At 42.1% G+C, this 60948-nt stretch overlaps 2 protein-coding genes and 1 pseudogene across 3 annotated transcripts; all 3 read right to left on the bottom strand.

The window, feature by feature from the left end:
* Positions 1-417: 417 nt before the first annotated feature.
* Positions 418-37289, bottom strand: LOC112266517 (sulfotransferase 6B1-like). 2 transcript variants are annotated; one of them, XM_042301381.1, is made up of 8 exons: positions 36990-37289; positions 34802-34914; positions 34023-34112; positions 19529-19655; positions 16619-16713; positions 14391-14547; positions 3020-3127; positions 418-1075 (listed from the first exon to the last, which is right to left on the bottom strand). In XM_042301381.1, the coding sequence occupies exons 1-8, from the start codon at positions 37180-37182 to the stop codon at positions 948-950; spliced, it is 1011 nt and encodes a 336-aa protein (XP_042157315.1). In that variant the 5' UTR covers positions 37183-37289; the 3' UTR covers positions 418-947. The 2 variants fall into 2 exon arrangements, with proteins under 2 accessions (XP_042157315.1, XP_042157324.1); XM_042301390.1 differs by lacking the exon at positions 3020-3127 and having other exon boundaries at positions 36990-37286.
* Positions 37290-54548: 17259 nt separating this feature from the next.
* Positions 54549-55080, bottom strand: LOC121840060 (histone H2B). Its single transcript, XM_042301435.1, has one exon. It carries the CDS (start codon positions 55025-55027, stop codon positions 54653-54655), a length of 375 nt encoding a protein of 124 aa, XP_042157369.1. The 5' UTR covers positions 55028-55080; the 3' UTR covers positions 54549-54652.
* A 249-nt stretch (positions 55081-55329) lies between these two features.
* The window catches only part of LOC121840063, a 6204-nt pseudogene continuing 585 nt past the window's right edge, over positions 55330-60948 (bottom strand).

Below are 60948 nucleotides of genomic sequence, written 5' to 3'. Positions count from 1 at the left end.
CTTTGCTTTATGTTGGCCAGGTCACAGTTGTAAACAAAAACCTGCTCTCAACTGGCCTACCTGGTTAAATAAAGGTGAAATAAAAAAATTAAAAATGGTTAAGAGTGTTGGGATGCAGCCCATACATGTTCTTAGTGCACTTGCATTAACACGATTCTCTGGATAAGAATAAAGCAACAGTCTATTTAGCTAGTCCCTTCTTTCATCCATTGCATAGCTACAGTTCCATTGGGTTATTACAGTCTGAAGTCAAACAAGCTAAATCAACATTTATGGAGACAGACATAGTTTCTGTAACACCCAACAAAATTAAGTTATGATTTATTCCAAAACTAACTAAATTATTATGAAATTCATATCAATTTACTATTCATATTCTGGTCAAAATAGAAGAAAAACTCTGCAAATACCGCTGGAAAATTTGGTTGGTTATTCTGTTTATGTTATTTTTCGACAACACAGACCTCAAAACAAATAAGGGGGAGAAAAATACATTAATTCAAAAATAACAAATCATAGTTGTTATGCTGGAAAGTGGATGGTTGATGTTCATTCTTCCCTGTTCTTGTTGTTTCTTCATTGAACAAAGAAACAGGATGTAGTTTATATCAAAACCTAGCCTGTGGTTAATAACCAATTAGAATTTGTTGCAGTAAAATTGGCCGAATACAAAGGATCCCGTTTCAGGCTTTAATGTGTAGATAGTTTGGACCAATGAGAACTTGCCACGTGTAGCTATGAGTCCAAACTGGAACCCCTACACAGATTCTAAACAGATGCTGAACTGAAAAACAACTAGTTGCATTGATCTCTAGTTATCTGCGTTATAAATGTATCTTTAAGTATTCTTACAGAAGGTTTAGGCTTACTGTAGACATGAGCAACATTTTTCTATTTCAATTTTCTGAATATGCTCATTCTGCATTGGATCTGGAAATTTCAACTCCCTACTTGCAGTAAATATCATATTTTAACTTAGCCCCCAGTTTAGTGTGAGCCAGGTGCTTCTCAAACTTCTCGTCCATCTGTTTACTTTGGGCTTCACTTAGATGGTTCTTCCAATCTCCAACTTCACCTAGGCAGAAAGGCAAGGGGAACAAATCAAAGGCGAAGATCAACTTTTTGGACCTGTGAAAACATCAACAACTGACATCACCAATATCCTTGTATATTCATTTTGAAATGTTTTAAACAGCCTTTACTACAACCCTTTTCAGTTGTTGTTTGTTTTGGGTGGTTTCAGTCTCCTCTTCACCAATTGAAATGTTTCCTTGAAATTACTAAGGGTGTCCCAAAGGGGTTGATTTTGGCCCTGTACTTTGACTTTTCTATAAATACAAACAACATTGGTTGGGTCTGTAGGTAATTGTAACTTCCACTTGTATGCAGATTATTCGGTTGTGCATTCTGTTGACAAGGCTGTCTTGGAGCTACAATCTGCCTTTTTGCTTTGCAGAAAGCCCTTGTTAAACTGAAATTGGTACCTGCAGGTAAAACTAAGCATATGTTATTTTCCAAAAAGTTCTGGTAATTTATGCATTTGTACCTCAGATGGTGCCCACATTTATTGTGTTCCCGCTAAAAATATATGGGTATCTGGATTGACGAGAAGCTATCTATCAGAAAGCATATTGATGAATTAGTAAAAAAGCGAAGAATTAAAATGGGCTTCCTTTATAGGAGTAGGGCAAGCCTTTCATTAAATAGCAGAAAACAAATCATTCAATCAACATTCACATAGTCCCGTGTGGCTCTGTTGGTATAGCATGCCAGGGTTGTGGGTTTGATTCCTACGGAGGACCAGTATGAAGATGTACTCACTACTTTCAATTGCTCTGGAAAAAATAAAATAAAATGTAAAATACTGGTTATATTATATTATATATTAAAAACTATTTTTCCCAGAAAGGTGTGTTCCAGTTCTTTCTAGAACTTTGTAGCATTACTAGTAAGAGAGAATAAAGTAGATGGCGTGCGTCAAACGTCTGATTTATGACCCTATGTCCGGATGACGCATACATGCCCAAATATGGGCATCCGGCCAGGACATCCTTGCGGGAAGGTGTCACGTGGTTATGGCCATATAAGTGCATCCTGTTCCTGTTGTCACGTGTTAGAGGGTGTGTTATTTTATTTCTATATTGCATCTATTCCTTTGAAGTTGTCATGATGATTGATGTGTAGGGACCTGGTTGACCTGGGGGGGATGTGTTTGAACATTTCAAAGAGGATGGGGGGGGGATTGTGTTGGCGGCAGACACATTATAAATAAGAACCAGAACAACATATGCGGCCCCGAACACTAAACAAGATTTAAAAAATAAAACTCAGAACATTAAACAGATCATTATGTCTCCTAGGCCAATTCTCGGAGTGCTATGCGTCTCTTGTCACGAACCCAATGATAAAGGCATCGAGGACATTTTATGTGAGGCCCCTGAATGTTTTAAACGAGTTTTGGATACGAGTGATGTACATATGGTTTACATATTCCAACCTGATGATTCAACTGTGAAATTTTTCACAGACTGCGGTCCCAAACCCCTTTATCATGAAAAACCTGGGAGTTTTTCTCCTGCGCTCCGTATGAGAGAATGGCTTAAGATATGGCTAGCGCTCTGTCAAGTTGAGCAGGCCCTGAGTGGTACAAACCTGCCTGGCTATGCATTGGAAGAGCTTGTGTCCGGGCACAGTGATTTGAAAGCCATAAGGATTTCTTCAGTGTCGTATAGCCCCGACTCCAAAGTGACAATTTTAGCATGTGAACAATTTGATAGTACAAATGTGACGAAGTCTGTCAGTTCATATGTATTTTCCAAAGCCTGCAAGGATGTAAACTTTTTTATGCCCATGTTTATCTTTAAATGGATTGATTACCCTATATTCATAACCCTGATGAATAAGCTGGACAGTCTTTTCCAAAATCGTGAACAATTACGGCGCTGGCTGCTTCTATCCTTAAGACATACCCAGGGTCTACATGCCAGACGTTTGATCTATCTCTGGAGTGAAAACTTACGGAGCCTTGACGGAGTTTGTGTGGGATATCCTGCGGGCAATAGAGTCTGTCTTGACGATGGTGAATTGGAAACTGACGGGTGTATAAACCTATAGACGGCCCCTTTATCTGTAATAAAGGAATAGTAAAAATGTTTAAATAATTATAGCATGTTTTAAAAAGGTCTGTACTAAATATTATGAATTGAATAAATGGTTTTAAAGAGGTATCTCACCTTTAACGAAGGGGCTCTGTCTTTTAGCTCTATCATCATGTATGTCCCGGAGAAAAAGGATTTCGGAAAGACATGTGCGTGCACGGGGGTGTGTGCGTGTGCGGGAATGTATGTGTGTGTGTTTCAAAACAAAAACGGGGGTGGGTGTGTGTGTCTCTGCATGGGGCGTTTGAAACCAAAAAGGTGTGTGAGGCTGTTTAGGATTTTGTGCGCGTTTCTTCAATAGGGCTTGGCACTTTCGATTAATTCAAATACGTATTTATCTCACCCCCAAGGACGTGGGAGGCTAAAAAGTCAAACAACCCTGGCAGAATATATCTTGTCGAGACAACCTCCTACGGTTTAACCTGGATAATTACTCGCCAGTCTAGCTTCCCTGCCCCATCCACCGCTGCCCCCTGGACACTGATCGCTTGGCTACATAGCTGATGCATGCTGGACTGTCCATTAATCACGGTACTCCATTCTGCTTGTTTATGTTTTATCTGTCGGCCCCAGCCGCACTCAGGCTCTGTGTGTAGTTAATCCGACCCTCCCTGCCTAGTCAACGCCATTTTACCTGCTGTTGTTGTGCTAGCTGATTAGCTGTTGTTGTCTCACCTACTGTTTTAGCTACTGTTTTAGCTAGCTCTCCCAATTCAACACCTGTGATTACTGTATGCCTCGCTGTATGTCTCTCTCAAATGTCAACATGCCTTGTATACTGTTGTTCAGGTTAGTTATCATTGTTTTAGTTTACAATGGAGCCCCTAGTTCCACCCTTCATACCCCTGATACCTCCTTTGTCCCACCTCCCACACATGCGGTGACCTCAGCCATTACAACCAGCATGTCCAGTGATACAACCTCTCTCATCATCACCCAGTGCCTGGGCTTACCTCTGCTGTACCCGCACCCCACCATACCCCTGTCTGCGCATTATGCCCTGAATATATTCTACCATGCCCAGAAATCTGCTCCTTTTATTCTCTGTCCCCAACGCTCTAGGCGACCAGTTTTGATAGCCTTTAGCCGCACCCTCATTCTACTCCTCCTCTGTTCCGCGGGTGATGTGGAGGTAAACCCAGGCCCTGCATGTCCCCAGGCACCCTCATTTGTTGACTTCTGTGATCGAAAAAGCCTTGGTTTCATGCATGTCAACATCAGAAGCCTCCTCCCTAAGTTTGTTTTACTCACTTGCTTTAGCACACTCTGCTAACCCTGATGTCCTTGCCGTGTCTGAATCCTGGCTCAGGAAGGCCACCAAAAATTCTGAGATTTCCATACCCAACTATAACATTTTCCGTCAAGATAGAACTGCCAAAGGGGGAGGAGTTGCAGTCTACTGCAGAGATAGCCTGCAAAGTAATGTCATACTTTCCAGGTCCATACCCAAACAGTTCGAACTACTAATTTTGAAAATTACTCTCTCCAGAAATAAGTCTCTCACTGTTGCTGCCTGCTACCGACCCCCCTCAGCTCCCAGCTGTGCCCTGGACACCATTTGTGAATTGATCGCCCCCCATCTAGCTTCAGAGTTTGTTCTGTTAGGTGACCTAAACTGGGATATGCTTAACACCCCGGCAGTCCTACAATCTAAGCTAGATGCCCTCAATCTCACACAAGTCATCAAGGAACCCACCAGGTACAACCCTAAATCTGTAAACAAGGGCACCCTCATAGACGTCATCCTGACCAACTGGCCCTCCGCCAGCCGCAGTCAAACGACCACCCCAGCACTGTCAAACGCTCCCTAAAACACTTCTGTGAGCAGGCCTTTCTAATCGACCTGGCCCGGGTATCCTGGAAGGACATTGACCTCATCCCGTCAGTTGAGGATGCCTGGTCATTCTTTAAAAGTAACTTTTAAAGTCACCATTTTAGATAAGCATGCTCCGTTCAAAAAATGCAGAACTAAGAACAGATATAAGCCTTGGTTCACTCCAGACCTGACTGCCCTCGACCAGCACAAAAACATCCTGTGGCGGACTGCAATAGCATCGAATAGTCCCTGCGATATGCAACTGTTCAGGGAAGTCAGGAACCAATACACGCAGTCAGTCAGGAAAGCTAAGGCCAGCTTCTTCAGGCAGAAATTTGCATCCTGTAGCTCCAACTCCAAAAAGTTCTGGGACAATGTGAAGTCCAACAAGAGCACCTCCTCCCAGCTGCCCACTGCACTGAGGCTAGGTAACACGGTCACCACCGATAAATCCATGATTATCGAAAACTTCAACAAGCATTTCTCAACGGCTGGCCATGCCTTCCGCCTGGCTACTCCAACCCCGGCCAACAGCTCCGCCCCCCCGCAGCTGCTCGCCCAAGCCTCTCCAGGTTCTCCTTTACCCAAATCCAGATAGCAGATGTTCTGAAAGAGCTGCAAAACCTGGACCCGTACAAATCAGCTAGGCTTGACAATCTGGACCCTCTATTTCTGAAACTATCCGCCGCCATTGTCGCAACCCCTATTACCAGTCTGTTCAACCTCTCTTTCATATCGTCTGAGATCCCCAAGGATTGGAAAGCTGCCGCAGTCATCCCCCTCTTCAAAGGGGGAGACACCCTGGACCCAAACTGTTACAGACCTATATCCATCCTGCCCTGCCTATCTAAGGTCTTCGAAAGCCAAGTCAGCAAACAGGTCACTGACCATCTCGAATCCCACCGTACCTTCTCCGCTGTGCAATCTGGTTTCCGAGCCAGTCACGGGTGCACCTCAGCCACGCTCAAGGTACTAAACGATATCATAACCGCCATCGATAAAATACAGTACTGTGCAGCCGTCTTCATCGACCTTGCCAATGCTTTCAACTCTGTCAATCAGCCGTTTTCTTATCGGCAGACTCAGTAGCCTTGGTTTTTCGGATGACTGCCTTGCCTGGTTCACCAATTACTTTGCAGACAGAGTTCAGTGTGTCAAATCGGAGGGCATGCTGTCCGGTCCTCTGGCAGTCTCTATGGGGGTGCCACAGGGTTCAATTCTCGGGCCGACTCTTTTCTCTGTATATATCAATGATGTTGCTCTTGCTGCGGGCGATTCCCTGATCCACCTCTACGCAGACGACACCATTCTATATACTTCCGGCCCGTCCTTGGACACTGTGCTATCTAACCTCCAAACGAGCTTCAATGCCATACAACACTCCTTCCGTGGCCTCCAACTGCTCTTAAACGCTAGTAAAACCAAATGCATGCTTTTCAACCGTTCGCTGCCTGTACCCGCACGCCTGACCAGCATCACCACCCTGGATGGTTCCGACCTTGAATATGTGGACATCTATAAGTACCTAGGTGTCTGGCTAGACTGTAAACTCTCCTTCCAGACTCATATCAAACATCTCCAATCAAAAATCAAATCAAGAGTCGGCTTTCTATTCCGCAACAAAGCCTCCTTCACTCACGCCGCCAAACTTACCCTAGTAAAACTGACTATCCTACCGATCCTCGACTTCGGCGATGTCATCTACAAAATTGCTTCCAACACTCTACTCAGCAAACTGGATGCGGTTTATCACAGTGCCATCCGTTTTGTCACTAAAGCACCTTATACATCCCACCACTGCGACTTGTATGCTCTAGTCGGCTGGCCCTCGCTACATATTCGTCGCCAGACCCACTGGCTCCAGGTCATCTACAAGTCCATGCTAGGTAAAGCTCCGCCTTATCTCAGTTCACTGGTCACGATGGCAACACCCATCCATAGCACGCGCTCCAGCAGGTGTATCTCACTGATCATCCCTAAAGCCAACACCTCATTTGGCCGCCTTTCATTCCAGTTCTCTGCTGCCTGTGACTGGAACGAATTGCAAAAATCGCTGAAGTTGGAGACTTTTATCTCCCTCACCAACTTCAAACATCTGCTATCTGAGCAGCTAACCGATCACTGCAGCTGTACATAGTCTATCGGTAAATAGCCCACCCATTTTTACCTACCTCATCCCCATAATGTTTTTATTTATTTACTTTTCTGCTCTTTTGCACACCAATATATCTACCTGTACATGACCATCTGATCATTTATCACTCCAGTGTTAATCTGCAAAATTGTAATTATCCGCCTACCTCCTCATGCCTTTTGCACACAATGTATATAGACTCCCCTTTTTTATCTACTGTGTTATTGACTTGTTAATTGTTTACTCCATGTGTAACTCTGTGTTGTCTGTTCACACTGCTATGCTTTATCTTGGCCAGGTCGCAGTTGCAAATGAGAACTTGTTCTCAACTAGCCTACCTGGTTAAATAAAGGTGAAATAAAAAAAATAAAAAAACATGTTATTTCTAATCAGTGCATATACAAACGGCCCCCACCCAGGTCTATACATTTATATTGGACACCCCCCAAACGGCTACCCATGAGGGTGTAGCAAATCAAAAGGAAATACCGGAAGACAGAATATGTCGAGACAACCACCTGTGGTTTTGGGGTCTCTAAACATTCACAGGTACTATCGGCCATATTTTGCATACGGGATGCCGCCCGAAAAAACGGCACCCCCGCTCTGTAAGATCATTACAGAATATCTCTCCTTTGAGCCACGACCACGGAGCGAGTGACAACAGATACTATCCCCTCTGTACGAACGGCAAAAGCGCAACTCCAGACAAGGCCAGCAGCCCAGAACAGCTAAAAGACAAAGACCATCTGTGAATCCGTCCTAATGGAGCTTTCTGAAGGTGAGTTAGTGAAAATAATATATTAGATTTGAAGGCGTTAGGTATTGAAAAGTATTGATATTATTGTAATATTAAACAGGAGTTATATGTTTTTTTAAACCGGGGACAACGATTTTGTAAGTAACATGTCAAATACGCGTATTCTTATAATTTAAAATGTATATATATTGTATAAATATATGTTAATATTATCTAACGTTTGTAGGGTATCCGTCCTTTACGCAGTTGCTCCAGGGAATACATTATTTGGAACTGCCTTCGTTAGAAGGCGATTCCGCGGAGCAAAACGCGTGCAGCCAGCCCCCATCACACTATTGTCGACGTAAATCCAATAATAAAATCCATAAGAATATTTATACATTAAAAACAAAAAGTGTGCGCCCTATATTAACAGCTATTTTTGTGTTTACAGCTGACAGACCGCCAAGAAGGATCACGGCTGCATTATGGACAAGGGATGAGTAGAAACAACTATATTTCTCGGAAATGGTTTTCGTACAGGTTTATGTAGAGTATAAGCATCCTGCTCTGCTAACCACTCATTCGCTTGAGCAGCGCTTAACTGGCTACCTGTTTCTCCGGCTACAGCTCTCTGTAAATGCTCCTTACCCCCATAAGATCCAGGTTTAGAGGGGGTATAATAAATGTTTTTCTGCTCCGCCATCCTTCTTGCCTCTCTGAGGTACAATAACGTTAATGAGCCACTTTCAAATAACGACAACATTTCATTTTCATTTTGAATTTTTATTTTTGCAAACATCAAGTATTACGTATACAGACAATTCAGGATTCGTTGCAGGATACTTGTCCCTGTTTTCTCAACGATCCATGCATGCAACACCTTGTATATTTGGTTTAGATTTACAGGCTTGTATTCGCTGAATTTTTAAAACACATATCCGCTATATAAGTATATAAACAACAAATATGATACATGTTACAATTAAATGGTGTTTCAAACAAATGAAGTAAAATCTTAGACAAAGTTGTTTCTAGTTCTTCAGAATCATCCACAAGACGGGATACCCGTTGTGTCCATTGTAGACTCTTGCCCATATATTGTACATGATTCATGATTTGCTCCATTTTTAGCACACGCTCTAAATTAGCACAGGTTTTGTGGGTTGTGTAGAACGATACATTGTTCACTTTATTTTCAATAATTTGATGCATAACATTTGTAAAGTTTTCTCAAAAGAAAAAATGTATTTATTCTCTCTAACATTGTATGCATATAGTTACCCATTGCTTTACATCTAATTAACAAATATGTATTGTCACTCGGCCTCTTGGGGTTTATTGAGCCAGAAAGTCATCACATCAGCCACCACCGCTTCCCTGTATTTGTTGTCGTCCACCAGGGTGTCTCAGATTTCTTTGAGTTTCTTGTGGATGTAGATCGCCTCCTTCAATTCATGTAGGAAAGCCTCCGTTACCCTGTAAACTCTGGGAATAGATGGCACAAGACCCATAGACTCCAGGGCTCTGACCAGCGAAGGTATAAACCTGCAGGACCACAGTCTTTTCACCAGCTACTCAAAATGGTTGAAGAAGTAGTATCTTGGGGGCTCGTATAGGCACGGATGACTGCGCTGGCTGGGGTGATTGATCTCACAACCTATGCATTTTTCTCTTATATACTCTCCAATCACCACGTCTAAAAGTGTGGTTACAGAGGCCTTGATGATGTCCACAAAAATAGTACTGACCACCCCATCAAACACATCCTCAAGCTGTGTACATGTTGGATGTTTCGGGGGTCTTGCCTGGGGGGAGTAGAATGGTGGGCTGCGTGGCATAGAGTCCTTAGGGTATGGCCCCCATGACGTATCAGAGTCCTGGTATGTTGTATGAATATCCATGGTATATGCTGAAATGATGAACCGGAGGCTTTATGGGCACTCCTTTTATTGGTGAACCAGTCCTTTGGGTATCAGTGTGTGGTTATTAATGCAGCCACGTACTTAGTTTTCTTCAGGGGCTGACCCTTCTGAGGATGTACCTTCTTGGGGTTCCTTTGAATCATAATCCTCAGGATTCGTATTTATAATGCACTTCCTTAGCCGAAAAATGCTCTGCCGCTGTTGGCTCTGTACAGAAAGAGCGTCCAACAACTAACATTTTCAATTCCATTAGATCCCAACTTTATAAGGAATAAGCATGCGCAACCTAAAATGCCCAGTCAGGCCACCATCAAGAATGATTTTGTTGCGGGTTTCCTCGTTGCTGATATAGAACTCCACGCATCCACATGGAAGTCCATTCTTTCTTTGTATTTTCACCCTGTGAAATACTCTTCCTGAGGAGTCAGGGGTACCTTCCCAACGGGTCTATTAGCCCATGAACATGCTATACCCCTTTGTGATCACTTTCAGTTCGGGACACACAACCTTGCGAATAACCGTCCAGTCTTCAAGCCCGTAGTCCACTTCTAAAGTCTGGTCTGTATATTCTTCTCCTTCGGCTACGGAATAGAGTTTTACTCTACAGGCCTGGTAATCAAACTGATACCCCCAATGCTGTCCATTAGACATCATCACTTGATCTTTCAGTGCAGTTGCGGGCAATTTTTGGGTTCTATACACACTTAGAAACCGCTTCTTTGGTGCATCATATATCGATGCTTTATACTTGGCCCTTTCTCTATGTTTCAGCCGCGGTCCTACTTCCGTTGTTACGGTCATCACTGCTTTGCCACTGATCACAAAATCCATGTTTATTTTTAAAATCTTGTTTAGTGTTCTGAGGCCGCATGTGTTGTTCTGGGTCTTATTTATAATGCGTCTGCTGTAAATACAATTCCCCCCGGACATTCCTGCTTCATAGACAGCAGCCCTAAGGGTAATAAAATAGGTGGGGTGTGGGGCCAACCTCTTTGAAATGTTCAAACACCCCCCCCCAGTTCAACCAGGTCCCTACACATCAATCATCATGACAACTTCAAAGGAATAGATGCAATATAGATATAAAATAACACACCCTCTAACATGTTACAACAGAAACAGGATGCACTTATATGGCCATAACCACATGACATCTTCCCACAAGGATGTCCAGGCCGGATAACCATATTTGGGCATATACGCGTCATCCGGAGATAGGGTCAAAAATCAGATGTTTGACGCGCACCGTCTACTTTATTCTCTCTCTAGTAATTGTTTTTGGCCATCTCATCAAAAATAATTACTTTTGGGTCAGAGTATTTAGGTGGAAATCATACAAGCTAGCAGACCCGGTCTCAGGGAATTCTAATTTGGAGATCCCGTTGATCTTCACTGAGTTATAGTGTACTCTTGAGTATACCAAACATTTGCAACACCTGAATACTTTTGGGGATGTCAATTTAGGTCAGAAATCTACATTTTTTATTATCATTCAAGATGTTAACCGGTCAATTGCAACTAACATTGTCTCAACACAAGGTGATTTTTTTTGTCATGACATTAATATGAGCTAAAATCACCCACACTGCTAATCTCAATTGCAACCACTTTTGGCCACTGTATTAATGCTCACAAAAGTGTTACATTTTAGTCCTGGATGCTGACAACATTTTTCAAGACTATTTGGCGGGTTTTATATTTGGTATAAACTAAACCTACTATTTGAGCAGACTAAGCAAAGACTTAACTATTGACAATCATTCCGTACAACTGAATTAAAGTATTTCCTTGTTTACCACAGATAATCTACATTAGCAATTTACTCTACACATTTTATGAATAGAAGCTCATGTTGGTGTACTTATTTTCTCATTTCCAATTAATGTAATCCATGAAGAACTAATACAGTACTGTCATTTCTTATTTAAAAAAATATATATCTCTGAACTGTCCACATCTAAAATTGGTATCTAAATCAAGCCAATCATGATTGAGTTAATATAATCTGTTTTAATTCAATTATAGTTTTATCAAGGTATTTCAAGTGACAAATTATATTGTAATGTTTCACATTTATATTTTAATCATGTTTACATTTAAGATTAAATGTTTGTATGAATGTTTAATCCTATATTCTTACAATAATCCATTTAGATCAATTACCTGCCTTGCAATTTCCAATGTTACTTATAGGTCAATATATCATTGGCAAGGACCCATGCCAAATCTTTTTCCTGTAGTCCACAATCATCTCCTTTGTCTTGATCATGTTGAGGGAGAGGTTGTTGTCCTGGCACCACACGGCCAGGTCTCTGACCACCTCCCTATAGGCTGTCTCGTCGTTGAACTTAATAATGTTGTTGGAGCTGTGCCTGGCCATGCAGTCGTGGGTGAACAGGGAGTACAGGAGGGGACTGAGCATGCACGCCTGAGGGGCCCCTGTGTTGAGGATCAGCGTGGCGGATGTGATGTTACCTACCCTTACCACCTGTGAGGCGGCCCTTCAGGAAGCCCAGGATCCAGTTGCAGAGGGAGGTGTTTAGTCCCAGGGTCCTTAGCTTAGTGATGAACTTTGAGGGCACCATGGTGTTGAATGCTGAGCTGTAGTCAATGAACAGCATTCTCACATAGGGTTTCCTTTTGTCTAGGTGAGAAAGGTCCATGTGGAATGCAATCGAGATTGCATGATCTGTTAGAGCGGTATGCAAATTGGAGTGGGTCTAGGGTTTTTGGGATAATGGTGTTGACGTGAGCCATGACCAGCCTTTCAAAGCACTTCTTGGCTACAGATTTGAGTGCTACGGGTCGGTGGTCATTTAGGCAGGTTACTTTAGTGTTCTTGGACACAGGCACTATGGTGGTCTCCTTAAAACATGTTGGTATTACAGACTTGGACAGGGAGAGGTTGAAAATGTCAGTGAAGACACTTGCCAGTTGGTCAACGCATGCTCGCAGTACACATCCTGGTAATCCGTCTGGCCCTGCGGCCCTGTAAATGTTGACCTGTTTAAATGTCTTACTCACATTGGCTGCGGAGAGCGTGATCACACAGTCTTCCGGAACAGCTGGTGCTCTCATGCATGGTTCAGTGTTATTTGCCTCGAAGATAGCATAGAAGTAGTTTAGCTCGTCTGGTAGGCTCGTGTCACTAGGCAGCTCTCGGCAGTGCTTCCCTTTGTAGTCTGTAATGGTTTACAAGTCCTACTGGATTTAAGTTTCCCTGCATTAAAGTCCCCGGCTACTAGGAACGCCACATCTGGGTGAGCGTTTTCTTGTTTGCTTATGGCAGAATAAAACTCATTCAATGCTATCTTAGTCCCAGGCTCCTTCTGTGGTGGTATGTAAACAGCTACAAAAAAATACAGATGAAAACTCTCTAGGTAGATAGTGTTGTCTACAGCTTATCGTGAGATACTCTACCTCACGCGAGCAATAGCTTGAGACTTCCTAAGATATCGTGCACCAGCTGTTATTTACAAAAATACATACTCTGCCGCCCCTTGTCTTACCAGACGCCGCTGTTTTATCCTGCCGGGACAGCGTATAACCAGCCTGCTGTATTTTAATAGTGTCATCGTTTAGCCACAACTCCGTGAACCATGAGATATACAGTTTTGAATGTCCTGTTGGTAGTTTAATCTTCCGCGTAGGTCATCGATTTTATTCTCCAAAGATTGCACGTTTGCTAGCAGAATAGAAGGAAGTGGGGGTTTATTCAATCGCCTACGAATTCTACAATTATGTGTGTTAACCTTTCTGAACCACCCATACCGGATCCGGGATAATTGTCATCAGCAACGCTGAATAGCATAGCGCCACAGTCAAATAATATTACTAGAAAATATTCATATTCATGAAATCACAAGTGCAATATTGCAAAACACAGCTTAGCCTTTTTTTAATCCACCTGTCATCTCAGATTTTGAAATGATGCTTTACAGTGAAAGCAATACAAGCGTTTGTGTTAGTTTATCGATCGCTCGACAAAACATTAAGTACACTTAGCATCAGGTAACTTGGTCACGAAAATCAGAAAAGCAATCAAATTAATCGTTTACCTTTGACGATCTTCGGATGTTTTCACTCACAAGACTCCCAGTTAGACAACTTTCTATTTGCGCTATTTTTATACTTCCAGTTCTTACATTTCGTTTTTGCGTCTTTTATTTTCAGTTTTTTTTTTTACACGAGCTTCAAAAAGATGAAAATACAATATGTTAGGTTATGGAAAAGATATTTCACAGCGGTTCAGATGGTAAAATGATTCTCTACACAATGACGGCTTGTTTTGTCACAAACTGAAATTAGGCAAACTATTAGAATTTTAGCAACCAGGAAATGGCTTAGCGATTTGACATTCTCATTGACCTCCATACAAAAACTGCTGGAAAGACAGAAAGACAGACAGCCCAAGTTATCCCTGACTTCACCTCTTCACTGGTGAGATTCAGTAAATTATTTCAGGAAATTACGGACCCAGACCATTCCACAATCCCCTACCCGATTTCATCGTGGGGGACAATAATGAGAAGAATAAAGTAAAGTTTCATCGTGGGGGACAATAATGAGAGGAATAAAGTAAAGTGAATACAATTTATTTGAATTATTATGAACTTACCTTTTCGGAAAAACACATTGCCATGTTTTCCATGGGTGTTCTTGGAACTTTCCTTCATAGCATTGAAGGTGCTCTGCCTTGCAATTGTCTGGACTTGCTCTTCAGTCAATGGGAAATCAAAGAACTTGGATATCTGCTGCACCCCCTGACCTAGATTCTGAAGAATAAACAGAGTGGAGTTTAAACTTGTACATCCAACTTTGTGCATTCCACAACTCTCAAAAAAGCCAGGGGGACATCAATATGATATATCATTGACAATAAGACAATGGTAAAAGTGAATATTAACGACATATAAATGTACATTACTCAGACATAATTAGGATTTTTTTTTTAAACTCCCAGTAATTTACCACATCGGAAATGTTGGTAATTAAAATCCTTAGTGTCGATTGATGCACCCGTGAGTCAATTTAATTAACATAATACAAAAATCTGTCTATACTTCAATATTTTTATTAACGTCTTAATATATATATGTATATATATATATATATTTTTTTATCTGTGTCTAGTAGTTAGACCATGTGGTTCAAGAGAGCCTAATTAATGAAAAAATGTGATTTCCAATTATTTCTGGAACTCTTCCAACTATTGACTTCTCAGAACTGCCGACCGGTTCGGCCCAAAAACATTTACAGCAAAGATATATTGGCATAGTAAAATAAAATAGAAAGGATATTCCATGCTGAAACCCTCATGGTAAACAACGGTATTCAGTAAATTGATTGGTTAAATTTAGGATTATGTTATACAGCTTTGTGAATCAATTATTTTATATTAAAAACATTTCATTGTATTATTTATATCTTTAACATGTTATGAAAACTCAAAAAAATCTGTTAGTTTACTGGTACATTTCAAAAGTTAGGCCTAATATTTTCACATCTACATCCGCTCCCCCTCTCCGGCGCTCGACATTGCCGGTTTACTCATCACTGGTTCTGATTACCATCATTATGCACACCTGGCACCATCGTTACGCGCACCTGCGCCTCATCATGAGACACACCTGGACTCCATCACTTCACTTATTACCTTCCCTATATCTGTCACTCCCTTAGTTCCATTTCCCAGGCAGTATTAGTTATGTGTTTCATGTCCTGATGCCACTCTTGTTTTGTATTGAGCCAGCACACCAGTCCATTCAGCAGTCTGCCCAGGTCAGCGATGCCAGTTTGTTTCTCCCGGACAAATATGACAGAACCCCATCTAAATGCAGTGGCTACCTACTCCAGTGCTCCCTCTATTTTGCACACCAGATGGGAATTCCCACCACTGAGAGGTCCAAGGTTGCTACGGTTATTTCTCTGCTGACTGGGCGGGTGTGGGCTACGGCAGTCTGGGAGAGAGGAGTGGAGTCGCTGGCTTCGTATGAGGGGTTCATGGCTCTGTTCAGAGGTATATTTGACCATCCACTGGAGGACAGAGAGGGGAGTGAGCGCCTATTTCAACTACGGAAGGATGATCAGACTGCCGAGTAAGCGCTCACCTTCCGGACAGTAGCAGCATTCAGCAGATGGAATGAGCCTGCACTCCATACGCTATTCAGAAGAGGACTGCGTGAGGAGGTCCAGAAGAACTGGCATGTAGAGATGACAGCCTCTCCTTGGACGCACTCATCATGATGGCCATCCATCTGGCTAACCTACTTCGGGAGCGTTGGTACCCTCATCGCTTCTCTCCCTCCATCAGTGACGACTCTGTAGCAGAGCCTGAACCAATGGAGGTGAAGTTCACATGCCTCCCCGCGGCTGAGCGACGCAGACAGAAACTGCTGGGGCTCTGTCCTTATTGTGGTCAAGGAGGCCCCCAATTTCAGCAGTGTCCGTTATGTTCCAACTCGGGATCCACAAGAGCAGAGGGACAGTCACATGATTTTCCACCTCCTGGGGAAGGTGTGAGTATCCAATCTTCATAATTTTCTGCCAAACCCTTTTCAGTGTTGATCACACTAGCTGGCTGTCCCTCATGTACTGTTTCTACAGTGCTAGTGGATTCCGGTGCCGTGGGGAACTTTATTGACTAGACCGTTGCCTCCTCTCTGAACATCACCTCATACCCGCTCTCCTCTCCGTTTCCTGTCCAAACACTTAATACATTGGCCACTAGGATCCAGAACCATCACACACAACTCACTGTAGAGTCCATTAATCTGAAAAACATTCCCTTCATTGGTGCATCAATATTCACTATTTTTGCAACACTATACATAATATGGGTTTTACCTCCTTCATTTGCTCATAAGTGACCATCAATATGTTAGGATTGTCCATTAGTTTCTCCCAGGCGAGGGCATGGTTGAAGTAAGAGCCCCAAGCCACTGTAAAACATAAATAAATATAGCATAAGGTGAATCCATTCAGCAGTCATGTGACTGTACATAATGTTTTTGTAGTGCGCTGTATTGTACCATAACTATAGTGCGATTATCCATTTGTTAGTGCGATACTGTGGAAAGAATTTCATTTTCATTAATTGCATTTATCTGACATCAGTGAAGACTTCTGTAAATGTGCCAGATGTAGCCAGCTAAAAAGACATTTACACAGAGCAGCTCAAAGGTTTAAAAACTGAAATGTCTGTAAACATTGTGCTGATTGTCCTTCAGCCACACTCTGGGTTCAAATACATGTGTATTTAGATATTAGTATTTTTGTGGTAAAGCTAATTACTTCTATTTCAAAGTATTTCAAAAATCATTTCCTATAACTACCTTTTGAAACCTGTCTGCCAACAGCTAGTTTTCAGTTTTCTCCTAGCCACTCAGACCCAGTCCTAGCTAAATTCGTGAGAATTATTTTCCAAACATTCTATGGATGTATGAAAATGTGAAAATGCTCACTTGTCAGAAAACGTAAAAACAAAAATGCATCACTCTTCCTGGGGGTGAATATGAACAAGATTTAATTTTGCTGAAACGCTGTCAGTTCCACTTTAATTGTTACACAAGTGATTTGATATTCTTATAAATACAGCTTCATTGAGCTTAAGCCGGAGTTGGAATGTGAAGCTAACTGAAGCTAGCTAGCTTTAGAAAATCCCAAATAGATATAGCTAGTTTTGTAGTATACGTCTCAGCACTCAATGTTATTAATGTGCTTGTTGAAAGCAAGACCACTTTAGAACTCTTACATACTCTTATTAGGTGTGCTTGCAAAGCAAAGCACAATTCTAGATTTTTTACATGCTCATACTGTTATTTGATATTAGTCAACTTTAGAGCTAAACAATTTGCGCAATTAACAAAAAACTAACCATGTGTCTAGACTGCCCCAACTCGGATTGCTTGAGAAAGGCTTTTTATAGCAGTCATACTTTAACTACACTGAACAAAAATGTAAAGTGGTGGTCCTATGTTTCATGTGTTAACATCCCGGCTTGTGAGCATTTCTCCTTTACCAAAAGAATCCATCCACCTGACAGATGTGGCATATCAAGAAGCTGATTAAACAGCATGATCATTACACAGGTGCATCTTGTGCTGGGGACAACAAAAGGCCACACTAAAATGTGAAGTTTTGTCAAACACAATACAATACCACAGATGTCTCAAGTTGAGGCCGTGTGCAATTGGCGTGCTGCCTGCAGGAATGTCTACCAGAGCTGTTGCTAGAGAATGTAATATTCATTTGAGGCGGCTTATTAAAAGCTGTTATTTTAAAGAATTTTGCAGTACGTCCAACACGTCACAACCACAGACCAAATGTATGGCGTCGTGTGGATGAACAGTTTGCTGATGTCAACGTTGTGAACAGCGTGCCCCATGGTGGCGGTGGGGTTATGGTATGAGCAGGCATAAGCTATGGACAACGAATTGCATTTTATCGATGGCAATTTGAATGCACAGAGATACTGTGAGATCTTGAGAACCATTGTTGTGCCATTCATCCGCCACCATCACCTTATGTTTCAGCATGCTAATGCACAGCCCCATGTCCCAAGCATCTATACACAATTCCTGGCAGCTGAAAATGTCCCATTTTTTCCATGGCCTTCATACTCACCAAACATGTCACCCATGGAGCAAAGTTCTCATGTTCAGGCTATCTTATCTTCACATTCTTAATAAAGTTTATAAACAGTGGTAATTACCATAAATTAGCACAACACTTAATTAATGGATTCAATGCCAAAAATAAGACCACAGTAGTAGACATTTTAAAAGCTACCACTCTAACCATTTCAGCTACAAACATTAAAACATTATTACAATTTTCTAAACTTTTTCATAAATACTTTATAACAATCTGTCACGTTCGTCATATGAAGGAGACCAAAGTGAAGGGTGGTATGCGTACATTCTTCTTTTATTATTCAAACTAACAAAACAACAAATCGAACGAAACGTGAAGCTAATACGAATAGTGCAGACATGCAACTAAACATAATAAGAAAAAGAACCCACAATCACAAAAGGGAAAATGGCCACCTAAACATAATCCCCAATCAGAGGCAACGATAAACAGCTGCCTCTGATTGGGAACCATATCAGGCCACCATAGACATATAAATACCTAGACCTACAAAACCCCTAGACAATACAAAAACTAGCATACCCACCCTCGTCACACCCTGATCTAACCAAAATATAAAGAAAACAGAGATATTAAAGTTCAGAGCGTGACACAATCTAGCACCACACCATATTTTCTTCAGGAAATGTACTTTTCTAGTTATTATTATTTGATTTATTTGGCTGGCAATCTTTCCCTCTACCAATTTATTAAACCATAACCAGTCACTGCCATTACTACAGCGGTCACTACCACTATTAAAACTTATTTTACAACCATAAATAATTTAAGACCAGCTAGAAAGCACAGACATTTTATTTAAGAAATGTAATTTTCTAGTTGTGCTATTCATTACATCCAGCCTATCCAACATGACACTGCATTTCTTTCAAACAATACGAATGTGTTGAGTTGTTCTTTAAAACGGCAGGTAATCTAGTGGTATGATCATTGGACCTTGTCAGCTCGAATCCCCGAGCTGACAAGGTAAAAATCTGTCGTTCTGCCCCTGAACAAGAATGTTAACCCTCTGTTCCTAGGCCGTCATTGAAAATAAGAATTTGTTCTTATCTGACTTGCCTAGTTAAATAAAGGTCAAATAAAATAAATAAAACATCTCACCTTCACCCTCCATGAAGTCTGTGAAAAATGAATCCCAGGATTTGGCATTAGGCAAAACAGGGTTTGTGTTCATGAAGTGGTAGTATGATACGACTGTATCTTTTGGGTTTCGGAACACAACCAGCATCTGAAAGTCAAAGTTACCACAGATAATTGTTATACTATTGGTGCAATTGAGTTGTAAAGTTTGATATAAAACCACAACATATTTCAGATGAACATGGACAGAATATTTTCAGGCATTTCACAGGAAAAATATTTTGCAGTGAACATGTTAGTTTAGTTAGTTGCCTACAATAGCAGATGACTAACAGTATTAGCTTACATATCTACCGTAAGTGCAGTCACTTGGAATCTGCATCCTAAGATGGAATCCGCAGTAGGGGAAAACAGCCACTGTCCGCCCCACCGAGGTGAGGAGCTGTCACGCCTTGGTCATAGTATTTTGTGTTTTCGTTATATATTTGGTCAGGCCAGGGTGTGACATGGGTTTATTTTGTTGTGTTTCGTATTGGGGTTTTATAGACATTGGGATTGCGGCTGAGTAGGGGTGTAGCATAGGTTTGGCTGCCTGAGGCGGTTCTCAATCAGAGTCAGGTGATTCTCGTTGTCTCTGATTGGGAACCATATTTAGGTAGCCGGGGTTTCACTGTGTATTTTGTGGGTGATTGTTCCTGTCTTTGTGTTAGTTAGCACCAGACAGGCTGTATAGGTTTTTACGTTTCGTTTGTTGTTTTGTATTTAAGTTATTTCATGTATCGTACTTATTTTTATTAAAGAACATGAGTAACCACCACGCCGCATGTTGGTCCGACTCTCTTTCAACAGACGAACGCCGTTACAGGAGCTTTGTGTAACATGCAGTACATATTTTCTGTTCTATCACGTGTGCAATGATGTTCGGAAAAAAATATACACTGCTCAAAAAAATAAAGGGAACACTAAAATAACACATCCTAGATCTGAATGAATGAAATATTCTTATTAAGTACTTTTGTCTTTACATAGTTGAATGTGCTGACAACAAAATCACACAAATATTATCAATGGAAATCAAATTTATCAACCCATGGAGTTCTGGATTTGGAGTCACACTCAAAATTAAAGTGGAAAACCACAGTACAGGCTGATCCAACTTTGATGTAATGTCCTTAAAACAAGTCAAAATGAGGCTCAGTAGTGTGTGTGGCCTCCACGTGCCTGTATGACCTCCTTACAACACCTGGGCATGCTCCTGATGAGGTCGCGGATGGTCTCCTGAGGGATCTCCTCCCAGATCTAGACTAAAGCATCCGCCAACTCCTGGACAGTCTGTGGTGCAACGTGGCGTTGGTGGATGGAGCGAGACATGATGTCCCAGATGTGCTCAATTGGATTCAGGTCTGGGGAACGGGCGGGCCAGCCCATAGCATCAATGCCTTCCTCTTGCAAGAACTGCTGACACACTCCAGCCACATGAGGTCTAGCATTGTCTTGCATTAGGAGGAACCCAGGGCCAACCGCACCAGCATATGGTCTCACAAGGGGTCTGAGTATCTCATCTCGGTACCTAATGGCAGTCAGACTACCTCTGGCGAGCACATGGAGGGCTGTGCGGCCCCCCCAAAGAAATGCCACCCCACACCTTGACTGACCCACCTCCAAAACGGTCATGCTGGAGGATGTTGCAGGCAGCAGAACGTTCTCCACGGCGTCTCCAGACTCTGTCACGTCTGTCACGTGTTCAGTGTGAACCTGCTTTCATCTGTGAAGAGCACAGGGCGCCAGTGGCGAATTTGTCAATCTTGGTGTTCTCTGGCAAATGCCAATCGTCCTGCACGGTGTTGGGTTGTAAGCACAACCCCCACCTGTGGACGTCGGGCCCTCATACCACCCTCATGGAGTCTGTTTCTGACCGTTTGAGCAGACATATGCACATTTGTGGCCTGCTGGAGGTCATTTTGCAGGGCTCTGGCAGTGCTCCTCCTGCTCCTCTTTGCACAAAGGCGGAGGTAGCGGTCCTGCTGCTGGGTTGTTGCCCTTCTACGGCCTCCTCCACATCTCCTGATGTACTGGCCTGTCTCCTGGTAGCGCCTCCATGCTCTGGACACTACGCTGACAGACACAGCAAACCTTCTTGCCACAGCTCGCATTGATGTGCCATCCTGGATGAGCTGCACTACCTGAGCCACTTGTGTGGGTTGTAGACTCCGTCTCATGCTACCACTAGAGTGAAAGCACCGCCAGCATTCAAAAGTGACCAAAACATCAGCCAGGAAGCATAGGAACTGAGAAGTGGTCTGTGGTCCCCACCTGCAGAACCACTCCTTTATTGGGGGTGTCTTGCTAATTGCCTATAATTTCCACCTGTTGTCTATTCCATTTGCACAACAGCATGTGAAATGTATTGTCAATCAGTGTTGCTTCCTATGTGGACAGTTTGATTTCACAGAAGTATGATTGACTTGGAGTTACATTGTGTTGTTTAAGTGTTCCCTTTTTTTGAGCAGTGTATATATATTTTTTTGCAGGAACTTCTTTGTTGTTGTAATATCGCAAATGGAAATGGCAGTTTCACCATTAAGGATTTCAGCTTTAACCTACAAATATGTGTTTAATTTTGAAGTCCAACACTCATAATACAAAAGTCAATTCAGATTCAGACACAAAAGACGCCACCCTTGTCAACTCCAGGGAATATGTAATACCCCTGCCTGATTGGCTGGATTTATTCCACATTACTTTGAAGTATTTATTTTACACATCTCAGGATCATTTTGCCTATTTTTAGGAAAGCTCACTCTACCTTCCAAACTTTTATTTATTCTAGAATTGAGATAAATTGCTCTATAATTCCAACGCAAGACTTCAATTTCAATTGAAAGTGTCAACAGGATGTATAATTGACATCTGTATTGGAATAAGAGGAATACAATAGTTAAAATGAAAATGTGTCATTCATTCTACGCAGGGGCGCAACTTTGGTTTTAGAAGTAGGGGGAAAATATATTTTTTAATCCAGACGCATAAACACTCAACAGCATACCCAACTGCTCGTAGGTGTCCGCATCGGCCTAAAGCACACCATTGCCTCATTTTGTATCACATGCCAATGATAAAACTGGGGGGTTGGGCAAAAATGCATTTTCAGAATGTGGGGGGACATATCCCCCCCTCTCCAGTGGAAGTTGCACCCCTGATTCTACACATCACAATACATTAATTAAACAAATTTGACATATTTCATAATTCCAAATACTATGTATCATGTGGTTCAAACATTTCATTTTAAAACTCATTATCCTATTAAAGGCCCAGTGCAGCCATTTTTATCTCAATTTCAAATCATTTCTGGGTAACAATGCATGTATTTACTGTAACAGTTTTCCATAAAAAAATACAAATAAAAAATATATATTTCTCAAGCAAGATTTTTGCCCAAAACTTTCTGGGTAGGGTCTGAGTAATGTGGGGGAGGGCACCTAAGCAGTCCATTACCATAGGTTGTGTTCAGCTGTTCAGATGTTGCATGCATCAACCAATGGTTGCATGCCACATCATCATCTGTGCCATCGGGTACCAGATTGCTATAACATACGATGTGGTAAAATACCTATCCAGGCATTTGTAATATATGGCATGCTTCCGCAACGTCTGAGCAGAGGAACACGACTGTTGTGTGGATCAATCCACTAGACAGTAGGGGCCTAATGAGAGGGATATGTAACCTGAAAACTAGCTGTTATTGGTAGAGGGGTTTAGAACTCTTTGTAATTGGTCTATAAAAAGGTCCAAAACAGATGTTTCTTTCAAATCACAATATAAAATAATTTCTGCTTAACATTGACCTTTTACTGCAGTGGGCTAAATCAGGGTCACAGAGTGTTTCTTGGTAAACACATCTACTTTGAAACAAAAGTATACACCTCACACACATGGTTATGGCCTTATAAAAACACCTGTACCGAGTTGAAATATAATCCATTTTGAGTTTGCATCCCAATATTACACTTTATATACAGTATCAGTCAAAAGTTTGGACACCTACTCATTCAAGGGATTTTCTTTATTTTTACTATTTTCTACATTGTAGAATAATTAGTGAAGACAAACTGTGAAACAGCACATGTAGTAACTACAAAGGTGTTAAACAAATCAAACTATATTTTATATTTGAGATTCTTCAAAGTAGCCATCCTTTGCCCTGATGACAGCTTTACACACTCGGCATTCTCTCAACCAGTTTCATAAGCTAGTCACCTTGAATCTATTTCAATTAACAAGTGTGCTTTGTTAAGTTCATTTGTGGAATTTCTTGCCTTCTTAATGTGTTTGAGCCAATCAATTGTTGTGACAAGGAAGGGGTGGTAGCCCTATTTTGTAAAATACCAATTCCTTATTATGGCAAGAACAGCTCAAACAAGCAAAGAGAAACAACAGTCCATTATTACTTCAAGACATGAAGGTCAGTCAATCTGGGAAATTTCAGGAATTTTTCAAGTTTCTTCAAGTGCAGTCGCAAAAACCATATAAGCGCTGATGAAACTGGCTCTCATAAGGACCGCCACAGGAATGGAGACCCAGAATAACCTCTGCTGTAGAGGATGAGTTCCTTCGAGTTACCAGCCTCAGAAATTAAAGCCCAAATAAATGCTTCAGAGTTCAAATAACAGACACATCAACATCAACTGTTCAGAGGAGACTGAGTGAATCAGGCCTTCATGGTCAAATTGCTGAAAAGAAACCACTGCTAAAAGGACACCAATAAGAAGATACTTGAAACACGAGCAATGGACATTAGACCAGTGGAAATCTGTCCTTTGGTCTGATGAGTCCAAATTTGAGATGAATGGTTCCAACGGCCATGTCTTTGTGAGATGCAGAGTAGGTGAACGGATTATCTCTGCATGTGTAGTTCCCACCGTGAAGTATGGAGGAGGAGGTGTGATGGTGTAGGGGTGCTTTGCTGGTGACATTGTCAATGAATTATTTCGAATTCAAGGCGCACTTAACCAGCATGGCTACCACATCATTCTGCAGCAATATGTCATCACATCTGGTTTGTGCTTAGTGGGACTATCATTTGTTTTTCATCAGGATAATGACCCAACTGGGCTATTTTACCAAGAATGAGAGCGATGGAGTGCTGCGTCAGATGACCTGGCCTCCACAATCACAAACCCAATTGAGATGGTTTGGGATGAGTTGGACTGTTGGAAAAGCATTCCAGGTGAAGCTTCTACCCCCAAGCTATAAGACTGATGAGCAATTAATCAAATGGCTACCCGGACTATTAACATTGACCTCCCCTTTGATTTTACACTTCTGCTACTCACTGTTTATTATCTATGCATAATCACCTTACCCCAACCTACATGTACATACTACCTTGACAAACCTGTACCCCCGCACACTGACTCAGTACCGGTAAACCCTGTATACCGGTACCACCTGTACTCGGTACCGGTACACCCTGTGAGCCTACCAGACGAGGTAAATGCCTTTTATACTTGCGTCGAGGCAAGCATCACCAAAGCATGCACGAGAGCACCAGCTGTTCTGATTGACTGTGTGATAATGCTCTCGGTAGCCGAACAAAACCTTTAAACAGGTCAACATTCACAAAGCCGCTGGGCCAGACGGATTACCGGGGCGTATACTCAAAGCATGCGTGGACCGACTGTCAAGGGTCTTCACTGACATTTTCAACCTCTCTCTGACCAAGTCTGTAATACCTACATGTTTCAAGCAGACCACCATAGTCCCTGTGCCCAAGGAAGTGAAGGTAACCTGCCTAAATGATTACTGCCCCGTGGCACTCAAGTTGGTAGACATAAAGTGCTTTGAAAGGCTGGTCATGGCTCACATCAACAGCATCCTCTCGGACACTCTAGACCAGGGCTGCCCAACACTCTTCCAGGAGATCTACCATCCTGTGGGTTCAGTCCTACCCTAATTTAAATTAACATCTGATTATACTAATTAGCTGCTCAACAAGACCTTAACTAGCTTAATCAGATATGCTAAACTAGGGTTGGACTGAAAACCTAGTAGATCTCCAGGAAGAGGGTTGGGCAGCCCTGCCCTAGACCCACTCCAATTCGCATACCACCCCAACAGATCCACAGATGACGCAATATCAATCGCACTCCACACTGCCCTTTCTCACCTGGACAAATGGAACATTATGTGAGAATTCTGTTCATTGACTAGCTCAGCTTTCAACACCATAGTGCCCACGAAGCTCATCACTAAGCTAAGGACTCTGGGACTAAACACTTCCCTCTGCAACTGGATCCTGGACTTCCTTACGGGCCGCCCCCAGTTGGTAAGAGTAGGCAACACCATCAAGTTTGCTGACGACACAACGGTGGTCACCGACAGCGATGAGACGCCTATAGGGAGGGGGTCCGATAACTGGCAATGTGGTGCCAGGACAACAACCTCTCCCTCAATGTGAGCATGACAAAGGAGCTGTTCGTGGACTACAGGAAAAGGCGGGCCGAACAGGCCCCCATTAACATTGATGGGGCTGTAGTGGAGCAGCTCGAGAGTTTCATGTTCCTTGTTGTCTACATTACCAACAAACTATCATGGTCCAAACATACCAAGACAGTCGTGAAGAGGGCACGACAAAACCTTTTCCCCCTCAGGAGACTGAAAAGATTTGGCATGGGTCCCCAGATCCTCAAAAAGTTCTACAGTTGCATCATCGAGAGCATCCTGACCGGTTGTATCACTGCCTGGTATGGCAACTGCTCGTCATCTGACCGTAATGCGCTACAGAGGGTAGTGCGAACGGCCCAGTAAATCACTGGGGCCAAGCTTCCTGCCATCCAGGACCTATCTAATAGGCGGTGCCAGATGAAAGCCCACCCCCCCCCTCCCCCACACTCAACTAACCTGTACCTCCACACACTGACTCGGTACCAGTGCCCCCTTGTATATAGCCTCGTTATTGTTATTCTTATTGTGTTACTTTTAATTATTACTTTTTATTTTAGTCTACTTGGTAAATATTTTCTTAACTCTTCTTGAACTGCATTGTTAGGGCTTGTAAGTAGGCATTCCACAGTTAAGTCTACACTTGTTGTATAATCGGTGCACGTTACAAATAAAGTTTGATTTGATATAGCCTCATTATTGTGATGTAATTTCATTGTGTTACTTTAAATTTTTTACTTTAGTTTATTTAGTAAATATTTTCTTAGCACCATTTCTTGAACTATATTGTTCTTGACGCTATCCATCCCTTTAGCGGGATAATTGTCATCAACAACCGCTAAATTGCATAGCGCCACATTCAAATAATATTACTAAAAATATTTATATTCATGAAATCACAAGTGCAATATAGCAAAACACAGCTTAGCCTTTTGTTAATCCACCTGTCGTGTCAGATTTTGAAAATATGCTTTACAGCGAAAGCAATCCAAGCGTTTGTGTAAGTTTATTGATCGCTCGACAAAACATTATGTACACCTAGCATCAAGTAGCTTGGTCACGAAAATCAAAAAGCAATCAAATGAATCGTTTACCTTTGATGATCTTCGGATGTTTTCACTCACGAGACTCCCAGTTACTCAATAAATGTTCCTTTTGTCCCATAAATATAATTTTTATATCCAAAATACCTCCGTTTGTTTGGCGCGTTATGTTCAGAAATCCACAGGAATGAGCGGTCACGACAATCCAGACAAATTCCAAATAGTATCCGTAATGTCCACAAACTTGTCAAATGTTTTTATAATCAACCCCCATGTTGTTTTTAAAATATATAATCAATAATATATAATCCGCAACTGTCTTTCTCAGTAGGAGAGGGAAAGGTAATGGCTGCCCAAACTCTGTTGCGCCAAGCAAAATGCTGCTGGCACCCGGCCATACAATGAGGTGATGTTGTCTTTTTCGCTTATTTTTCAAAATAAAAGCCTGAAACTATATCTAAAGACTGTTGACATCTTGAGGAAGCGATAGGAAAAGGAATCTGGTTGATATCCCTTTAAATGGAGCAATGGCAGGCTATGGAACATGGAGTTTTCAAAATAGATGCCACTTCCTGGTTTGATTTTCCTCAGGGTTTCACCTGCAATATCAGTTATGTTATACTCACAGACAATATTTTGACAGTTTTGGAAACTTTAGAGTGTTTTCTATCCTAATCTGTCAATTATATGCATATTCTAACATCTGGTCCTGAGAAATAGGCTGTTTACTTTGGGAACATTATTTTTCCAAACCTAAAAATAGTGCCCCCTAGCTTCAAGAGGTTATTAAGGGCTTGTAAGTAAGTGGTTCACAGTAAGGGCTACACCTGTTGAATTCAGCGCATGTGACAAAAAAACATTTGATTGAGAAAATGACAAGAGTGTGCAAAGCTGTCATCATTCAAAGGGTGATTACTTTGAAGATTCTAAAATATAAAGTATATTTTGATTTGTTTAACACTTCTTTGGTTACTACATGATTCCATATGTGTTATTTCATAGTTTTGATGTCTTCACTATTATTCTACAATGTAGAAAATAGTAAAAATAAAGAAAAACCCTTGAATGAATTTGGCAATACATCCATCCTGCTTTACAAACACAGACCACACCACGTGTAACCACCCCAGGCCAGGACCTCCACATGTGGCATCTTCACCTGCGGGATCATCTGAGACCAGCCAACCGGACAGCTGATAAAACTGAGGAGCATTTCTGTCTGTACTAAAGCCCTTTGGTGGGGAAAAACTCATTCTAATTGGCTTGGCCTGGCTCTCAAGTGGGTGGGCATATGCCATCCCAGGCCCACCCATGGCTGCTCCCCTGCAGTGAAATACGTGAAATCCATAGATTAGGGCCTAATGAATTTATTTCAATTGACTGTTTTCAGTTGACTGATTTCCTTATATGAACTGTAGCTCGGTAAAATCATTGAAATTGTTGCATGTTGCATTTTTGTTCAGTATAATTACAAAATGATAAAAAATATGAATAATATTCCATTAGGCCACTATGTCATTGTCTGCAGGAAAAGGCTACGTACCTTACTGTGATTGTTTTCAATTAAAATGGTCAAAAAGTGACAAAATAGCTTCTTAGTAAAGAACAATCTGGGAGTGTTCTGAGCGAGAGGCGTTATTGGACAAGTCTAATGGGAGGAATATGTAGTGGAAGAAAGAGAGAAGGTGATACTCGCAACTGGCGACTTGCTGGCGTGGGAGCACAACGTGATGACTCAATCACAGTTTATGACATTGTTTGGATGGCAGACCATTTGTAGGCTATCACAGTGATCAAACACATCTTATATGTGGCTTTCTCCGGGAAGGGACGTTCCCCCAGAACCCTGAGAGCATGGACACCGTTGGAGATGTGAAGACAGATGAAAATGTAATGAATGTTTCTGCGTGAATTACATTTATGTTTGGATTGTTTCAAGAGTTTATAAAGAGCTATACATTTTGACATGTTGTACTGTATGTTTATTGTACTGTAAGTTCTATGCATTTATTGTTACAGGGAAACAGTGTTATTTTGTTTGTCGGACGGTGGATAGTTCAAAGAGCAGCGACACAGGGGTCCGTTCCTGTCATTTGAATTGGAATGATTAGATTAGAATCTGGTTGTGTTTTCCTGTCTTTTGTTTTTACTAGCAAAGTGCAAATAAACTCAGCCAAAAAATAAATGTCCTCTCACTTTCAACTGCATTCATGTTCAGCAAACTTTCCATGTGTGAACATTTGTATGAACATAACAAGATTCATCAACTGAGACAAAAACTGAACAAGTTCCACAGACACGTGACTAACAGAAATGGAATAATGTGTCCTTGAACAAAGGGGGGTCAAAATCAAAAGTGACAGAGAGTATCTGTTGTAGCCACCAGCTGCATTAAGTACTTTCTATCTTTTGGTGTTTTTCAGAGTCAGTAGAAAGGCCTCTTTAGTGTCAAAAGTTTTCATAACTATGACCTTAATTGCCTACCGTCTGTAAGCTGTTTGTGTCTTAACGACCGTTCCACAGGTGCATGTTCATTAATTGTTTATGGTCAATTGAAAAATCATGGGAAACAGTGTTTCAACCCTTTACAATGAAGATCTGTGAAGTTATTTGGATTTTTACGAATTCTCTTTGGAAGACAGGGTCCTGAAAAAGGGTTTAAATGCTAATTCAGGTTGGGGACGAGTTTCTGCTTGAATTTGGTTAAAAGGGAAGCAGTGCATTGTTTTATACTTTTAGAACTTGCTACCAAGCTCCTGTGTGTACCACACACAACGTTTATCCTCTTAGAGATTATTCTGAACTGAAGACACATTACATGATACTGTGACAAGAGCCAAAAATAATCTGCCCACTCCATCAAGAAATGGGGACAACAACACAGGGCATCCATGGGACCTCCTGGAACCATGGACCACACCTGCAGAAACTGGACAACAGGGGGAAGCAGAGGAGATACCTATCATAGACTTCTCCCAGCTGACGCTTGACACGCCACATACCCCACCTCCAGTGGTAGAAACAACCAGCTGGTATCATCAAGTAGAATCGGCCAACAGTAACACGGAAGCAGCAATGTGGGAGTTAGTATTGCATGACCTAGATTTGGAATAGGAAGCTTCTGTTTAGACACAGGTCTAAGAGTACGTAATAGTGGTCTACCGTTTACACATAGCTCCAGAAACCTGCGAACTTCCCCTGTAAAAAGGTATATAAAGAGAGCAGAGATCATGAGAGAGCCATGATCCTCACTGACATATGAGACAGACTTCATATGGAGAATCATCATAGGTAAATTTACTATTGCACTGTACGCTTTTTGTTAGACTAGAACAATGTTTGAGAACTGGATAATTTTGCCTACTTATTGGATCACTATCTGAAGCTACCTGGTTGTACTTTGTGAACCCGAAACTGAGTCTCCGAAACACAGGGGTCTAGACACCTCTTGATCACAGACAAAGCGGCAATCACACAGTGAGACATCAGGACCAGAAGTGATTAGCAATACAAGGAAACAGCCAAATACCAGTTACAATATATTGAGTCTATACATAGAGTTGGAAGTGTATTAAGATATTGGAATTTGGAATCTAGCGTTATTGCTGGGAGAATACCAATTACAGGAAAGTGACCAAGAGGCTAAGCATTTAAGGTAATTGAACTCTTTTTGCTATTTTAGTCAATATTGTTAGAAGTGTTAACGCATTTAAAGTTTTGCAATATTATCTGGCATAGCTTAAAGCATTAAGGATTGATTGAGCATTATTGTTATATTAAGAAACTGTATAACCATTGAATTGTAATAATGTGTATAAGACAAAAACAGAGTGACTTAATAAAAGCTTGAAACTTTGACAACTAGGCCAGATTAACGATCTGGAGAGCAAACGCCTTTGACACTCTCACTGAACAGAAAGTGACCCTGGTTATAGATTAAAGTGATTGCACTAAAGAATATTTCATTGTGTGGACAGTCATATATTTTTAGAAGAGTCAAAACATATACAAATACTAGTTTCCAAGTGACTACTAGCTGACGAGCATAATAACTGATAGAAGAAGGTATTAGGTATTGATATATACATAGGTAAATAAACTTGAAAGTAAGGAAATATAGGAGGAATCCATAACACTTAGAATATTTAAATAGGAGTATATCTATCCAAGACCTCATACTAGACCGGAAAATAAGGGAGTGACAACGTGAACGAAGGAACAAACTAAACTCACGCGATGGGCCATTACGAATAAATAGAAGGGTTGGTAGGGCCGCACGGCTAGGCCCTTGTTATACCGAAGTAACTAAAATCCTAAAGTACTCTGCCCAGCCAGAGAACGGGGTAGAGGCTTTTGCTGCAGGTATTGGGCAAAAGTCAGCACCGTGACAATACATTACAGAATAACACAGACATGCAAAGATGCATCATGTATTTCATGTGCAATGTAATTGTTTGAGTGTCAATTATTTTGTGACTAATAAATTATATTAGTGCAATTGAGTAAATGCATTCCTCGTTTTACAGAGTCATTATTCAATTGACTATACGTTTATAATTTAGTAGGTCTATTGGTAGTTGTCTATATGCTTGCCTCAATAAAATAATGCTAGGACATTGGTCGGCAGAATTAGCTATTTGTATCTAGTCTCTTAATAATTGCATTAAGGTGCAAGTTAGACACATTCATGTTCACAATCATACTGAGTGGTGATACAAAGTTCGCTACCTTGACTAGATTCCTCCAGAGACAGACAAGGCCTGTTGCATTTATTCACACAATATTAGAGTCAGATTGATGAATGCAGTTTATTGTTACAATGCCTTCCGAAAGTAGTCAAGTATTCCACATTTTGTTACGTTACAGCCTTATTCTAAAATGTATGAAATAAAACATTTTTCTCAGCAATCTACACACAATACCCCATAATGACAAAGTGATTACAGTTTTTTTGAATTTGAGCAAATTTACATATGTTCAGACACTGCTATGAGACTCGAAATTGAGCTCAGGTGCATCCTGTTTCCATTGCTCATCCTTGAGATGTTTCTACAACTTGATTGGAGTCCACTTGTGGTAAATTCAATTGATTCGACATGATTTGTTAAGGCACACAGCTATCTTTAAAAGGTCCCACAGTTGACAGTGCATGTCAGAGCAAAAACCAAGCCATGAGGTCGAAAGAATTGTCCGTATAGCTCCGAAGACAGTATTGTGTCGAGGCACAGATATGGGGAAGGGTACCAAAACATTTCTGCAGCATTAAAGGTCCCCAAGAACACAGTTGCCTCCATCATTCTTAAATGGAAGACGTTTGGAATCAGCAAGACTCTTCCTAGAGCTGGCCGACTGGCCAAACTGAGCAATCGGGGGAGAAGGAACTTGGTCAGGGAGGTGACCAAGAACCCGATGGTCACTCTGACAGAGCTCTAGAGTTCCTCTGTGGAGATGGGAGAACTTACCAGAAGGACAACCATCTCTGCAGCACTCCACCAATCAGGCCTTTATGTTAGAGTGGCCAGACAGTAGCCTTTATGGTAGAGTGACCAGACGGAAGCCACTCCTCAGTAAAAGGCACATGATAGCCCACTTGGAGTTTGCCAAAAGGCAACTAAAGGCTCTCAGACCATGAGAAACAAGATTCTCTGGTGTGATGAAACCAAGATTGAACTCTTTAGCCTGAGTGCCAAGCATCACATCTGGAGGAAACCAGGCACCATCCATACGGTGAAGCATAGTGGTGGCAGCATCATGCTGTGGGGATATTTTTCAGTGGCAGGGACTTGGAGACTAGCCAGGATTGAGGGAAAGATGAACAGAGCAAAGTACAGAGAGATCCTTGATGAAAACCTGCTCCAGAACAAACAGGACCTCAGACTGTGGCGAAGGTTCACCTTCCAACAGGATAAAGACCATAAGCACACAGCCAAGACACCGCAGGAGTTGCTTCGAAGACAAGTCTCTGAATGGCCTTGAGTGGCCCAGCCAGACCCCCTACTTGAACCTGATCGAACATCTCTGGAGAGACCTGAAAATAGCTGTGCAGCGACGCTCCCCATCCAACCTGACAGAACTTGAGAGGATCTGCAGAGAAGAATGCGAGAAACTCCCCAAATACAGGTGTGCCAAGCTTGTAGCGTCATACCCAAGAAGGCCCGATTCTGTAATCGCTGCCAAAGGTGCTTCAACAAAGTACTGAGTAAATTAACAAAAATGTCTAAAAAACAGTTTTTCTTTAGCATTATGGGGTGTTGTGTGTAGAGTGATGAGGTGAAAAAAAAACAATACAATACATTTTAGAATAAGGTTGTAACGTAAACAAAATGTGGAAAAACTTAAGGGGTCTGAATACTTTCCGAATGCACTGTATATACATATATATTGATAGCTGTGGATTAATTTACTTATACTGATGCCTTTTATAAAAATAATTGCCGCTCAAGAAGTAAGACATGTCGCCAAAAGTTAAAAAATTCTTATTTGAACTAGCATGCTGGAGCGTGCCTACTTGAGCCGAGGACCCACAGGACTAAGAACCCACTTGATACAGGCCGACTTATGCGTTTTATATTAGATTTCGTAGTTTATCTGAACGTCGCCAGCCAGTACTTTCTGAAAACGTAAATAAAAATACAAATGGCATGCTGTCGAAAGAGAGGCATTGCACAGCTGCTGGGAGTTGTAGTTCATGTGTGTAGTTGAAATTAAACAGTTGAAACTTTTCGGCTCTGTGCTTCTTCTTGGCCATCAAACACATTGAAAATGTAAATTCACCCATAAATATAAGTATACATTTTATATCTTAAATTACTGCGTTTTCATTGACATTTCAAATTTGAGGCTCATTCATAGTCTACAAAAAGATACTGAGGTGAAAATGATGTCACTTTCATATCGTATTAATTTCCTGTTATTCTAAAAAGAAAAAGAATATTCCCAGACTGCATTAGATTGAGCACTCCACAATGGAAGGGAGGCTAGATTCAAGTTATTGTGACATGTTCTTTAGTAAAGTTATTAACACCGACCTTTGTTTTCTTCGCAATAAAAGTGCCAGGGATGTTATCAGGGTGCAAATGTGTGCCCAGTAACCGCGGAGAGGGCATTTCTCCCACCACCTTGAAAATAAACAGAGGGAAAGGACAATGGTTTTAGTAGCTTATCATATGGCACACCAAAATGCAGCAGAAAACCACAAGGTACATCATTTGTAAAAAATTACATGAAAATGAATGGTCATTTAGCAGCCGATCTTATCCAGAGCGACTTACAGGAGCAATTAGGGTTAAGTGCCTTGCTCAGGGGCACATTGATAGATTCTTCACCTTGTAGGTTTGGTGATTCGACCAGCGATCCTTTGGTTTACTTAACCAGTGGCAGAATGATAACAATCAAAGGCAGGAGCATGAGAAATACAAAAATAAAATGCTTGATTTGACTTGCCTAGTTAAATAAAAATTCCTTTGAACAGGTCAATTACAAATAATTTGAAATGCACTAAAGGCACTAGCGCATCCTATTGTAGGTTATTCTGAAAATGTTCAGTGTGCGTGGCAGGTAAAAAGTAAAGGCTGATTTACCTCAATCGGTAGCGACAAAAGTAAATTCAAGAATTAACAATTCCAGTGAGCGAGTAATAAAACATTTAAAAATACCTTTTGGGTATGTCTATTAGGCAGAGTTTTTACATCACATTTAATTTAAAGATCTGTCAGTGTCATTGAAAGCAAGTCTGATAAAGAGAGCGATTTTGATTGACTAGGTATGGACTTAGTTCTGTTATTGGAAACTGTTACAGTATACATACCTTCTGCATGTCCGGAGAGAGAAACTCCATCAGTGGAGGTATTTGAGACAGTTCTTGTTGCCCAGAGGCTGCAGCCATGATTTTGCGTAGCACAGCAACCATCCAGTTGAACCCTGGAAAAGCACACTCAATTAGAGCTTTGCTGGCAAAAGCAGTATAGGACAGACTATACAATTTACGCAAAAGTGTGTGTACAATGTGAGCCTGTGTCCAATGTAGTCTATGTTTTTAAGGCTAACTAAATCATTTGAGTATCTTCATGGGTGGCAGTTGGGACACATTGATTCTGCAAAGAATGCTCATGATGTGGTTTCAGGAGACATATTCCAATTCAGATGCTCCTGTGGGCTCTTGATCCATTTGTTAATGTCCAACAACCAACTGCTGGCTTCTTAGATCTAGAAGGATTTTGTATTAAGTCCTACAGTGCCTTGCGAAAGTATTCGGCCCCCTTGAACTTTGTGACCTTTTGCCACATTTCAGGCTTCAAACATAAAGATATAAAACTGTATTTTTTTGTGAAGAATCAACAACAAGTGGACACAATCATGAAGTGGAACGACATTTATTGGATATTTCAAACTTTTTTAACAAATCAAAAACTGAAAAATTGGGCGTGCAAAATTATTCAGCCCCTTTACTTTCAGTGCAGCAAACTCTCTCCAGAAGTTCAGTGAGGATCTCTGAATGATCCAATGTTGACCTAAATGACTAATGATGATAAATACAATCCACCTGTGTGTAATCAAGTCTCCGTATAAATGCACCTGCACTGTGATAGTCTCAGAGGTCCGTTAAAAGCGCAGAGAGCATCATGAAGAACAAGGAACACACCAGGCAGGTCCGAGATACTGTTGTGAAGAAGTTTAAAGCCGGATTTGGATACAAAAATATTTCCCAAGCTTTAAACATCCCAAGGAGCACTGTGCAAGCGATAATATTGAAATGGAAGGAGTATCAGACCACTGCAAATCTACCAAGACCTGGCCGTCCCTCTAAACATTCAGCTCATACAAGGAGAAGACTGATCAGAGATGCAGCCAAGAGGCCCATGATCACTCTGGATGAACTGCAGAGATCTACAGCTGAGGTGGGAGACTCTGTCCATAGGACAACAATCAGTCGTATATTGCACAAATCTGGCCTTTATGGAAGAGTGGCAAGAAGAAAGCCATTTCTTAAAGATATCCATAAAAAGTGTTGTTTAAAGTTTGCCACAAGCCACCTGGGAGACACACCAAACATGTGGAAGAAGGTGCTCTGGTCAGATGAAACCAAAATTGAACTTTTTGGCAACAATGCAAAACGTTATGTTTGGCGTAAAAGCAACACAGCTCATCACCCTGACCACACCATCCCCACTGTCAAACATGGTGGAGGCAGCATCATGGTTTGGGCCTGCTTTTCTTCAGCAGGGACAGGGAAGATGGTTAAAATTGATGGGAAGATGGATGGAGCCAAATACAGGATCATTCTAGAAGAAAACCTGATGGAGTCTGCAAAAGACCTGAGACTGGGACAGAGATTTGTCTTCCAACAAGACAATGATCCAAAACATAAAGCAAAATCTACAATGGAATGGTTCAAAAATAAACATATCCAGGTGTTAGAATGGCCAAGTCAAAGTCCAGACCTGAATCCAATCGAGAATCTGTGGAAAGAACTGAAAACTGCTGTTCACAAATGCTCTCCATCCAACCTCACTGAGCTCGAGCTGTTTTGCAAGGAGGAATGGGAAAAAATTTCAGTCTCTCGATGTGCAAAACTGATAGAGACATACCCCAAGCGACTTACAGCTGTAATCGCAGCAAAAGGTGGCGCTACAAAGTATTAACTTAAGGGGGCTGAATAATTTTGCACGCCCAATTTTTCAGTTTTTGATTTGATTAAAAAAGTTTGAAATATCCAATAAATGTCATTCCACTTCATGATTGTGCCCCACTTGTTGTTGATTCTTCACAAAAAAATACAGTTTTATATCTTTATGTTTGAAGCCTGAAATGTGGCAAAAGGTCGCAAAGTTCAAGGGGGCCGAATACTTTCGCAAGGCACTGTATACACATGTTGTCATGCCCAGTACTATATAACAGCAGTACTGTTCCGGCATTTTATTTGACGGCAAAAGATATTTCCACTATCTAATCCAGTTCACACTAACTACCACAACAGCAGGGATGGTTTCACTTACCACATTTTGGGTAGGCCACCAGTAAAATGTCATTGGGTCTGCCCTCCAGCTCCTTCAGGCCTTTAAGATTTTCTGAGGGACTCATGATTGTAGAGTAGAGGATCCCCTCGTGCAAGTACAGCTTATTCTCATCCTTCACATTCTTTGCCTCGTCCATTTTGGATATGCGTTGCGCAGACATTGGTTTGCTCATTTTGTATCCTGGTGACTTAATGAAAGCCTGTTTATGTATTCAGTCCACAATGGAGCTGCAAAAAAAAGGTGTTAGTATTTGTTTTCCCAGCCCATACAGTAAAACAGGACTTTCCAGTTCACTGGTGTGATATTGTTGAAGGGAGGGACTACGCACAGTGACCTATGCACAGTGACTGATTTGGAGAGAGTCACTTGCTCATAAAATGGGTGAGAGTTCAACTCCAGTCTAGGTTAGATTTGTCTCAGTAAATTGGAACAATCTTGAAAGAAAAAGTAACACAGGACAACACACGTGGAATGTTAATGACGTACACACTAACACTGACTTACACTCATACTTGCTCTTACTCAAACAATGCATCAATGCTCAGCCAACTCACACATGCAAATAGCGTTGTCACTGTGACTACACTCTCTTTTGTTGAGGGTTATCTAAGTTTAAGCATATGGAGGTGTGCCCGTTGAAAGAGATTTTCAAAGATTACATTCCATTTTCCAGTCACAAATGTATGAAGCTTGTATCCTTCACATGACTACATCAGCTTGACAAAGCTTGTTCAATGCCAGATTCAAAAGATACTTAAAACATAAGTGTTTTCCATTCAAAATGTCTTCCTATTAAAAGGTCCTATGCCTAACTTTGCTTTCCTCTTGAGAAAGCTAGGCGAATTGCAGCAACATAAACAACTCTACCCCCTCCCCCTCATCCTATTTGACATAATGGCTATGGGATCTTGTGGAAGCCAGCGGAGAGCGTGCACGTAGATTATTTTACTTTCCGTTTGGTCGACCAGCTTCAAACAGCTGAAAATGTGATATTTGAGATGCACATTTTAGATGATTCTCTACCCTCTCAACTGCTTGCGACTTCTGTATGTTGGGGACATTGGGTTGGGCACTTGCCCAGTCTGCCATTGCTAGTTTTTGTATTTATTATGGATCCCCATTAGCTGCTGCCAAAGCAGCAGCTATTCTTCCTGGGGTCCAGCAAAATTAAGGTAGTTATACAATTTTAAAAACATTACAAAACCATTCACAACAGTTTTCATAACACATTAAGTGTGTGCCGTCAGGCCACTACTCTACTACCACATATCTACAACACAAAATCCAAGTGTATGTGTGTGTATAGCGCATATGTTATCGTGTGTGTGAATGCATGTGTCTGTGCCTGTGTTTGTGTCTCTTCACTGTCCTAGCTGTTCCATAAGGTTCTTTTTAAAATGTAATTTTACTGCTTGCATGAGTGACTTGATTTGGAACAGAGGTCCATGTTCATGGCTCTATGTAGTACTATGCGCCTCCCAAAGTCTGTTCTGGACTTGGGGACTGTGAAGAGACCTATAGGCTGTGTGCCAGTAGTTCAAACATACAGCTCGGTGCATTCAACATGTCAATACCTCTCACAAATACAAGTAGTGATGAAATCAATATCTCCTCCAATTTGAGCCAAGAGAGATTTACATGCATATTATTCATATTAGCTCTCTGTGTACATCCAAGGGCCAGCCGTGCTGCCCTCTTCTGAGCCAATTGCAATTTGTGGCACCTGACCACACGATTGAACAGTAGTCCAGGTGCGACAAAACTAGGGCCTGTTGGACCTGCCTTGTTGATAGTGCTGTTGAAAAGGCAGAGCAACACTTTATTTTGGACAGACTTCTGATCTTAGCTACTGTTGTATCAATATGTTTGACCAGTTTACAATCCAGGGTTACTCCAAGTAGTTTAGTCACATCAACTTGCTAAATTTCCACATTAGTCATTACAAGATTTAGCTGAGGTTTAGGATTTAGTGAATGATTTGTCCCAAATACATTGTTTTTAGTTTAGGAAATATTTAGGACTAACTTATTTCTTGCCACCCATTCTGAAACTAACTGTAGCTATTTGTTGAGTGTTGCAGTCATTTCAGTTGCTGTTGTAGTTCACGTGTATAGTGCAGGAGTCATCCGCATACATAAACACACTTACTCAAAGCCAGTGGCATGTCGTTATTAAAGATTGAAAAAAGTAAAGTGCCTAGACAGTTGCCCTGAGTAATTCCTGATTCTACCTAGCTGATGTGAGCAAGACCTTTAAACAGGTCAACATTCACAGTCACGGGGCCAGACGGATTACCAGGACGTGTACTCAAAGCATGCGCGGACCAACTGGCAAGTGTCTTCACTGATATTTTCAACCTCTCCCAGACTAAGTCTGTAATACAAATGTTTAAAGCAGACCAACATAGTCCCTGTGCCCAAGGAAGCGAAGGTAACCTGCCTAAATGATTATGCTCTGTAGCACTCATGTCGGTAGCCATGAAAGGAAAAGGAACACCTATGTGAGAATGCTGTTCATTGACTACAGCTCAGCGTTCAACACCATAGTGCCCACAAAGCTCATCACTAAGCTAAGGACCCTGAGACTAAACACCTCCCTCTGCAACTGGATCCGGGACTTCCTGATGTGCCGCCCCCAGGTGGTAAGGGTAGGCAACAACACGTCTGCCACACTGATCCTCAACACCGGGCCCCCCCAGGGGTGTGTATTTAATCCCCTTCTGTACTCCTTGTTCACCCACAACTACGTGGCCAAACACGACTCCAACACCATCATTAAGTTTGCAGACGACAGTGGTAGGCCTGATCACCGACAATGATGAGACAGCCTATAGGGAGGAGGTCAGAGACCTGGCAGTGTGGTGTCAGGACAACAACCTCTCCTTCAATGGGAGCAAGACAAAGGAGCTGATCGTGGACAACAGGAAAAGGCGGGCCGAACATGGCCCCATTAAAATCGACGGGGCTGTAGTGGAGCGGCTCGAGGGTTTCAAGTTCCTTGGTGTCCACATCACCAATGAACTATCATGGTGAAAAGTAGCCTAAATGTGGGACAGTTCTAACATCTTAAATATGTGCACAGTTACGTCCCGATGTCTGTCTTCATTCACTTGTAGCCTACTTCTTAGCTGAAATGCCTGTGAGAAGGACCCTATCACTTGAAGGGCATTTGCTACATCTGAGAGAGCCATGCTGAGTGAGAGGTGCTTCGGAGCATGGCAGCCGGGAGAAGGGAATTATAATTAGCCTATTATATTCAGGCCAAGCTGCCACTTTGGCCGCAAAAGGCAAGGATTTTTTTATGTTTACTGACACCGACCATATTCAACGGGTGTTGAGCGTTCGTAAATTCATCGGTTATTCTGCGCTCTTGCACAATCAGATGAGAGTGCTCAAAAATCGGAGTAGATAGCCAGAGTGAATCTACGAATGCAACCTATTGACTTGATTATTCACGCCCAATTTTTCAGTTTTTGATTTGTTAAAAAAGTTTGAAATATCCAATAAATGTTGTTCCACTTCATGATTGTGCCCCACTTGTTGTTGATTCTTCACAAAAAAAATACAGTTTTATATCTTCATGTTTGAAGCCTGAAATGTGGCAAAAGGTCGCAAAGTTCAAGGGGGCCGAATACTTTCGCAAGGCACTCATATATATATATATATATATACACATTAAACTGCTCCTATATATATAACCACCGGCATCCAGAATAATAAAGAATGGGTACAAAACCCGTCGCCCACCAGACAACAATGTGCACAAGCACTTAAAACAAACAATACCACACAAAGACATGGGGGGAACAGAGGGTTAAATACACAACACATAATGAGGGAATGAAAACCAGGTGTGTGGGAAAACAAGACAAAACAAATGGAAAATGAAAAATGGATTGGCGATGGCTAGAAGACCGGTGACGTCTACCTCCGAACACCGCCCGAACAAGGAGAGGAACCGACTTCGGGAGAAGTCGTGACAGTAACATATTTGAAATTGTTACATGTTGGGTTTTTATTATTGTTCAGTATTTTAATGATATGTGTACGCTGCTGTCTGTAATATTTGACTCAATATACACACAGTGGTCAGTTATTAGGTATACCACCCCGTTCAAGAAAATATTTAGCTCCTGCAGACAGTGAGTTCCGTGACTGTGGCTTGCTATATAAAGCAGGTACAGAGGCATTTAGTTACTGTTCGATTGAACATTAGAATGGGCAAAACGAGTGACTTAAGCGATGTTGAGTGTGGTATGATCGGCGGTGCCAGGCGCGCCAGTTCCATTATCTCAGAAACAGCCGGCCTCCTGGGCTTTTCACGCATGACAGTGTCTAGGGTTTACCGAGAATGGTGCGACATCCGGTCAGTGGTAGTCCTGTGGGTGAAAACAGCTTATTGATGAGAGAAGTCGAAGGAGAATGGCAAGAATCGTGCAAGCTAACTGGTGGGCCAAAACAGACAAATAACGGCACAGAGTGACATCTCGGGAACGCATAACTTGTCAGTCCTTGACATATGTATGGGCTATTGTAGCAGACAACCACACCGGGTTCCACTTGTATCAGCTAAAAACAAGAAGCTGCTCCAGAGGGCACGTGGTCACCACCACTGGCCTGAGGAGTGTAAAAACATTGCCTGGTCCGACAAATCCCGATTCTTGTTGTGTCATCCTGATGGCTGTCAGGATTTAGTATACGCATCATGAGTCCATGGCCTCATTCTGCCTGGTGTCAATGGTACAGGTTGGTGCCAGTGGTGTAATGATGTAGGGAATGTTTTCCTGGCACTAGTTAGGTCCCTTAATACCATTTGAGCAGTGTTTGAATTTTACACCTTGTAGAATCCATGCCTCAAAGAATTCGGGCGGTTCTGAATCCAGGTACTAGATGGGTGTACCTAATAAACTGGTCACTGAATGTTTTTCATGATGGGTAACGTGCGCAATGATTTTGTGAATTATTATAGGGTAAGTATTAGAAAAAGACACCTCAATATGTGTAGCCATATGTGAAAAGACTCTGTAGTGAACTTTGATAAAGTAAGCTTTTTCAGCTTCAAAGCACGCAAACCTCCTGTCAGAGTTTCAGTGCCTGTGCCAGGAGTGGTAAACCATGGTTGAGAGCAATGACAGTTTTGCAGACCCAGTTTTGGCCTTGATCAAAGCTTTTGATCAAATCAAAGACAATTCTTCAAAACTAACATCAGCAATGCATGTTTTGACTGATATGGCACTTCCACTATGACAGACAAAATGAGAAAAAAAACAGAAAATCACATTGTAGGATTTTTAAATGAATTTATTTGCAAATTATGGACAGTCTGTGGTGCAACGTGGCGTTGGTGGATGGAGCGAGACATGATGTCCCAGATGTGCTCAATTGGATTCCATTCTGGGGAACGGGCGGGCCAGTCCATAGCATCAATGCCTTCCTCTTGCAGGAACTGCTGACACACTCCAACCACATGAGATCTAGCATGGTCATGCATTAGGAGGAACCCATGGCCAACCGCACCAGCATATGGTCTCACAAGGGGTCTGAGGATCTCATCTCGGTACCCAATGGCAGTCAGGCTACCTCTGGCGAGCACATGGAGGGCTGTGCGGCCCCCCAAAGAAATGCCACCCCACACCATGACTGACCCATTGCAGCAGAATGTTCTCCACGGCGTCTCCAGACTGTCACATGTGCTCAGTGTGAACCTGCTTTCATCTGTGAAGAGCACAGGGCACCAGTGGCGAATTTGCCAATCTTGGTGTTCTTAGGCAAATACCAAACGTCCTGCACGGTGTTGGGCTGTAAGCACAACCCCCACCTGTGGACGTCGGGCCCTCATACCACCCTCATGGAGTCTGTTTCTGACCGTTTGAGCAGACACATGCACATTTGTGGCCTGCTGGAGGTCATTTTGCAGGGCTCTGGCAGTGCTCCTCCTGCTCCTCCTTGCACAAAGGCGGAGGAGTACTGCTGCTGGGTTTGATTTGATTTGATTTGATTTGATTTGGGTTGTTGCCCTTCTACGGCCTCCTCCACGTCTCCTGATGTACTGGCTTGTCTCCTGGTAGCGCCTCCATGCTCTGGACACTACGCTGACAGACACAGCAAACCTTCTTGCCACAGCTCGCATTGATGTGCCATCCTGGATGAGCTGCACTACCTGAGCCACTTGTGTGGGTTGTAGAATCCGTCTCATGCTACCACTAGAGTGAAAAGCACCGCCAGCATTCAAAAGTGACCAGAACATCAGCCAGGAAGCATTGGAACTGAGAAGTGGTCTGTGGTCCCCACCTGCAGAACCACTCCTTTATTGGGGGTGTCTTGCTAATTGCCTATAATTTCCACCTGTTGCCGATTCCATTTGCACAACACCATGTGACATTTATTGTCAGTGTTGCTTCCTAAGTGGACAGTTTGATTTCACAGAAGTGTGATTGACTTGGAGTTACATTGTGTTGTTTAAGTGTTCCCTTTATTTTTTTGAGCAGTGTACTTTTTTGCCCCACTGTATAAATACACCAAGATGGTGCAGCAGTAACACATGTTTGTTTTTGTCCCATGTAAATATTGTCTATAATTTTTTAAGTATACATTTCATTATATTTAAATGAATTTTTTCCATGTTTGAATTAAATATTCCTTCCTGCAACCCGCCTCACCCAATGTGGTACGGATCTTCAATTTTTTTTAGACCTTATAATTGGAATCTACATCAACAGCTAGCCAGCTAATTAGCTACGTGCTATTTAGTTATTGTTAGCCACTGCTAACGGCCTTTACCTTTAGCTCAGACACCAGACGCTTTAGCCCGGATAGCCTGGATAACCTACTACCTACCTCATCCCCATATTTGTTTTGGTTTTTCTGCTCTTTTGCACACCAGTACTTCTACTTGCCCATCCTCATCTGTACATATATTACTCCAGTGTAAATTGCTAAATTATAATTACTTTGCCACTATTGGCCTATTTATAGCCTTACCTCCTTACTATATTTGCACACACTGTATACAGATTTTTCTATTGTGTTATTGACTGTACGTTTGTTTATCCCATGTGTAACTCTGTTGTTTTTGTCGCACTGCCTTGCTTTATCTTAGCCAGGTCACCGTTGTAAATGAGAACTTGTTCTCAACTGGACTACCTGATTAAATAAAGGTAAAATAAATAAAATAGCAAGCCACCCCGGGCGGCATAAACGGCACACAGCATATTACCTCGTGCTAGTGAACACGAGCTGTAATCTTACATCTGATATCTAATCTTAAACATAAACATTAGCGACTAGTTAGGGGTTTTCTGGGACAAGCGACCACAAAAAATCTGCCTAGTATGTTGTGTCTCAAAATCCGCCACGTATGTTTTATGGCTACTTTTATGATACGATCTGTAAAACATTTGAGCAACAATATACATTTTGACCACACATTCATCCAGTCACAATTTACGACTTTGAGGAGGAAACGGCAACGGTGTTTGAATCCGAAAGTGTGGCAAGTGAAGTGTGTGATAATGAATGTAACATAGTGAAATCAAAGAACGGAACAAAACAAGCGAAAGTTGTAGTAGAAGACACGGACTAGTCCGAATAATGCATTTCTTCTTGGGCTGTGTTTTTTGTCAAGGAGATTAATTTGGGAAATCCATTTGTAATATCGAGGACTTGAAGAAAGCAGCGGGAAACTAGAAGAGGCGTTATTTTGGTTAAATATATCGATGAAGAACAGAAGAAGCGTGCACTGGATCTGGCAAAATTGTCCATGTCACAAGTAACATTTATTGATCTTTGGAACAGGCAAAGGAGTTAAAGCTCGAGTTTCGTTGGATATAGATGATGAGTACCTTAGTCAGAAAATCTCAGGAGTGGTCCGTGTACGTTGCCTGACCTGTATGGTAAATGGAAGGAAGGTATTATATTATTGTTGAATATGTGAAGCGTGGATGTGTGAGGCATGCGGTGAGAGCATGTCCAAAACATTACAGTAATGAAATGGTAAATGATATGGTCACTTGTCAAATGTTTGCAGATGGGAGAAGTATGATATTGAAGTATGTATGAATGGAAAATGTTACAACTATAGTGGGGCTCATACTCTGGACCTTGAGTGCCCTCTTAGGGTGAAGGAGGTTGAGATGTCAAGGATCGGGGTTGCGCAGCTGATCTCCTATGTTGAGGTGGCGAAGAGAGTCGAAGGGGCAAGGGGCAACAATCTTGAAGATATGGAAGTGGATGCATTGCAACCAGTTGCTAGTGTTATAAGTCAATTGGGTGATCTGGATACACTCATGATGGATTTTGTTGCATTTATAGGCACATTGATTAATTTTACAGCACAAGTGTCTAAGAAGTCCAATAAGCTGGATATCATTATATCTGCTGGTGAGACGTTTTTGGGAATGACTTCTTGGCAAAAGCACTACAAGGACTTTTGTTGCTAGGAAATGTCCCACCCTCACAGGATACTTCTGAGCTTGTTTAGGGACCTGATTAGAATACGTTTTACAGAAAAGCAGGTTGATTTTGTTTAGTTAATTTATTTTTTGGTAGTTTGTACGAATCTTTTATTTAGTTTTAGCCAAATGTTTTCCTTTTTTGGGATCCTTATATCCACCTGCACAGTTGGTGGTGGTTTGCAGATTTACATTTTGAGAATGGCATTATACCATAGAATAAGAAGATTAGCAACTCCCAGAATGCATGTACTTTCCATCATATGCAGGTAGAGCAGAGCAGAGCCGTCATGGCGGAGGTGCAATCAGCCAACCAAACACCCTAGCAACAGTGAAAATGCAATTACCCGATACAGCCATGTTCGACAAGACTATTTAGTGCACTGCAACATTCCAGGCACATATTGATGACCACTACATCTACTACTAGTACTGGCAGCAACATTTTGACAGTGACCAGAAAGTTATTCAGATGGGGTGGAAATCAATGTAAGTTGCCATCTAGCTAGCTTGTCACGCCTGCTCCAGCTCTCCCCTGGTGCTCGAGGGCGCCAGGTTGCACAGCATTACACACTCCTGCCACCATCATTACGAACAACCCGTCATGCGCATCAGCAATTATTGGTCTCACCTCGACTAAATCACTTCTGTCATTACACTTCATTGTCAGTTCCCCAGCTCTGTTCCCCGCTGCTGCATTGTTTGTCGTCTGTCCTTATGTTACCTGATGCTGTTGATTGTTTGTTCCATGTCTGCTCCAATTAAATGTTGACTCTTCTTACAGAATGCAGCAGCCATCAAATGAAACATTGGGAAGTGCTGGCATTTCGGTTGGTGGTGGTGACTTCGGGTCCGGGGGCTGAAACCGATGGAACTGGGGGTGCCTTAGCTGGATCAAATCAAATCAAACCGTTATTTGTGACATACGGCGAATACAACAGGCCTTGCAGTGAAATGCTTTCTTACGAGCCTTCTTAGAGAGTGGCAGTTATGTGGAAAAGAGGGGGGGGGCAATGCGAATAGTCTGGGTAGCCATTTGACAAGATGTTCATGAGTTTTATGGCTTGGGGGAAGAAGTTGCTTTTAGAAGTCTCTTGGTCCTAGAGTTGGCGCGCCGGTACTGCTTGCCGTGTGGTAGCAGAGAGAACAGTTTATGATTAGGGTGGCTGAAGTCTCTGACAATTTGCAGGGCCTTTCTCTGACACTGCCTGGTATAAAGGTCCTGGATGGCAGGAAGCTTGGCCTCAGTGATGTACTGGGCCGTTCGCACTACCCTCTGTAGTGCCTTGCGGTCAGAGGCTGAGCAGTTGCCATACCAGGCAGTGATGCAACCAGTCAGGATGCTCTCGATGGTGCAGCTGTAGAACCTTTTGAGGATCTGAGGACCCATGCCAAATATTTTCAGTCTACTGAGGGGGAATAGGTTTTGTCATGCCTGCTTCATGACTGTCACGGTCTGCTTCGACCATGTTAGTTTGTTGGTGATGTGGACACCACGGAACTTGAGCGCTCAACCTGCTCCACTGCAGCCCCATCGATGAGAATGGCGGTGTGCTCGGTCCTCTTTTTACTGTAGTCCACATTCATCTCCTTTGTCTTCATCACATTGATGGAGAGGTTGTTGTCCTTGCACCACACGGCCAGGTATCTGACCTCCTCCCTATAGGCTGTGTCGTTGTTGTCGGTGATCAGGCCTACCACTGTTGTGTCATAGGCAAATTTAATGATAGTGTTGGAGTCGTGCCTGGTAGTGCAGTCATGAGTGAACAGGGAGTACAGGAGAGGGCTGAGGACGCACCCGAGGGGCCCATGTTGAGGATCAGCGTGGCGGGTGTGTTGTTACCTACCCTTACCACCTGGAGGTGGCCTGTCAGGAGGTCCAGGATCCAGTTGCAGAGGGAGGTGTTAAGTCCCCGAGTCCTTAGCTTAGTGATGAGCTTTGGGGGCACTATGGTGTTGAACACTGAGCTGTAGTCAATTAACAGCATTCTCACATAGGTGTTCCTTTAGTCCATGTGGGAAAGGGCAGTGTGGAGTGCAATAGAGACTGCATCGTCTGTGGATCTGTTGGGGCGGTATGCAAATTGGAGTGAGTCTAGGGTTTCTGGGATAATGGTGTTGATGTGAGCCATGACCAACCTTTCAAAGCACTTTATGGCTACAGACGTGAGTGCTACAAGTCGGTAGTCATTTAGGAAAGTTAGCTTAGTGTTCTTGGGCACAGGCACTTTGGTAGTCTTCTTAAAACTTCTTTGGGATAGGGGGTGTGCCCAAAAGCGTGCCCAAAATAAACTGCCTGTCACTCAGGCCCAGAAGCTAGGATATGCATATAATTGGTAGATTTAGATAGAAAACATTCCAAAGTTTCTAAAACTGTTAAAATTATGTCTGTGAGTATAACATAACTGATGTGGCAGGCAACACCCCGAGGACAAACCATCCCCCCCAAAAAAACAATTTCACCTTACCACTGTTTTCAATGGCTAGTACTATAATTATAAGGCCAAGTTCTACAAAATTGCAGTTCCTAGGGCTTCCACTAGATGTCAACAGTCTTTAGAAAGAGTTTCAGGCTGTTTAAAAAAAAAAAATTACGCAGAAATTGTAGTTTTTGTAGGTGGCTCCCATTTTGGCTGTAGTGTTTCCAAGCGAGTGGAGGAAAGAGCGTTCTTTCTTATTTATCTTCGGTGTCATGAAGTTGCCCTCTTTGGGTACAGCGAGTACCATCCCCCTCTCTCTGTCTCCTACAACTAGGCTGCTGTGGTCAGAGAGGTCGTAAATTCCGGGAGGAGATTATCTCCTCATGGCCACAGTATAGAGACATAGTGAATTTTCATAGAGAACAAAGCAATTTCTTCCACTTCACAGAACTTCAGGTCCGTACCACATTCATGATCTGGAGAAGGTATAAAAGATCGGTGTAGAATCCAGCTACGAACTGGTCCGTTTGGTGTAATTTTGGGGGGCTCATGGAAGACGGTGCGGCCACATTACCATAACGCTGTTTATATAATAGGCTCAGATATGAGGTTTACATCTAATTGTTGTATAAGATGAATGAGTGAAGATGATAGTGTTTGTAAAATTGTGTAATGTGATTTTGGACTGTTTAATGAAGGAAACTCCAATTCCCTTTTGAGGTTAACTAAATCAGAGGACCGCCAATGAGCCCAGTTAGGGCCGGGCATCCTGGGACAGGCCCTTTTCTACAGCCCCCGAATAAAACCCCAACTTTGAGAATTTCTCAACAGACCATGTTTCCCTCAATTATGAGAGGACAAAGGTTGCAGACCAGACTGCTGAATCTTTGAACCATACCATGTGGTTAAACTCTTAGTCTATCAATACCGACAGAATAAGAACAAGTCTTTGATATTCCATAACGACATGAATGAATGTCACTCTGAACTATCTATTCTAACCAGAGAGAGAGATGGACAATTCTACAAAAGAAACATACTTTTCAGCAGAGATCCCAATGACACACTGAGCGTAATTATATATATTGATTGCAACTGTTCCCAAATAAGTGAGTGTTCATGTGCAAAGGATTAGCATTTCAATGGTTATAATTATCAACTGTGTGTCGTCTTATCTCAGTCGACCCCCACTTCCCTTTTGTCTAACAAGCCGCCATGCCGGTTTAGCCCAATAGGGCACATTTTCCTATCATTTCTTGCAACCATATTTACTTTGTTTGTGTGTGCACTTCTGTGATTGTTTAGTTAGTTAATAAATCATTTAAGAAAATTGATGTATGGCTGACTCATAGTGAACACTGGGTTTGTGCACATAACCAACAATTGACGATGTTTGGAATGAGACTAATGTGAGGTAAAATAAATAAATCATTAATTCGGAAGACTATTGATCAGATATGAAAATATCTGAAAAGTTATATTAGGAAAATTATAACTTTGTAATCAGAATATTTTCCTTGGTGCCCCGACTTCCTAGTTAATTAGTTACATGATTAATCAGTTTAATGGTGTAATACTAATTACAGAGAATCTTTGATAAAAACTAAAAGTCTTCAGTTAATGATAGTAAAGACATGACACCGGTATCATTTATTTGCGTATTAGGATACCTAAAATTTGATGATAAACGTTGTTTGACTTGTTTGGAAAGGTTTATTAGTAACGTTTGGGATTCATTTGGTATGCATTTTGAGGGAGGAAACTGGATGGATTATTGACTGATGCATGCAAGCTAAACTGATTTTTATTATTGAACAAAATGACTATTTGTGATGTAACTGGGACTGGGACTGAGCTTCTTGTCGCACCTGCCTGGTTGAAATATGTTTTTCATGTGTTGGTATGTGGGGCGCTGTCCTCAGATAATCGTATGATTTGCTTTCGCCGTAATGCCTTTTTGAAATGGTATTTTCATGAATGTTAAATATTTATAGTAAATTCATTTGAATTTGGCTCTCTGCAATTTCACTGAATGTTGTTGAGTTGTTCTGCTATTACAGACTCGGACAGGGAGAGGTTGAAAATGTCAGCGAAGACACTTGCAAGTTGGTCAGCTCATGCTCACAGTACATGCTAAAATGTTAATTGTAACTCCATATTCATTCTGAAATAAATCACCCACTCACCCTCTAATGTGTTTGTGCTTTGTGTATTCCAAAACAAATATTCCAACAGAGATGAAGTGATATAAAGTAGATTATAAACTGGGTGGTACTAGCCCTTAATGCTGATTGGCTGACAGCAGTGGTATATCAGACCGTATACCACGGAAATGACCAAACATATCTTTTTACTGCTCTTTACATTCAACAGAACAGTATGCAGTCTAGGCAAAATGTAATGCCCTGGCCCAGAGCTAAGTACAGTCCAATGTTATCCACTGACTGGGTTCGAACCAATCCTTTGTGTGTGTGTGTGTTGTAGTCAGGCTCCACTTCCACCCAGCATTTCAGAACTATGTCAAAGTCAGCCATGATCTAAGGAAAGTGAGGGACGCTGAGGAGTTACATGACATACAGTACAAGGCTGGTGTTGTAAATAACAAATCCTCAAAAGAAATAAAATGATCTATTTCAATGACTTAAATAAACTGAGAAGTAGAAGCTATTTATTCCCAAAGTTTTTCAATGTCTTTGAAATGGAAATTTGCCTTCAATTCAAATTGACCCCAGCCCTGTTTCAAATGCTTACTGTAGGAAAGCTAGTATTTTCTTTGCCAAGCAATCAGAGTGGGTTAGTAAGACGGACTCAAGCTGAGTAGAGAACAGATAAATAATCATTTCAAACAGAACCAATGAAGCAGGCAAAAACACGGGAAATGATATGGTGTTAATTTACATTATAATGCTAATTCAGTAATACATTCATCTAATCTAACATATGACAAGTGTACTTAGCAAAACACTATAGAAACTGTCAGCCATAAAGCTTAGTAGTGAAAGGGTATTGTAGGGATTGCATGCTATCAGAGGACATAAGTGTTAGGAGTGTTTTAGGGGAGAGTTGAACTAACCGACTGAAGACAGCGAGTCAGCAGCGCCACATCAGTGGAGCCAAAGCAATATAGAAACAAGAGGATACGGTACAGTAGCTTGGTTTGCTTACTGGGTTAGATAATACATTGCATGCAACATTGACATGTTGAACTTGCCAATACTGTAATAAAATATTAAATTCCAATGTTTTTATCCATTAAAAATGATATTTTCAAAGGAAATATTGTAGTAACTAAGCGAAAGGTCCTTTGCCAATAGCTTTTCATAGACCTTGTCCTCATAGGATTGTATACCCACAGGTCATAAATGGTCAGTCCACACATAGTAGTCAGCCATAAAATAAAGGCCCTCCACACAGCCTTTTAGAGCTAATCACCTCTCTACTCTCAACAAGATAGCTTAAGATAGAGGCATCAATCTGATATATTGAGTTGTAGTCTCAGGATGTGTTCCCATTGTAGGTTCAGAGCACGGTAAGTCCACCTGTTGTTGCGTTGTGCTCGCATAGCCTATAGACCACGGATATTCAAATCTTACCCTACGAGGTTTGGAGGCTGCAGGTTTTCTGTTCTACCAGAAAATGAATTCCACCCACCTGGTGTCCCAAGTCAAAATAAGTCCCTGATTAGAGGGGAACAATGAACAAATGCATTTGAACTTGGTATGAGGTGCAGAGTGTAGTTTGTGAGCTCTGGACTATGGGCCTTCTGTGTACATGTACGTGTTGGTTTCTCTTTAATCGTGTCATCTTCAGCTTGACTGTCAGTATATTTGATACAGGTCAAATAGTTGACAGAAAATAATTTTGGGTTACAGCATCAGCTCACCCAAACTCTCACTGATGATGAGAGTACTCTGTGCTTTTGCAGCCTTAACCTGTGTTTGTAATTTATATGATCAGTGCGTAGGTGGTGCTTTGTGTGCTGATTCAAATGATGGTTTGTGTTTACTGTATGGATGTAAAATCACTTTTTTGTGAAGAGGTTGAAGAGTTTAGCAAGAATGGATTGTTTTAGCAAGAGTTGTATAATGTTTTGGTTGTTAGTGTGTAGAGATGAAAGAATAAATAGCCTATAGTTTCAAAGATTGTGCCTGAGCAAGCCAGAAAAGAAAGGGAAATATACTGTTTAGCAAGAGTGATGAGGAAGCTTAATATGCAAGCACTTGTGGTTACGTTTAAGTGAATATTGCCCTAGATATTAATGTGCTGCAGTTAACTGACGTCATAACTCTCGGTCAATCATTCAGGTGTAAGTGAAACTACAAAGTCAATTTATTTGGTGGGAAGAAGTATATTTATTCCAATGTATAGCTCTGATCAAGTACAAACATGGGTAATCAGCTCATAGTGAAGTTGACAGACTGTAAACGTTAATCTTAATAGCAGTGTCGGAATGGCAAGTTATGTTAAAATGTGTATCAATGTAATTTGAAGTATACATTTGTTTATGTAATATACTTTTGCAACTACATTAATATTGACTGCATTAACGTGTCATTTATCCTTCATGTAGTATATTGACACTAGCATGTTAGTGATTTTTGGGTAACACTCCACTTGCTACACCAAAGCCTACTGTGAACCTCTTGTACCCACATATCAATTGTTAGGCAGTTTGAAGACTGTTAAAGTGCCTTTTTGGCATGGTCAGTATTATGATCTATCATAAATTAGGCAACTGTGTTTTAAAGGCCATTATAGGCACAAGTTATAGTTCAGGCTACTTGAATACAAGCCATGTCAAGCTTATATGAAGTAGTGAGTAAATAAGAATGATAAATACATGAAAGGTCACATTGGGCTCATGCTATTTCAAAAGGTTATAACTTACCATACTGGGATAAAGTTACCCAGTGAAGTGTGCTGGTTGTTGAGAAGCCATTTTATGAAGAAGTGCACTTGTGAAGTTACGTCCAGGTCTTTCAGGCAAATTACTTGCAGGTGTTCACACCACTGTGTGTAGTTGTGTGAATAGATTAGAAATGGTAATCTGGTTGGGTGAAAAAGGATGCTATCAGGTCTTCACTGACTGGACTGTAAAAGTAAAGGCTAAATCTTAACTGAGCTTTCAAGCATTTGCGCTCTAGAGCTGCATTTACACAGACAGGGTAAAATGTCCCCCCACCCCACTAATTGGTATTGTCTTCAATCAGCTCAGGTTTGTATTAATGCCATATTGAGGTTTTCAGGTGGTGTCCTACATTAATGATGGTTTGGTTCCTGAAACTTGACAATGCTCTAAAATGTCACAGATGCATTAGAAGGAAATATGTAATTAATGTGCAGCTCCAAAATACTACTCTCATGAGTCATTGGGAAATAGACTTTCAACCAAAAGAGGCAACTGCTTCAGGCTGGCAGGTGTTTACCATGTGGAGGTAATGAATGTGAAATGGTAGGTTAATCATGCTTAGAAAAGGTGTATATGTGATGGTGTGTAAACAGAAAAGTATTCCATCAAATGTGAAAGGAAAGTAAAGGTGTGTTAGCCTACTATTTTCTGAGCATTTGTTCGGTTCACCAGGTAGGATAGGATGGGAAATCTTCTATGAGAGTTTTCTGGGGATGGTGAGAAGTAATTTAAGTTGGTATACGGTGGTTATTTGTCATGGGGAATTATTTCAAGTGATTGAAGGCAGATCAAGCTAAGGGTAGTAAACTCTTCCATCCTGGGGATGTCCCTACTGTCGCTGTAACCATTATAGAAAAGGAAAAATAAATGGGGTATTGATGTCTCAATAATATTTGGTGGCATTGATCCGTAGCTTAGTAGTAGTAGTGTAGAGTCAATAAAATACTTTACGAAGCATCAAGGTATTCTCAAACAGACAAAGGGAGATGTAGCCATTTTATGTAGTATAATCAGACAGTACTACTTACAACAGCAGCTAGGGTTAGATGTTAACCAGGCATTGGCAAAAGCGCTACGACATGGGTAGAAAGTTACACATTCAGTGTGTAAACAGCAAAAAAGGTAGGTTTTAATGGGTCCAAAACCAAAAAGTAAATAGTAAGAGAAAATATGTCAGGGGTATGAAATGGTTAACCCAAGAGATTGGGAGGCAACAGAATGTGTAGCTCTACCGGATAATTACACCCAGCTGTTCTGTCATACCTAAATGATTCCATGATTAGAGAGGGATAATGAGCAAATGCAGGTGAAACGTGTTGGTGCTCCAGAGGTGAGGTACAGGGGTATTGGGTAGGAGTTAGTGAAATGGTGAACTAATCCATGGGAGACATACGTGTTGAAAAAGGGGAAAAACATAATCCCACTGCCAAGAAGTCTATGTAGTCTAGTAGAGGTGTCTTTGGTGGATGGTGTAGCTCAGAAGTGGTTCGACCTGTAGAAGAAGTCATGACCGCGATTTGGAGGCTCTCCTCCTCCTCCTCCTCTTGTACAGGTGGAACGGCTAGTTTCAATCGGTCACGTCACTTGCTCTGAGACTGTTGTTCATGTGTGCAGAGGGTCCCTGCTTCGGCCTAAAGTGATACAGGCTCCAGTCATCGGAGCACGAGTGGAATCCCACTCACTGTGTCTATCTGGCATGCACACATTCCTTCCTACCCTGCTCATGTCAGCATCACCCAATTGGACACAACATGTCCTCCACACACACACACACACACACACACATGGATTTGCTTTTTTCACTGACAGGGTGGGTGGCTCTTAAAAGAGCCTTTGGGTTACTACAGCACTCCAAATGCGCTGTTTATTTGGAGCTGGTGTACTTGGTCACGGCCTTGGTGCCCTCGGACACTGCGTGCTTGGCCAGCTCTCCGGGGAGCAGCAGGCGCACTGCGGTCTGGATCTCCCTGGAGGTGATGGTGGAACGCTTGTTGTAGTGGGCCAGGCGAGACGACTCTCCGGCGATACGCTCGAAGATGTCGTTCACGAACGAGTTCATGATTCCCATGGCCTTGGAGGAGATGCCGGTATCGGGGTGGACCTGCTTCAGGACTTTGTACACGTAAATGGCGTAGCTCTCCTTCCTCGACTTTCGGCGTTTCTTGCCGCCTTTCCCTGCGGTCTTGGTGACGGCTTTCTTGGAGCCCTTCTTGGGCGCGGACTTTGCTGGCTCGGGCATGATGCTGATGTCTCGTTGCTTCTCACAAACGAATGAGGGGGTGGAGAGCCCTTTCCCTCTTATGAAGACGAAGCTAAGCTAATTCGCCGGCCGTGGACACACCCCTGCTTTCTCATAGGCGCCCCTGCCATTTGCCCAGTGGAGCTGAGCGCGCATAAGAGCCTTCCACTCAGAGGCTTGCTTCCCTAACAAAGACCTGTCCCCCTTATTCCATAGCCTATGCTCTGTCACTGGTGGGGAATGGTGTGTTTCAAAAAAAGATCCATGCAATGGCCAGACTTGGTGGGGATTTCCCAGCCGTGGTGCCTTTATTTCGGGTGTCTCGTAATACGACTGTACGCAAAGCCTGCACTGAATTTAGCCTCCTTTCATGAACACTCCCTCCCTGTCCACTCAAGAGTGGCTCATGGTTTAATACGACTGTACGCAAAGCCTGCGCTGAACATAGCGTCCTGTCATTTAACACTCCCTCCCTGTCCACTCAAGAGTGGCTCATGGTTTAATACGACAATGGATTTGGCCCTTTTGAAGCGGATGTGGGTGGCTCTTAAAAGAGCCTTTGGGTTCAAGTCGGGATGTTGACGTTCCGAGAAGAGTGCGTTTAACCGCCGAAACCGTACAGGGTGCGTCCCTGGCGTTTCAGAGCGTAGACCACGTCCATGGCCGTAACGGTCTTCCTCTTGGCGTGCTCGGTGTAGGTGACGGCGTCACGGATCACGTTCTCAAGGAACACCTTCAGGACACCGCGGGTCTCCTCGTAGATCAGGCCGGAGATACGCTTCACGCCGCCACGGCGAGCCAGACGGCGAATGGCGGGCTTGGTGATTCCCTGGATGTTATCGCGGAGAACCTTACGGTGACGCTTGGCGCCTCCTTTTCCGAGTCCCTTGCCGCCTTTACCTCTTCCAGACATCGTGTGTTCGCTAGCTGAGTTCAAGTGAATTAATGACATCATTTTTTGTGCTTGGTGCTCTTATTCTGCGTTTGGTGGACCTGATTGAAGCCAGTGGCACAGAAAGCGCGCGCTTTTGCCTGGCCTCTGCTGCAAAGGGGAGGGCGTTCGTTGTAGGGAACTATGGAGGAAGAAGAAATGAAAGCTACTTACATGCGCGGGAAACACACTCAAATACTGAGCTATGTTGAACACAAGGCCCAACTGTGACAACTGGGGGATCCACTACTAATCTGTGTCCCACTCTTCACATTGATTTGGTGTTGTTCTTCTTGTTGTTGTTTTTGTTGCACCTGATTCAACTCTTTCAATCAGCTGTGCCTCTCCAGGGCTACAACAAAAATGGCTACTCTACCCCTGCCTGGAGTTGGGAAACACTGAACTAGTAGGATTCAACCCACTGCAGTTGCCAGTCACACCTAATAGAGATAGGCGTTGTTACAACCTCAAATAGTGTCACAAGTACAAAGGAGAAACGAAGTGGAACATACGGGAAACAAATACACAAGGAACGCCACAAATCCTAAGGGGTCCGTAATGTCACCTCAGCAGTCATGTAGCTCTTGAAGGCCATGTAATAACATCATTCTTCTTTTTCTTCCCTAGACAGGATCCAGGTGGCCATGGGAAGGGTGGTGATACCTCTGCAAGCTGAAACGCTGTAAAACATTCCTCAGACACCCACCCAACACACACACAATAAAGGGATCGTTTTCCTATGCGTACAGTGGTGATCGGGATGTGCAAATATTGTATGGTACTTTTTCAAAAACCAATAACATAGCCTTATATTACGGAAATAGTGGTATGAGGTGGATCCTTTATAGGCCAGATAGCCTCAGATGTTGCATCGAATGATGTCAACAGGTCATTTCAAAGGGGACAAATGAGGCCCAAGGGCACACATACATACTGGCGATTGATCAATCGGTGCAGTTGATTCACATCTCAGATGTGACTAGGTTTCATCTTACAACCTATTGTTCCCATAATTGTCTCTTACCTGTACTTAGTGGCTGCCGGCCCTCGGTTTAGTACATCGAGCAACAGAGGTTGCCTTTTAGGAGAACGACTGACAAGCGTTCAACTAGCTGGGATGCAGCTAGTGTCATCAAAGCACGTTGTCTTAGCAAGTTAGAAGAAATAGGTTAAGGTTACGAAAAGGCTTAGGCTTACCCCAAATGTCACCTCCGTTCGTAGCTCAACTCCGTGTAGGCACAACAAGTCATCACACAGAGAGCACACTTGAAGCACAACTGCACTGCCTGGAAGGGCGCAACGGACTGAATTGGAATCCCTCAAACATCACACTAACTACATTCCGCTTTATGATGTCACAGTCAGCCCCTCGGAACACTGGTCCTCAACAATCGCAAACACCTTGGATACCCAAGCCAAACATTCTCTAATCACTCACATTCACAAATCAACCAGGGAGAAGAAGGCTGCCAGGAATTGAATGCTGAAAAGCTAACCTCCTTCACAGAGCAACATCATAGGACTGGGAGTTTGTGTTCACAGCAGGTTAGACTCTGCCACTTGTTCCCTTCAACTGCTTGCGTTCCCCTATTATCAAGCAGCCTATAGGCTACAGTGCAGATACTTCACATGCAGAGTACAACAACAAATAACAGAGGGCCTTGTTACCACACCGTATAGGCTAGGAGTTGAACTTGGACCACAATGACATTGGTAGTAATTAGCCTGCAGCATAAATGACAGCTCCCTAACGGGGACACAAAGTGGAAATGGGTTGCGACACATAGAGGAAAAGTCCTAATCAAATAGCCACATTTTTTTTTGCACCTTTATTTAACCAGGTAGGCAAGTTGAGAACAACTTCAGTTCGACACATACAACGACACAGACTTACACATGGAGTAAAACAAACATACAGTCAATAATACAGTATAAACAAGTCTATATACGATGTGAGCAAATGAGGTGAGATAAGGGAGGTAAAGGCAAGAAAAGGCCATGGTGGCAAAGTAAATACAATATAGCAAGTAAAACACTGGAATGGTACATTTGCAATGGAAGAAATGTGCAAAGTAGAAATAAAAATACTGGGGTGCAAAGGAGCAAAATGAAGTAATTAATTATATACAGTAGGGAAAGAGGTAGTTGTTTGGCCTAAATTATAGGTGGGCTATGTACAGGTGCAGTAATCTGTGAGCTGCTCTGACAGTTGGTGCTTAAAGCTAGTGAGGGAGATAAGTGTTTCCAGTTTCAGAGATTTTTGTACTTCCTTCCAGTCATTGGCAGCAGAGAACTGGAAGGAGAGGCGCCCAAAGAAAAATTTGGTTTTGAGGGTGACTACAGAGACATACATACACCTGTTTAGCAGAAATGCTTGTGTTACTAGCTCCAACAGCACAGTCAAGTCTAACAAGTAAGATCGAACCATGTTCCAACATTCCACACAATACCCCCAATTGGAATTGGAATACATCAATATATGGACGAGCAATGTCAGACCGTCCGTAGACTAACATACCTTACAATACAATACTTTTATATATCCACATGACATGAGCTATGCAAACGACCTCCACGTTAGGAATGTGCCCAGTGTTATCTAACAAAAACACACACCTCCGTGGAACCCACATGGCAAAACAGGAAGGAAGACATGCAGAAGACCGGAATCATCTCCAATCAAGTGAACAATGTCAAAGGAATAGGTCAAGTCATATAGATAGGGAGGCATTTCACCGCCACCCGCTGGACCACAAGTCATTTTGCCAACACTATCTCATCATTCAAGCCACATAGGAAGGGATCTTAACACCACCTGCTGGATCAGAAGTGCCACTCACAATAGCCACACAGAGCATTTCTCCCTCAACCTGATGCAATTGTCACAACAAGTACGTGGTCAAAATCAAACATTAACTACAACAGATCATCAAATAGGCAAACACATGCTCATGTAGAGTACCTCAAATTATACAGTTACTTTGTAACCAAACCTAATCTCTCATTCATCTACAAATACATGCTCTTCTAAAGCCACAATGCAATGTTCACATGGTAGATTTCATTTCTTACAATATATGTCACTATTACTTCATTTGACTGCTCTTAAATCATATTCACTTAACGCTTTTGTTCACCTGATGATTTTCTGCTGCTTTGCTTCTTGCAGATTTGGACATCATGTTTCTCAAGTATCAAAAGAGGGTAAGTTACATTGACCTACTTTATGAAAAACTTAATGCTACTTTTCTCTCTAGCCTAGTGCACTCTTTATCTGTAAGCTCCCCTACCTACTGGTGTAGGTAGCTCAAAAAAAAAAAAAGGTCCAGATGCCATTACCCCATGTAGCCTATACAACTTTATCTCGACGACCACATTTTACACCAATGCACCCCGAGAATCGGTTGGTGTTCGGGAATCAAGTGGATGATTCTGGGACCAATTACAGGAAGGGGTCTGTTGGGTGAGGGGTGTACTGAACTGCTGTGCCTATAGCATGTCAAGAATCCCTCCAACGGGAAATAGGCTTTGGCAAATGGCCAGGGGCGCTGTCCTTTTCAGCACCACGGAGCTCCGCTATTACCTGTCTCATGAGTGAAAATGCAACAGCAGACAATTCCTGCTCTTTGGTCCGGCAATGACACACTTTAGCCGTGTCATTGCTGCATTTAACTGGCAGCCTGTATTTAGGGCCTTTACTTTGTCTTATCATTTCGATTCCTCAGCAAATCTTCTTTTAAAAATGAACTAAATCCCACATCAGAAGTCGACTTCAAATCACGCCACAAAGACACACGACTCTACTCAACGGGAGTCAGTGGTATCAAATATTCTCCACTGTGAAGGTGTCATGTGCTGAGCCATTTAGTTCTTTATGAAGCCTATTTACGAAGCCAATGCAGCAATCAACACGTACCTGCCTGCATTGGTGATTGCTATTTTGTAATTGGTCAACTACTAATAGGGCAATCATCCCGGCTGCTTGTGCCCTGTTACGTAGTAACAGCTCTTTTGCAAGCCCTTGATGATTACATCTATTGATTCCTGCTGTCCTGATACCTTTTCTCTTAAGGGATGTCGGATCTAGTCTAAAGGACTAACAATGGGTATGGCATTGGAATATTCAATCGCACACTCAATTCATCCCACTAAATACATTCCTTTCATTTCTCCATTTATTCCACCATATCGAAACAACTTACCTATGCACTCACACAAACAAGCACAAAAGGGCGACTTAATAATATCACGTCTAATTTGGTGGCCTACAACATTTCCTGTACCTTCAACCAAAACGTTGGTACCACTTTTTTTCGACCACCTTTCACTTGCGCTGGACAGAGATATAGCATTTGACTTTCAATAGCTTAGTCAATCGCATGAATTATGGGGTGCACACAGCTAACGTTGTAATGATCGGATCAGCCTGGATTTTTTTGCCATCGAGGAATGTCACATGGCCCAGAAATGATTGAATGGCCATTTTCACAAAGGAAAAGACATACTCGAGCATGTTACATTCCAAGAGCAATTGGATTCGAAAAAACACAACGTGCCCCACTTGGGGACCCGAGGACCGAGTTTGGGAAACGCTGGCCTGAAGATCAAATACCAATAGGGAGCCACTATGACGTGCTCACACGCTGACAGTACCCGCGTTTAACCACTAGATGGCCTCCGTGCTCCACGGTAAACTTTTCCCCTCTCATCAGCGGCACTGCAACATGGGACTTTCTAAGTCAGTTGTTCTTAGCTACATTAGTGACCATTTTTGCCACTTTTTGCCCTATATCATTACTATCACTCATTACTGCTACTGTATTTTTCCCCTCTTCTACTCTAGGCATACATCTAATCACATATAGAGAGCGTTATTGAAACGACTCAAGTCAGTTAAGAACCAACTCTTATTTACAATCACGGCCGGTGGTGATACAGCCTGGAATCGAACCACGGTCTGTAGGGACTCCAGAGCAGGGAACACGGTGGG

This window comes from Oncorhynchus tshawytscha, linkage group LG02, assembly GCF_018296145.1.
Source record: "Oncorhynchus tshawytscha isolate Ot180627B linkage group LG02, Otsh_v2.0, whole genome shotgun sequence".
Classification (NCBI taxonomy): domain Eukaryota; kingdom Metazoa; phylum Chordata; class Actinopteri; order Salmoniformes; family Salmonidae; genus Oncorhynchus; species Oncorhynchus tshawytscha.
Note: the sequence above shows the minus strand (reverse complement) of the source record. Positions and strands in the feature narration are given on the sequence as shown.

Excerpts from the sequence above, each read along its gene's own strand:
- LOC112266517 (XM_042301381.1), bottom strand. The coding sequence starts at position 37,182 with ATGAGCAAACCAATGTCTGCGCAACGCATATCCAAAATGGACGAGGCA. Across the intron at positions 16,714-19,528 it reads AGACTTCATGGAGGGTGAAG|TGGCTTGGGGCTCTTACTTC; the intron begins GTGAGATGTTTT and ends TATGTTTTACAG. Across the intron at positions 14,548-16,618 it reads CTTATGAGCAAATGAAGGAG|AATCTAGGTCAGGGGGTGCA; the intron begins GTAAAACCCATA and ends TTTATTCTTCAG.
- LOC121840060 (XM_042301435.1), bottom strand. The coding sequence starts at position 55,027 with ATGCCCGAGCCAGCAAAGTCCGCGCCCAAGAAGGGCTCCAAGAAAGCC.